Raw genomic sequence first — 72,089 nt, 5'->3', positions numbered from 1 at the left:
TTTAAAGCTGAAATTGGAGCACTTTTGAAATTTTCATTTTTGACCAAAATCGTCAGGTCCGGGGCTTAGGGAATTTCTCATATGCCACAAAACGGTTGAAGCTCCTGTTCAAAAATAATGCTCCGAAATCAACTTCTGTCACCTTAGTGATACATTTTGGGATAGTACCTAAAGTTTAAAGCAGAAATTGGGGTACTTTTGAAATTTTCATTTTTGACCAAAATCGACAGGTCCGGGGCTTTGGGAATTTCTCATATGCCACATAACGGTTGAAGCTCCTGTTCAAAAATGATGCTCCGAAATCAACTTCTGTCACCTTAGTGATACATTTTGGGATAGTACCTAAAGTTTAAAGCTGAAATTGGGGCACTTTTGAAATTTTCATTTTTGACCAAAATCGACAGGTCCGGGGCTTAGGGAATTTCTCATATGCCACAAAACGGTTGAAGCTCCTGTTCAAAAATGATGCTCCGAAATCAACTTCTGTCACCTTAGTGATACATTTTGGGATAGTACCTAAAGTTTAAAGCAGAAATTGGGGCACTTTTGATATTTTCATTTTTGACCAAAATCGACAGGTCCGGGGCTTAGGGAATTTCTCATATGCCACAAAATGTTTGACGCTCCTGTTCAAAAATGATGCTCCGAAATCAACTTCTGTCACCTTAGTGATTCATTTTGGGATAGTACCTAAAGTTTAAAGCAGAAATTGGGGTACTTTTGAAGTTTTCATTTTTGACCAAAATCGACAGGTCCGGGGCTTAGGGAATTTCTCATATGCCACAAAACGGTTGAAGCTCCTGTTCAAAAATAATGCTCCGAAATCAACTTCTGTCACCTTAGTGATACATTTTAGGATAGTACCTAAAGTTTAAAGCTGAATTTGGGGCACTTTTGAAATTTTCATTTTTGACCAAAATCGACAGGTCCGGGGCTTAGGGAATTTCTCATATGCCACAAAACGGTTGAAGCTCCTGTTTAAAAATGATGCTCCGAAATCAACTTCTGTCACCTTAGTGATACATTTTGGGATAGTACCTAAAGTTTAAAGCAGAAATTGGGGCACTTTTAATATTTTCATTTTTGACCAAAATCGACAGGTCCGGGGCTTAGGGATTTTCTCATATGCCACAAAACGTTTGAAGCTCCTGTTCAAAAATGATGCTCCGAAATCAACTTCTGTCACCTTAGTGATACATTTTAGGATAGTACCTAAAGTTTAAAGCTGAAATTGGGGCACTTTTGAAATTTTCATTTTTGACCAAAATCGACAGGTCCGGGGCTTAGGGAATTTCTCATATGCCACAAAACGGTTGAAGCTCCTGTTCAAAAATAATGCTCCGAAATCAACTTCTGTCACCTTAGTGATACATTTTGGGATAGTACCTAAAGTTTAAAGCAGAAATTGGGGTACTTTTGAAATTTTAATTTTTGACCAAAATCGACAGGTCCGGGGCTTAGGGAATTTCTCATATGCCACAAAACGGTTGAAGCTCCTGTTCAAAAATGATGCTCCGAAATCAACTTCTGTCACCTTAGTGATACATTTTGGGATAGTACCTAAAGTTTAAAGCAGAAATTGGGGCACTTTTGAAGTTTTCATTTTTGACCAAAATCGACACGTCCGGGGCTTAGGGAATTTCTCATATGCCACAAAATGTTTGAAGCTCCTGTTCAAAAATGATGCTCCGAAATCAACTTCTGTCACCTTAGTGATACATTTTAGGATAGTACCTAAAGTTTAAAGCAGAAATTAGAGCACTTTTGAAGTTTTCATTTTTGACCAAAATCGACAGGTCCGGGGCTTAGGGAATTTCTCATATGCCACAAAACGGTTGAAGCTCCTGTTCAAAAATGATGCTCCGAAATCAACTTCTGTCACCTTAGTGATACATTTTGGGATAGTACCTAAAGTTTAAAGCAGAAATTGGGGCACTTTTGATATTTTCATTTTTGACCAAAATCGACAGGTCCGGGGCTTAGGGATTTTCTCATATGCCACAAAACGTTTGAAGCTCCTGTTCAAAAATGATGCTCCGAAATCAACTTCTGTCACCTTAGTGATACATTTTAGGATAGTACCTAAAGTTTAAAGCTGAAATTGGGGCACTTTTGAAATTTTCATTTTTGACCAAAATCGACAGGTCCGGGGCTTAGGGAATTTCTCATATGCTACAAAACGGTTGAAGCTCCTGTTCAAAAATAATGCTCCGAAATCAACTTCTGTCACCTTAGTGATACATTCTGGGATAGTACCTAAAGTTTAAAGCAGAAATTGGGGCACTTTTGATATTTTCATTTTTGACCAAAATCGACAGGTCCGGGGCTTAGGGAATTTCTCATATGCCACAAAACGGTTGAAGCTCCTGTTCAAAAATAATGCTCCGAAATCAACTTCTGTCACCTTAGTGATACATTTTGGGATAATACCTAAAAGTTAAAGCTGAAATTGAGGCACTTTTGAAATTTTCATTTTTGAACAAAATCGACAGGTCCGGGGCTTAGGGAATTTCTCATATGCCACAAAACGGTTGAAGCTCCTGTTCAAAAATAATGCTCCGAAATCAACTTCTGTCACCTTAGTGATACATTTTGGGATAGTACCTAAAGTTTAAAGCAGAAATTGGGGTACTTTTGAAATTTTCATTTTTGACCAAAATCGACAGGTCCGGGGCTTAGGGAATTTCTCATATGTGACAAAACGGTTGAAGCTCCTGTTCAAAAATGATGCTCCGAAATCAACTTCTGTCACCTTAGTGATACATTTTGGTATAGTACCTAAAGTTTAAAGCAGAAATTGGGGCACTTTTGAAGTTTACATTTTTGACCAAAATCGACAGGTCCGGGGCTTAGGGAATTTCTCATATGCCACAAATCGGTTCAAGCTCCTGTTCAAAAATGATGCTCCGAAATTAACTTCTGTCACCTTAGTGATACATTTTGGGATAGTACCTAAAGTTTAAAGCAGAAATTGGGGCACATTTGAAATTTTCATTTTTGACCAAAATCGACAGGTCCGGGCTTAGGGAATTTCTCATATGCCACAAAACGGTTGAAGCTCCTGTTCAAAAATAATGCTCCGAAATCAGCTTCTGTCACCTTAGTGATACATTTTGGGATAGTACCTAAAGTTTAAAGCTGAAATTGGGGCACTTTTGAAATTTTAATTTTTGACCAAAATCAACAGGTCCGGGGCTTAGGGAATTTCTCATATGCCACAAAACGGTTGAAGCTCCTGTTCAAAAATAATGCTCCGAAATCAACTTCTGTCACCTTAGTGATACATTTTAGGATAGTACCTAAAGTTTAAAGCTGAAATTGGGGCACTTTTGAAATTTTCATTTTTGACCAAAATCGACAGGTCCGGGGCTTAGGGAATTTCTCATATGCCACAAAACGGTTGAAGCTCCTGTTCAAAAATAATGCTCCGAAATCAACTTATGTCACCTTAGTGAAACATTCTGGGATAGTACCTAAAGTTTAAAGCAGAAATTGGGGCACTTTTGAAGTTTTCATTTTTGACCAAAATCGACAGGTCCGGGGCTTAGGGAATTTCTCATATGCCACAAAACGGTTGAAGCTCCTGTTCAAAAATAATGCTCCGAAATCAACTTCTGTCACCTTAGTGATACATTTTGGGATAGTACCTAAAGTTTAAAGCAGAAATTGGGGCACTTTTGATATTTTCATTTTTGACCAAAATCGACAGGTCCGGGGCTTAGGGAATTTCTCATATGCCACAAAACGTTTGAAGCTCCTGTTAAAAAATGATGCTCCGAAATCAACTTCTGTCACCTTAGTGATACATTTTGGGATAGTACCTAAAGTTAAAGCAGAAATTGGGGCACTTTTGAAGTTTTCATTTTTGACCAAAATCGACAGGTCCGGGGCTTAGGGAATTTCTCATATGCCACAAAACGGTTGAAGCTCCTGTTCAAAAATAATGCTCCGAAATCAACTTCTGTCACCTTAGTGATACATTTTGGGATAGTACCTAAACGTTAAAGCTGAAATTGAGGCACTTTTGAAATTTTCATTTTTGACCAAAATCGACAGGTCCGGGGCTTAGGGAATTTCTCATATGCCACAAAACGGTTGAAGCTCCTGTTCAAAAATAATGCTCCGAAATCAACTTCTGTCACCTTAGTGATACATTTTGGGATAGTACCTAAAGTTTAAAGCAGAAATTGGGGTACTTTTGAAATTTTCATTTTTGACCAAAATCGACAGGTCCGGGGCTTAGGGAATTTCTCATATGCCACAAAATGTTTGAAGCTCCTGTTCAAAAATGATGCTCCGAAATCAACTTCTGTCACCTTTGTGATTCATTTTGGGATAGTACCTAAAGTTTAAAGCAGAAATTGGGGCACTTTTGAAGTTTTCATTTTTGACCAAAATCGACAGGTCCGGGGCTTAGGGAATTTCTCATATGCCACAAAACGGTTGAAGCTCCTGTTCAAAAATGATGCTCCGAAATCAACTTCTGTCACCTTAGTGATACATTTCGGGATAGTACCTAATGTTTAAAGCAGAAATTGGGGCACTTTTGAAGTTTTCATTTTTGACCAAAATCGACAGGTCCGGGGCTTAGGGAATTTCTCATATGCCACAAAACGGTTGAAGCTCCTGTTCAAAAATGATGCTCCGAAATCAACTTCTGTCACCTTAGTGATACATTTCGGGATAGTACCTAATGTTTAAAGCAGAAATTGGGGCACTTTTGAAGTTTTCATTTTTGACCAAAATCGACAGGTCCGGGGCTTAGGGAATTTCTCATATGCCACAAAACGGTTGAAGCTCCTGTTCAAAAATGATGCTCCGAAATCAACTTCTGTCACCTTAGTGATACATTTTGGGATAGTACCTAAAGTTTAAAGCAGAAATTGGGGCACTTTTGATATTTTCATTTTTGACCAAAATCGACAGGTCCGGGGCTTAGGGATTTTCTCATATGCCACAAAACGTTTGAAGCTCCTGTTCAAAAATGATGCTCCGAAATCAACTTCTGTCACCTTAGTGATACATTTTAGGATAGTACCTAAAGTTTAAAGCAGAAATTGGGGCACATTTGAAATTTTCATTTTTGACCAAAATCGACAGGTCCGGGGCTTAGGGAATTTCTCATATGCCACAAAACGGTTGAAGCTCCTGTTCAAAAATGATGCTCCGAAATCAACTTCTGTCACCTTAGTGATACATTCTGGGATAGTACCTAAAGTTTAAAGCAGAAATTGGGGCACTTTTGATATTTTCATTTTTGACCAAAATCGACAGGTCCGGGGCTTAGGGAATTTCTCATATGCCACAAAACGGTTGAAGCTCCTGTTCAAAAATAATGCTCTGAAATCAACTTCTGTCACCTTAGTGATACATTTTGGGATAGTACCTAAAGTTTAAAGCAGAAATTGGGGCACATTTGAAATTTTCATTTTTGACCAAAATCGACAGGTCCGGGCTTAGGGAATTTCTCATATGCCACAAAACGGTTGAAGCTCCTGTTCAAAAATAATGCTCCGAAATCAACTTCTGTCACCTTAGTGATACATTTTGGGATAGTACCTAAAGTTTAAAGCAGAAATTGGGGCACATTTGAAATTTTCATTTTTGACCAAAATCGACAGGTCCGGGCTTAGGGAATTTCTCATATGCCACAAAACGGTTGAAGCTCCTGTTCAAAAATAATGCTCCGAAATCAACTTCTGTCACCTTAGTGATACATTTTGGGATAGTACCTAAAGTTTAAAGCAGAAATTGGGGCACATTTGAAATTTTCATTTTTGACCAAAATCGACAGGTCCGGGCTTAGGGAATTTCTCATATGCCACAAAACGGTTGAAGCTCCTGTTCAAAAATAATGCTCCGAAATCAACTTCTGTCACCTTAGTGATACATTTTGGGATAGTACCTAAAGTTTAAAGCTGAAATTGGGGCACTTTTGAAATTTTCATTTTTGACCAAAATCGACAGGTCCGGGGCTTAGGGAATTTCTCGTATGCCACAAAACGGTTGAAGCTCCTGTTCAAAAATAATGCTCCGAAATCAACTTCTGTCACCTTAGTGATACATTTTAGGATAGTACCTAAAGTTTAAAGCTGAAATTGGGGCACTTTTGAAATTTTCATTTTTGACCAAAATCGACAGGTCCGGGGCTTAGGGAACTTCTCATATGCCACAAAACGGTTGAAGCTCCTGTTCAAAAATGATGCTCCGAAATCAACTTCTGTCACCTTAGTGATACATTTTGGGATAGTACCTAAAGATTAAAGCAGAAATTAGGGCACTTTTGATATTTTCATTTTTGACCAAAATCGACAGGTCCGGGTCTTAGGGAATTTCTCATATGCCACAAAACGGTTGAAGCTCCTGTTCAAAAATAATGCTCCGAAATCAACTTATGTCACCTTAGTGATACATTTTGGGTTAGTACCTAAAGTTTAAAGCTGAAATTGGGGCACTTTTGAAATTTTCATTTTTGACCAAAATCGACAGGTCCGGGGCTTAGGGAATTTCTCATATGCCACAAAACGGTTGAAGCTCCTGTTCAAAAATAATGCTCCGAAATCAACTTCTGTCACCTTAGTGATACATTTTGGGATAGTACCTAAAAGTTAAAGCTGAAATTGAGGCACTTTTGAAATTTTCATTTTTGACCAAAATCGACAGGTCCGGGGCTTAGGGAATTTCTCATATGCCACAAAACGGTTGAAGCTCCTGTTCAAAAATAATGCTCCGAAATCAACTTCTGTCACCTTAGTGATACATTTTGGGATAGTACCTAAAGTTTAAAGCAGAAATTGGGGTACTTTTGAAATTTTCATTTTTGACCAAAATCGACAGGTCCGGGGCTTAGGGAATTTCTCATATGCCACATAACGGTTGAAGCTCCTGTTCAAAAATGATGCTCCGAAATCAACTTCTGTCACCTTAGTGATACATTTTGGGATAGTACCTAAAGTTTAAAGCAGAAATTGGGGCACTTTTGAAGTTTTCATTTTTGACCAAAATCGACAGGTCCGGGGCTTAGGGAATTTCTCATATGCCACAAAACGGTTGAAGCTCCTGTTCAAAAATAATGCTCCGAAATCAACTTCTGTCACCTTAGTGATACATTTTAGGATAGTACCTAAAGTTTAAAGCTGAAATTGGGGCACTTTGGAAATTTTCATTTTTGACCAAAATCGACAGGTCCGGGGCTTAGGGAATTTCTCATATGCCACAAAACGGTTGAAGCTCCTGTTCAAAAATAATGCTCCGAAATCAACTTCTGTCACCTTAGTGATACATTTTGGGATAGTACCTAAAGTTTAAAGCAGAAATTGGGGCACTTTTGATATTTTCATTTTTGACCAAAATCGACAGGTCCGGGGCTTAGGGAATTTCTCATATGCCACAAAATGTTTGAAGCTCCTGTTCAAAAATGATGCTCCGAAATCAACTTCTGTCACCTTAGTGATTCATTTTGGGATAGTACCTAAAGTTTAAAGCAGAAATTGGGGCACTTTTGAAGTTTTCATTTTTGACGAAAATCGACAGGTCCGGGGCTTAGGGAATTTCTCATATGCCACAAAACGGTTGAAGCTCCTGTTCAAAAATAATGCTCCGAAATCAACTTCTGTCACCTTAGTGATACATTTTGGGATAGTACCTAAAGTTTAAAGCAGAAATTGGGGCACATTTGAAATTTTCATTTTTGACCAAAATCGACAGGTCCGGGGCTTAGGGAATTTCTCATATGCCACAAAACGGTTGAAGCTCCTGTTCAAAAATAATGCTCCGAAATCAACTTCTGTCACCTTAGTGATACATTCTGGGATAGTACCTAAAGTTTAAAGCAGAAATTGGGGCACTTTTGATATTTTCATTTTTGACCAAAATCGACAGGTCCGGGGCTTAGGGAATTTCTCATATGCCACAAAACGGTTGAAGCTCCTGTTCAAAAATAATGCTCTGAAATCAACTTCTGTCACCTTAGTGATACATTTTGGGATAGTACCTAAAGTTTAAAGCAGAAATTGGGGTACTTTTGAAATTTTCATTTTTGACCAAAATCGACAGGTCCGGGGCTTAGGGAATTTCTCATATGCCACAAAACGGTTGAAGCTCCTGTTCAAAAATGATGCTCCGAAATCAACTTCTGTCACCTTAGTGATACATTTTGGGATAGTACCTAAAGTTTAAAGCAGAAATTGGGGCACATTTGAAATTTTCATTTTTGACCAAAATCGACAGGTCCGGGCTTAGGGAATTTCTCATATGCCACAAAACGGTTGAAGCTCCTGTTCAAAAATAATGCTCCGAAATCAACTTCTGTCACCTTAGTGATACATTTTGGGATAGTACCTAAAGTTTAAAGCAGAAATTGGGGCACATTTGAAATTTTCATTTTTGACCAAAATCGACAGGTCCGGGCTTAGGGAATTTCTCATATGCCACAAAACGGTTGAAGCTCCTGTTCAAAAATAATGCTCCGAAATCAACTTCTGTCACCTTAGTGATACATTTTGGGATAGTACCTAAAGTTTAAAGCTGAAATTGGGGCACTTTTGAAATTTTCATTTTTGACCAAAATCGACAGGTCCGGGGCTTAGGGAATTTCTCGTATGCCACAAAACGGTTGAAGCTCCTGTTCAAAAATAATGCTCCGAAATCAACTTCTGTCACCTTAGTGATACATTTTAGGATAGTACCTAAAGTTTAAAGCTGAAATTGGGGCACTTTTGAAATTTTCATTTTTGACCAAAATCAACAGGTCCGGGGCTTAGGGAACTTCTCATATGCCACAAAACGGTTGAAGCTCCTGTTCAAAAATGATGCTCCGAAATCAACTTCTGTCACCTTAGTGATACATTTTGGGATAGTACCTAAAGATTAAAGCAGAAATTAGGGCACTTTTGATATTTTCATTTTTGACCAAAATCGACAGGTCCGGGTCTTAGGGAATTTCTCATATGCCACAAAACGGTTGAAGCTCCTGTTCAAAAATAATGCTCCGAAATCAACTTATGTCACCTTAGTGATACATTTTGGGTTAGTACCTAAAGTTTAAAGCTGAAATTGGGGCACTTTTGAAATTTTCATTTTTGACCAAAATCGACAGGTCCGGGGCTTAGGGAATTTCTCTTATGCCACAAAACGGTTGAAGCTCCTGTTCAAAAATAATGCTCCGAAATCAACTTCTGTCACCTTAGTGATACATTTTGGGATAGTACCTAAAAGTTAAAGCTGAAATTGAGGCACTTTTGAAATTTTCATTTTTGACCAAAATCGACAGGTCCGGGGCTTAGGGAATTTCTCATATGCCACAAAACGGTTGAAGCTCCTGTTCAAAAATAATGCTCCGAAATCAACTTCTGTCACCTTAGTGATACATTTTGGGATAGTACCTAAAGTTTAAAGCAGAAATTGGGGTACTTTTGAAATTTTCATTTTTGACCAAAATCGACAGGTCCGGGGCTTAGGGAATTTCTCATATGCCACATAACGGTTGAAGCTCCTGTTCAAAAATGATGCTCCGAAATCAACTTCTGTCACCTTAGTGATACATTTTGGGATAGTACCTAAAGTTTAAAGCAGAAATTGGGGCACTTTTGAAGTTTTCATTTTTGACCAAAATCGACAGGTCCGGGGCTTAGGGAATTTCTCATATGCCACAAAACGGTTGAAGCTCCTGTTCAAAAATAATGCTCCGAAATCAACTTCTGTCACCTTAGTGATACATTTTGGGATAGTACCTAAAGTTTAAAGCAGAAATTGGGGCACTTTTAATATTTTCATTTTTGACCAAAATCGACAGGTCCGGGGCTTAGGGATTTTCTCATATGCCACAAAACGTTTGAAGCTCCTGTTCAAAAATGATGCTCCGAAATCAACTTCTGTCACCTTAGTGATACATTTTAGGATAGTACCTAAAGTTTAAAGCTGAAATTGGGGCACTTTTGAAATTTTCATTTTTGACCAAAATCGACAGGTCCGGGGCTTAGGGAATTTCTCATATGCCACAAAACGGTTGAAGCTCCTGTTCAAAAATAATGCTCCGAAATCAACTTCTGTCACCTTAGTGATACATTTTGGGATAGTACCTAAAGTTTAAAGCAGAAATTGGGGTACTTTTGAAATTTTAATTTTTGACCAAAATCGACAGGTCCGGGGCTTAGGGAATTTCTCATATGCCACAAAACGGTTGAAGCTCCTGTTCAAAAATGATGCTCCGAAATCAACTTCTGTCACCTTAGTGATACATTTTGGGATAGTACCTAAAGTTTAAAGCAGAAATTGGGGCACTTTTGAAGTTTTCATTTTTGACCAAAATCGACACGTCCGGGGCTTAGGGAATTTCTCATATGCCACAAAATGTTTGAAGCTCCTGTTCAAAAATGATGCTCCGAAATCAACTTCTGTCACCTTAGTGATACATTTTAGGATAGTACCTAAAGTTTAAAGCAGAAATTAGAGCACTTTTGAAGTTTTCATTTTTGACCAAAATCGACAGGTCCGGGGCTTAGGGAATTTCTCATATGCCACAAAACGGTTGAAGCTCCTGTTCAAAAATGATGCTCCGAAATCAACTTCTGTCACCTTAGTGATACATTTTGGGATAGTACCTAAAGTTTAAAGCAGAAATTGGGGCACTTTTGATATTTTCATTTTTGACCAAAATCGACAGGTCCGGGGCTTAGGGATTTTCTCATATGCCACAAAACGTTTGAAGCTCCTGTTCAAAAATGATGCTCCGAAATCAACTTCTGTCACCTTAGTGATACATTTTAGGATAGTACCTAAAGTTTAAAGCTGAAATTGGGGCACTTTTGAAATTTTCATTTTTGACCAAAATCGACAGGTCCGGGGCTTAGGGAATTTCTCATATGCTACAAAACGGTTGAAGCTCCTGTTCAAAAATAATGCTCCGAAATCAACTTCTGTCACCTTAGTGATACATTCTGGGATAGTACCTAAAGTTTAAAGCAGAAATTGGGGCACTTTTGATATTTTCATTTTTGACCAAAATCGACAGGTCCGGGGCTTAGGGAATTTCTCATATGCCACAAAACGGTTGAAGCTCCTGTTCAAAAATAATGCTCCGAAATCAACTTCTGTCACCTTAGTGATACATTTTGGGATAATACCTAAAAGTTAAAGCTGAAATTGAGGCACTTTTGAAATTTTCATTTTTGAACAAAATCGACAGGTCCGGGGCTTAGGGAATTTCTCATATGCCACAAAACGGTTGAAGCTCCTGTTCAAAAATAATGCTCCGAAATCAACTTCTGTCACCTTAGTGATACATTTTGGGATAGTACCTAAAGTTTAAAGCAGAAATTGGGGTACTTTAGAAATTTTCATTTTTGACCAAAATCGACAGGTCCGGGGCTTAGGGAATTTCTCATATGTGACAAAACGGTTGAAGCTCCTGTTCAAAAATGATGCTCCGAAATCAACTTCTGTCACCTTAGTGATACATTTTGGTATAGTACCTAAAGTTTAAAGCAGAAATTGGGGCACTTTTGAAGTTTACATTTTTGACCAAAATCGACAGGTCCGGGGCTTAGGGAATTTCTCATATGCCACAAATCGGTTCAAGCTCCTGTTCAAAAATGATGCTCCGAAATTAACTTCTGTCACCTTAGTGATACATTTTGGGATAGTACCTAAAGTTTAAAGCAGAAATTGGGGCACATTTGAAATTTTCATTTTTGACCAAAATCGACAGGTCCGGGCTTAGGGAATTTCTCATATGCCACAAAACGGTTGAAGCTCCTGTTCAAAAATAATGCTCCGAAATCAGCTTCTGTCACCTTAGTGATACATTTTGGGATAGTACCTAAAGTTTAAAGCTGAAATTGGGGCACTTTTGAAATTTTAATTTTTGACCAAAATCAACAGGTCCGGGGCTTAGGGAATTTCTCATATGCCACAAAACGGTTGAAGCTCCTGTTCAAAAATAATGCTCCGAAATCAACTTCTGTCACCTTAGTGATACATTTTAGGATAGTACCTAAAGTTTAAAGCTGAAATTGGGGCACTTTTGAAATTTTCATTTTTGACCAAAATCGACAGGTCCGGGGCTTAGGGAACTTCTCATATGCCACAAAACGGTTGAAGCTCCTGTTCAAAAATGATGCTCCGAAATCAACTTCTGTCACCTTAGTGATACATTTTGGGATAGTACCTAAAGTTTAAAGCAGAAATTGGGGCACTTTTGATATTTTCATTTTTGACCAAAATCGACAGGTCCGGGGCTTAGGGAATTTCTCATATGCCACAAAACGGTTGAAGCTCCTGTTCAAAAATAATGCTCCGAAATCAACTTATGTCACCTTAGTGAAACATTCTGGGATAGTACCTAAAGTTTAAAGCAGAAATTGGGGCACTTTTGAAGTTTTCATTTTTGACCAAAATCGACAGGTCCGGGGCTTAGGGAATTTCTCATATGCCACAAAACGGTTGAAGCTCCTGTTCAAAAATAATGCTCCGAAATCAACTTCTGTCACCTTAGTGATACATTTTGGGATAGTACCTAAAGTTTAAAGCAGAAATTGGGGCACTTTTGATATTTTCATTTTTGACCAAAATCGACAGGTCCGGGGCTTAGGGAATTTCTCATATGCCACAAAACGTTTGAAGCTCCTGTTAAAAAATGATGCTCCGAAATCAACTTCTGTCACCTTAGTGATACATTTTGGGATAGTACCTAAAGTTAAAGCAGAAATTGGGGCACTTTTGAAGTTTTCATTTTTGACCAAAATCGACTGGTCCGGGGCTTAGGGAATTTCTCATATGCCACAAAACGGTTGAAGCTCCTGTTCAAAAATAATGCTCCGAAATCAACTTCTGTCACCTTAGTGATACATTTTGGGATAGTACCTAAACGTTAAAGCTGAAATTGAGGCACTTTTGAAATTTTCATTTTTGACCAAAATCGACAGGTCCGGGGCTTAGGGAATTTCTCATATGCCACAAAACGGTTGAAGCTCCTGTTCAAAAATAATGCTCCGAAATCAACTTCTGTCACCTTAGTGATACATTTTGGGATAGTACCTAAAGTTTAAAGCAGAAATTGGGGTACTTTTGAAATTTTCATTTTTGACCAAAATCGACAGGTCCGGGGCTTAGGGAATTTCTCATATGCCACAAAATGTTTGAAGCTCCTGTTCAAAAATGATGCTCCGAAATCAACTTCTGTCACCTTTGTGATTCATTTTGGGATAGTACCTAAAGTTTAAAGCAGAAATTGGGGCACTTTTGAAGTTTTCATTTTTGACCAAAATCGACAGGTCCGGGGCTTAGGGAATTTCTCATATGCCACAAAACGGTTGAAGCTCCTGTTCAAAAATGATGCTCCGAAATCAACTTCTGTCACCTTAGTGATACATTTCGGGATAGTACCTAATGTTTAAAGCAGAAATTGGGGCACTTTTGAAGTTTTCATTTTTGACCAAAATCGACAGGTCCGGGGCTTAGGGAATTTCTCATATGCCACAAAACGGTTGAAGCTCCTGTTCAAAAATGATGCTCCGAAATCAACTTCTGTCACCTTTGTGATTCATTTTGGGATAGTACCTAAAGTTTAAAGCAGAAATTGGGGCACTTTTGAAGTTTTCATTTTTGACCAAAATCGACAGGTCCGGGGCTTAGGGAATTTCTCATATGCCACAAAACGGTTGAAGCTCCTGTTCAAAAATGATGCTCCGAAATCAACTTCTGTCACCTTAGTGATACATTTCGGGATAGTACCTAATGTTTAAAGCAGAAATTGGGGCACTTTTGAAGTTTTCATTTTTGACCAAAATCGACAGGTCCGGGGCTTAGGGAATTTCTCATATGCCACAAAACGGTTGAAGCTCCTGTTCAAAAATGATGCTCCGAAATCAACTTCTGTCACCTTAGTGATACATTTTGGGATAGTACCTAAAGTTTAAAGCAGAAATTGGGGCACTTTTGATATTTTCATTTTTGACCAAAATCGACAGGTCCGGGGCTTAGGGATTTTCTCATATGCCACAAAACGTTTGAAGCTCCTGTTCAAAAATGATGCTCCGAAATCAACTTCTGTCACCTTAGTGATACATTTTAGGATAGTACCTAAAGTTTAAAGCAGAAATTGGGGCACATTTGAAATTTTCATTTTTGACCAAAATCGACAGGTCCGGGGCTTAGGGAATTTCTCATATGCCACAAAACGGTTGAAGCTCCTGTTCAAAAATAATGCTCCGAAATCAACTTCTGTCACCTTAGTGATACATTCTGGGATAGTACCTAAAGTTTAAAGCAGAAATTGGGGCACTTTTGATATTTTCATTTTTGACCAAAATCGACAGGTCCGGGGCTTAGGGAATTTCTCATATGCCACAAAACGGTTGAAGCTCCTGTTCAAAAATAATGCTCTGAAATCAACTTCTGTCACCTTAGTGATACATTTTGGGATAGTACCTAAAGTTTAAAGCAGAAATTGGGGTACTTTTGAAATTTTCATTTTTGACCAAAATCGACAGGTCCGGGGCTTAGGGAATTTCTCATATGCCACAAAACGGTTGAAGCTCCTGTTCAAAAATGATGCTCCGAAATCAACTTCTGTCACCTTAGTGATACATTTTGGGATAGTACCTAAAGTTTAAAGCAGAAATTGGGGCACATTTGAAATTTTCATTTTTGACCAAAATCGACAGGTCCGGGCTTAGGGAATTTCTCATATGCCACAAAACGGTTGAAGCTCCTGTTCAAAAATAATGCTCCGAAATCAACTTCTGTCACCTTAGTGATACATTTTGGGATAGTACCTAAAGTTTAAAGCAGAAATTGGGGCACATTTGAAATTTTCATTTTTGACCAAAATCGACAGGTCCGGGCTTAGGGAATTTCTCATATGCCACAAAACGGTTGAAGCTCCTGTTCAAAAATAATGCTCCGAAATCAACTTCTGTCACCTTAGTGATACATTTTGGGATAGTACCTAAAGTTTAAAGCTGAAATTGGGGCACTTTTGAAATTTTCATTTTTGACCAAAATCGACAGGTCCGGGGCTTAGGGAATTTCTCGTATGCCACAAAACGGTTGAAGCTCCTGTTCAAAAATAATGCTCCGAAATCAACTTCTGTCACCTTAGTGATACATTTTAGGATAGTACCTAAAGTTTAAAGCTGAAATTGGGGCACTTTTGAAATTTTCATTTTTGACCAAAATCGACAGGTCCGGGGCTTAGGGAACTTCTCATATGCCACAAAACGGTTAAAGCTCCTGTTCAAAAATGATGCTCCGAAATCAACTTCTGTCACCTTAGTGATACATTTTGGGATAGTACCTAAAGATTAAAGCAGAAATTAGGGCACTTTTGATATTTTCATTTTTGACCAAAATCGACAGGTCCGGGTCTTAGGGAATTTCTCATATGCCACAAAACGGTTGAAGCTCCTGTTCAAAAATAATGCTCCGAAATCAACTTATGTCACCTTAGTGATACATTTTGGGTTAGTACCTAAAGTTTAAAGCTGAAATTGGGGCACTTTTGAAATTTTCATTTTTGACCAAAATCGACAGGTCCGGGGCTTAGGGAATTTCTCATATGCCACAAAACGGTTGAAGCTCCTGTTCAAAAATAATGCTCCGAAATCAACTTCTGTCACCTTAGTGATACATTTTGGGATAGTACCTAAAAGTTAAAGCTGAAATTGAGGCACTTTTGAAATTTTCATTTTTGACCAAAATCGACAGGTCCGGGGCTTAGGGAATTTCTCATATGCCACAAAACGGTTGAAGCTCCTGTTCAAAAATAATGCTCCGAAATCAACTTCTGTCACCTTAGTGATACATTTTGGGATAGTACCTAAAGTTTAAAGCAGAAATTGGGGTACTTTTGAAATTTTCATTTTTGACCAAAATCGACAGGTCCGGGGCTTAGGGAATTTCTCATATGCCACATAACGGTTGAAGCTCCTGTTCAAAAATGATGCTCCGAAATCAACTTCTGTCACCTTAGTGATACATTTTGGGATAGTACCTAAAGTTTAAAGCAGAAATTGGGGCACTTTTGAAGTTTTCATTTTTGACCAAAATCGACAGGTCCGGGGCTTAGGGAATTTCTCATGCCACAAAACGGTTGAAGCTCCTGTTCAAAAATAATGCTCCGAAATCAACTTCTGTCACCTTAGTGATACATTTTAGGATAGTACCTAAAGTTTAAAGCTGAAATTGGGGCACTTTTGAAATTTTCATTTTTGACCAAAATCGACAGGTCCGGGGCTTAGGGAATTTCTCATATGCCACAAAACGGTTGAAGCTCCTGTTCAAAAATAATGCTCCGAAATCAACTTCTGTCACCTTAGTGATACATTTTGGGATAGTACCTAAAGTTTAAAGCAGAAATTGGGGCACTTTTGATATTTTCATTTTTGACCAAAATCTACAGGTCCGGGGCTTAGGGAATTTCTCATATGCCACAAAACGGTTGAAGCTCCTGTTCAAAAATAATGCTCCGAAATCAACTTATGTCACCTTAGTGATACATTTTGGGTTAGTACCTAAAGTTTAAAGCTGAAATTGGGGCACTTTTGAAATTTTCATTTTTGACCAAAATCGACAGGTCCGGGGCTTAGGGAATTTCTCTTATGCCACAAAACGGTTGAAGCTCCTGTTCAAAAATAATGCTCCGAAATCAACTTCTGTCACCTTAGTGATACATTTTGGGATAGTACCTAAAAGTTAAAGCTGAAATTGAGGCACTTTTGAAATTTTCATTTTTGACCAAAATCGACAGGTCCGGGGCTTAGGGAATTTCTCATATGCCACAAAACGGTTGAAGCTCCTGTTCAAAAATAATGCTCCGAAATCAACTTCTGTCACCTTAGTGATACATTTTGGGATAGTACCTAAAGTTTAAAGCAGAAATTGGGGTACTTTTGAAATTTTCATTTTTGACCAAAATCGACAGGTCCGGGGCTTAGGGAATTTCTCATATGCCACATAACGGTTGAAGCTCCTGTTCAAAAATGATGCTCCGAAATCAACTTCTGTCACCTTAGTGATACATTTTGGGATAGTACCTAAAGTTTAAAGCAGAAATTGGGGCACTTTTGAAGTTTTCATTTTTGACCAAAATCGACAGGTCCGGGGCTTAGGGAATTTCTCATATGCCACAAAACGGTTGAAGCTCCTGTTCAAAAATAATGCTCCGAAATCAACTTCTGTCACCTTAGTGATACATTTTAGGATAGTACCTAAAGTTTAAAGCTGAAATTGGGGCACTTTTGAAATTTTAATTTTTGACCAAAATCGACAGGTCCGGGGCTTAGGGAATTTCTCATATGCCACAAAACGGTTGAAGCTCCTGTTCAAAAATAATGCTCCGAAATCAACTTCTGTCACCTTAGTGATACATTTTGGGATAGTACCTAAAGTTTAAAGCAGAAATTGGGGCACTTTTGATATTTTCATTTTTGACCAAAATCGACAGGTCCGGGGCTTAGGGAATTTCTCATATGCCACAAAATGTTTGAAGCTCCTGTTCAAAAATGATGCTCCGAAATCAACTTCTGTCACCTTAGTGATTCATTTTGGGATAGTACCTAAAGTTTAAAGCAGAAATTGGGGCACTTTTGAAGTTTTCATTTTTGACGAAAATCGACAGGTCCGGGGCTTAGGGAATTTCTCATATGCCACAAAACGGTTGAAGCTCCTGTTCAAAAATGATGCTCCGAAATCAACTTCTGTCACCTTAGTGATATATTTTGGGATAGTACCTAAAGTTTAAAGCAGAAATTGGGGCACTTTTGAAGTTTTCATTTTTGACCAAAATCGACACGTCCGGGGCTTAGGGAATTTCTCATATGCCACAAAATGTTTGAAGCTCCTGTTCAAAAATGATGCTCCGAAATCAACTTCTGTCACCTTAGTGATACATTTTGGGATAGTACCTAAAGTTTAAAGCAGAAATTAGGGCACTTTTGAAGTTTTCATTTTTGACCAAAATCGACAGGTCCGGGGCTTAGGGAATTTCTCATATGCCACAAAACGGTTGAAGCTCCTGTTCAAAAATGATGCTCCGAAATCAACTTCTGTCACCTTAGTGATACATTTTAGGATAGTACCTAAAGTTTAAAGCTGAAATTGGGGCACTTTTGAAATTTTCATTTTTTACCAAAATCGACAGGTCCGGGGCTTAGGGAATTTCTCATATGCCACAAAACGGTTGAAGCTCCTGTTCAAAAATAATGCTCCGAAATCAACTTCTGTCACCTTAGTGATACATTCTGGGATAGTACCTAAAGTTTAAAGCAGAAATTGGGGCACTTTTGATATTTTCATTTTTGACCAAAATCGACAGGTCCGGGGCTTAGGGAATTTCTCATATGCCACAAAACGGTTGAAGCTCCTGTTCAAAAATAATGCTCCGAAATCAACTTCTGTCACCTTAGTGATACATTTTGGGATAGTACCTAAAAGTTAAAGCTGAAATTGAGGCACTTTTGAAATTTTCATTTTTGACCAAAATCGACAGGTCTGGGGCTTAGGGAATTTCTCATATGCCACAAAACGGTTGAAGCTCCTGTTCAAAAATGATGCTCCGAAATCAACTTCTGTCACCTTAGTGATACATTTTGGGATAGTACCTAAAGTTTAAAGCAGAAATTGGGGCACTTTTGAAGTTTTCATTTTTGACCAAAATCGACACGTCCGGGGCTTAGGGAATTTCTCATATGCCACAAAATGTTTGAAGCTCCTGTTCAAAAATGATGCTCCGAAATCAACTTCTGTCACCTCAGTGATACATTTTGGGATAGTACCTAAAGTTTAAAGCAGAAATTAGGGCACTTTTGAAGTTTTCATTTTTGACCAAAATCGACAGGTCCGGGGCTAAGGGAATTTCTCATATGCCACAAAACGGTTGAAGCTCCTGTTCAAAAATGATGCTCCGAAATCAACTTCTGTCACCTTAGTGATACATTTTGGGATAGTACCTAAAGTTTAAAGCAGAAATTGGGGCACTTTTGATATTTTCATTTTAGACCAAAATCGACAGGTCCGGGGCTTAGGGATTTTCTCATATGCCACAAAACGTTTGAAGCTCCTGTTCAAAAATGATGCTCCGAAATCAACTTCTGTCACCTTAGTGATACATTTTAGGATAGTACCTAAAGTTTAAAGCTGAAATTGGGGCACTTTTGAAATTTTCATTTTTGACCAAAATCGACAGGTCCGGGGCTTAGGGAATTTCTCATATGCCACAAAACGTTTGAAGCTCCTGTTCAAAAATGATGCTCCGAAATCAACTTCTGTCACCTTAGTGATACATTTTAGGATAGTACCTAAAGTTTAAAGCTGAAATTGGGGCACTTTTGAAATTTTCATTTTTGACCAAAATCGACACGTCCGGGGCTTAGGGAATTTCTCATATGCCACAAAACGGTTGAAGCTCCTGTTCAAAAATAATGCTCCGAAATCAACTTCTGTCACCTTAGTGATACATTTTGGGATAGTACCTAAAAGTTAAAGCTGAAATTGAGGCACTTTTGAAATTTTCATTTTTGACCAAAATCGACAGGTCCGGGGCTTAGGGAATTTCTCATATGCCACAAAACGGTTGAAGCTCCTGTTCAAAAATAATGCTCCGAAATCAACTTCTGTCACCTTAGTGATACATTTTGGGATAGTACCTAAAGTTTAAAGCAGAAATTGGGGTACTTTTGAAATTTTCATTTTTGACCAAAATCGACAGGTCCGGGGCTTAGGGAATTTCTCATATGCCACATAACGGTTGAAGCTCCTGTTCAAAAATGATGCTCCGAAATCAACTTCTGTCACCTTAGTGATACATTTTGGGATAGTACCTAAAGTTTAAAGCAGAAATTGGGGCACTTTTGAAGTTTTCATTTTTGACCAAAATCGACAGGTCCGGGGCTTAGGGAATTTCTCATATGCCACAAAACGGTTGAAGCTCCTGTTCAAAAATAATGCTCCGAAATCAACTTCTGTCACCTTAGTGATACATTTTAGGATAGTACCTAAAGTTTAAAGCTGAAATTGGGGCACTTTTGAAATTTTAATTTTTGACCAAAATCGACAGGTCCGGGGCTTAGGGAATTTCTCATATGCCACAAAACGGTTGAAGCTCCTGTTCAAAAATAATGCTCCGAAATCAACTTCTGTCACCTTAGTGATACATTTTGGGATAGTACCTAAAGTTTAAAGCAGAAATTGGGGCACTTTTGATATTTTCATTTTTGACCAAAATCGACAGGTCCGGGGCTTAGGGAATTTCTCATATGCCACAAAATGTTTGAAGCTCCTGTTCAAAAATGATGCTCCGAAATCAACTTCTGTCACCTTAGTGATTCATTTTGGGATAGTACCTAAAGTTTAAAGCAGAAATTGGGGCACTTTTGAAGTTTTCATTTTTGACGAAAATCGACAGGTCCGGGGCTTAGGGAATTTCTCATATGCCACAAAACGGTTGAAGCTCCTGTTCAAAAATGATGCTCCGAAATCAACTTCTGTCACCTTAGTGATATATTTTGGGATAGTACCTAAAGTTTAAAGCAGAAATTGGGGCACTTTTGAAGTTTTCATTTTTGACCAAAATCGACACGTCCGGGGCTTAGGGAATTTCTCATATGCCACAAAATGTTTGAAGCTCCTGTTCAAAAATGATGCTCCGAAATCAACTTCTGTCACCTTAGTGATACATTTTGGGATAGTACCTAAAGTTTAAAGCAGAAATTAGGGCACTTTTGAAGTTTTCATTTTTGACCAAAATCGACAGGTCCGGGGCTTAGGGAATTTCTCATATGCCACAAAACGGTTGAAGCTCCTGTTCAAAAATGATGCTCCGAAATCAACTTCTGTCACCTTAGTGATACATTTTAGGATAGTACCTAAAGTTTAAAGCTGAAATTGGGGCACTTTTGAAATTTTCATTTTTTACCAAAATCGACAGGTCCGGGGCTTAGGGAATTTCTCATATGCCACAAAACGGTTGAAGCTCCTGTTCAAAAATAATGCTCCGAAATCAACTTCTGTCACCTTAGTGATACATTCTGGGATAGTACCTAAAGTTTAAAGCAGAAATTGGGGCACTTTTGATATTTTCATTTTTGACCAAAATCGACAGGTCCGGGGCTTAGGGAATTTCTCATATGCCACAAAACGGTTGAAGCTCCTGTTCAAAAATAATGCTCCGAAATCAACTTCTGTCACCTTAGTGATACATTTTGGGATAGTACCTAAAAGTTAAAGCTGAAATTGAGGCACTTTTGAAATTTTCATTTTTGACCAAAATCGACAGGTCTGGGGCTTAGGGAATTTCTCATATGCCACAAAACGGTTGAAGCTCCTGTTCAAAAATAATGCTCCGAAATCAACTTCTGTCACCTTAGTGATACATTTTGGGATAGTACCTAAAGTTTAAAGCAGAAAATGGGGTACTTTTGAAATTTTCATTTTTGACCAAAATCGACAGGTCCGGGGCTTAGGGAATTTCTCATATGCCACAAATCGGTTCAAGCTCCTGTTCAAAAATGATGCTCCGAAATTAACTTCTGTCACCTTAGTGATATATTTTGGGATAGTACCTAAAGTTTAAAGCAGAAATTGGGGCACTTTTGATATTTTCATTTTTGACCAAAATCGACAGGTCCGGGGCTTAGGGAATTTCTCATATGCCACAAAATGTTTGAAGCTCCTGTTCAAAAATGATGCTCCGAAATTAACTTCTGTCACCTTAGTGATATATTTTGGGATAGTACCTAAAGTTTAAAGCAGAAATTGGGGCACTTTTGATATTTTCATTTTTGACCAAAATCGACAGGTCCGGGGCTTAGGGAATTTCTCATATGCCACAAAATGTTTGAAGCTCCTGTTCAAAAATGATGCTCCGAAATCAACTTCTGTCACCTTAGTGATTCATTTTGGAATAGTACCTAAAGTTTAAAGCAGAAATTGGGGCACTTTTGAAGTTTTCATTTTTGACCAAAATCGACAGGTCCGGGGCTTAGGGAATTTCTCATATGCCACAAAACGGTTGAAGCTCCTGTTCAAAAATGATGCTCCGAAATCAACTTCTGTCACCTTAGTGATACATTTTGGGATAGTACCTAAAGTTTAAAGCAGAAATTGGGGCACTTTTGAAGTTTTCATTTTTGACCAAAATCGACACGTCCGGGGCTTAGGGAATTTCTCATATGCCACAAAATGTTTGAAGCTCCTGTTCAAAAATGATGCTCCGAAATCAACTTCTGTCACCTCAGTGATACATTTTGGGATAGTACCTAAAGTTTAAAGCAGAAATTAGGGCACTTTTGAAGTTTTCATTTTTGACCAAAATCGACAGGTCCGGGGCTAAGGGAATTTCTCATATGCCACAAAACGGTTGAAGCTCCTGTTCAAAAATGATGCTCCGAAATCAACTTCTGTCACCTTAGTGATACATTTTGGGATAGTACCTAAAGTTTAAAGCAGAAATTGGGGCACTTTTGATATTTTCATTTTAGACCAAAATCGACAGGTCCGGGGCTTAGGGATTTTCTCATATGCCACAAAACGTTTGAAGCTCCTGTTCAAAAATGATGCTCCGAAATCAACTTCTGTCACCTTAGTGATACATTTTAGGATAGTACCTAAAGTTTAAAGCTGAAATTGGGGCACTTTTGAAATTTTCATTTTTGACCAAAATCGACAGGTCCGGGGCTTAGGGAATTTCTCATATGCCACAAAACGTTTGAAGCTCCTGTTCAAAAATGATGCTCCGAAATCAACTTCTGTCACCTTAGTGATACATTTTAGGATAGTACCTAAAGTTTAAAGCTGAAATTGGGGCACTTTTGAAATTTTCATTTTTGACCAAAATCGACACGTCCGGGGCTTAGGGAATTTCTCATATGCCACAAAACGGTTGAAGCTCCTGTTCAAAAATAATGCTCCGAAATCAACTTCTGTCACCTTAGTGATACATTCTGGGATAGTACCTAAAGTTTAAAGCAGAAATTGGGGCACTTTTGATATTTTCATTTTTGACCAAAATCGACAGGTCCGGGGCTTAGGGAATTTCTCATATGCCACAAAACGGTTGAAGCTCCTGTTCAAAAATAATGCTCCGAAATCAACTTCTGTCACCTTAGTGATACATTTTGGGATAGTACCTAAAAGTTAAAGCTGAAATTGAGGCACTTTTGAAATTTTCATTTTTGACCAAAATCGACAGGTCCGGGGCTTAGGGAATTTCTCATATGCCACAAAACGGTTGAAGCTCCTGTTCAAAAATAATGCTCCGAAATCAACTTCTGTCACCTTAGTGATACATTTTGGGATAGTACCTAAAGTTTAAAGCAGAAATTGGGGTACTTTTGAAATTTTCATTTTTGACCAAAATCGACAGGTCCGGGGCTTAGGGAATTTCTCATATGCCACAAAACGGTTGAAGCTCCTGTTCAAAAATGATGCTCCGAAATCAACTTCTGTCACCTTAGTGATACATTTTGGGATAGTACCTAAAGTTTAAAGCAGAAATTGGGGCACTTTTGAAGCTTACATTTTTGACCAAAATCGACAGGTCCGGGGCTTAGGGAATTTCTCATATGCCACAAATCGGTTCAAGCTCCTGTTCAAAAATGATGCTCCGAAATTAACTTCTGTCACCTTAGTGATACATTTTGGGATAGTACCTAAAGTTTAAAGCAGAAATTGGGGCACATTTGAAATTTTCATTTTTGACCAAAATCGACAGGTCCGGGCTTAGGGAATTTCTCATATGCCACAAAACGGTTGAAGCTCCTGTTCAAAAATAATGCTCCGAAATCAACTTCTGTCACCTTAGTGATACATTTTGGGATAGTACCTAAAGTTTAAAGCTGAAATTGGGGCACTTTTGAAATTTTCATTTTTGACCAAAATCGACAGGTCCGGGGCTTAGGGAATTTCTCATATGCCACAAAACGGTTGAAGCTCCTGTTCAAAAATGATGCTCCGAAATCAACTTCTGTCACCTTAGTGATTCATTTTAGGATAGTACCTAAAGTTTAAAGCTGAAATTGGGGCACTTTTGATATTTTCATTTTTGACCAAAATCGACAGGTCCGGGGCTTAGGGAATTTCTCATATGCCACAAAACGTTTGAAGCTCCTGTTCAAAAATGATGCTCCGAAATCAACTTCTGTCACCTTAGTGATACATTTTGGGATAGTACCTAAAGTTTAAAGCAGAAATTGGGGCACTTTTGATATTTTCATTTTTGACCAAAATCGACAGGTCCGGGGCTTAGGGATTTTCTCATATGCCACAAAACGTTTGAAGCTCCTGTTCAAAAATGATGCTCCGAAATCAACTTCTGTCACCTTAGTGATACATTTTAGGATAGTACCTAAAGTTTAAAGCTGAAATTGGGGCACGTTTGAAATTTTCATTTTTGACCAAAATCGACAGGTCCGGGGCTTAGGGAATTTCTCATATGCCACAAAACGGTTGAAGCTCCTGTTCAAAAATGATGATCCGAAATCAACCTTTGTCACCTTAGTGATACATTTTGGGATAGTACCTAAAGTTTAAAGCAGAAATTGGGGCACTTTTGATATTTTCATTTTTGACCAAAATCGACAGGTCCGGGGCTTAGGGAATTTCTCATATGCCACAAAACGTTTGAAGCTCCTGTTCAAAAATGATGCTCCGAAATCAACTTCTGTCACCTTAGTGATACATTTTGGGATAGTACCTAAAGTTTAAAGCAGAAATTGGGGCACTTTTGAAGTTTTCATTTTTGACCAAAATCGACAGGTCCGGGGCTTAGGGAATTTCTCATATGCCACAAAACGGTTGAAGCTCCTGTTCAAAAATGATGCTCCGAAATCAACTTCTGTCACCTTAGTGATACATTTTGGGATAGTACCTAAAGTTTAAAGCAGAAATTGTGGCACTTTTGATATTTTCATTTTTGACCAAAATCGACAGGTCCGGGGCTTAGGGATTTTCTCATATGCCACAAAACGTTTGAAGCTCCTGTTCAAAAATGATGCTCCGAAATCAACTTCTGTCACCTTAGTGATACATTTTAGGATAGTACCTAAAGTTTAAAGCTGAAATTGGGGCACTTTTGAAATTTTCATTTTTGACCAAAATCGACAGGTCCGGGGCTTAGGGAATTTCTCATATGCCACAAAACGGTTGAAGCTCCTGTTCAAAAATAATGCTCCGAAATCAACTTCTGTCACCTTAGTGATACATTTTGGGATAGTACCTAAAGTTTAAAGCAGAAATTGGGGTACTTTTGAAATTTTCATTTTTGACCAAACTCGACAGGTCCGGGGCTTAGGGAATTTCTCATATGCCACAAAACGGTTGAAGCTCCTGTTCAAAAATGATGCTCCGAAATCAACTTCTGTCACCTTAGTGATACATTTTGGGATAGTACCTAAAGTTTAAAGCAGAAATTGGGGCACTTTTGAAGTTTACATTTTTGACCAAAATCGACAGGTCCGGGGCTTAGGGAATTTCTCATATGCCACAAATCGGTTCAAGCTCCTGTTCAAAAATGATGCTCCGAAATTAACTTCTGTCACCTTAGTGATACATTTTGGGATAGTACCTAAAGTTTAAAGCAGAAATTGGGGCACATTTGAAATTTTCATTTTTGACCAAAATCGACAGGTCCGGGCTTAGGGAATTTCTCATATGCCACAAAACGGTTGAAGCTCCTGTTCAAAAATAATGCTCCGAAATCAACTTCTGTCACCTTAGTGATACATTTTGGGATAGTACCTAAAGTTTAAAGCTGAAATTGGGGCACTTTTGAAATTTTCATTTTTGACAAAATCGACAGGTCCGGGGCTTAGGGAATTTCTCATATGCCACAAAACGGTTGAAGCTCCTGTTCAAAAATAATGCTCCGAAATCAACTTCTGTCACCTTAGTGATACATTTTGGGATAGTACCTAAAGTTTAAAGCAGAAATTGGGGTACTTTTGAAATTTTCATTTTTGACCAAAATCGACAGGTCCGGGGCTTAGGGAATTTCTCATATGCCACATAACGGTTGAAGCTCCTGTTCAAAAATGATGCTCCGAAATCAACTTCTGTCACCTTAGTGATACATTTTGGGATAGTACCTAAAGTTTAAAGCAGAAATTGGGGCACTTTTGAAGTTTTCATTTTTGACCAAAATCGACAGGTCCGGGGCTTAGGGAATTTCTCATATGCCACAAAACGGTTGAAGCTCCTGTTCAAAAATGATGCTCCGAAATCAACTTCTGTCACCTTAGTGATACATTTTGGGATAGTACCTAAAGTTTAAAGCAGAAATTGGGGCACTTTTGATATTTTCATTTTTGACCAAAATCGACAGGTCCGGGGCTTAGGGAATTTCTCATATGCCACAAAATGTTTGAAGCTCCTGTTCAAAAATGATGCTCCGAAATCAACTTCTGTCACCTTAGTGATTCATTTTAGGATAGTACCTAAAGTTTAAAGCTGAATTTGGGGCACTTTTGAAATTTTCATTTTTGACCAAAATCGACAGGTCCGGGGCTTAGGGAATTTCTCATATGCCACAAAACGGTTGAAGCTCCTGTTCAAAAATGATGCTCCGAAATCAACTTCTGTCACCTTAGTGATACATTTTGGGATAGTACCTAAAGTTTAAAGCAGAAATTGGGGCACTTTTGATATTTTCATTTTTGACCAAAATCGACAGGTCCGGGGCTTAGGGATTTTCTCTTATGCCACAAAACGTTTGAAGCTCCTGTTCAAAAATGATGCTCCGAAATCAACTTCTGTCACCTTAGTGATACATTTTGGGATAGTACCTAAAGTTTAAAGCAGAAATTGGGGCACTTTTGAAGTTTACATTTTTGACCAAAATCGACAGGTCCGGGGCTTAGGGAATTTCTCATATGCCACAAATCGGTTCAAGCTCCTGTTCAAAAATGATGCTCCGAAATTAACTTCTGTCACCTTAGTGATACATTTTGGGATAGTACCTAAAGTTTAAAGCAGAAATTGGGGCACATTTGAAATTTTCATTTTTGACCAAAATCGACAGGTCCGGGCTTAGGGAATTTCTCATATGCCACAAAACGGTTGAAGCTCCTGTTCAAAAATAATGCTCCGAAATCAACTTCTGTCACCTTAGTGATACATTTTGGGATAGTACCTAAAGTTTAAAGCTGAAATTGGGGCACTTTTGAAATTTTCATTTTTGACCAAAATCGACAGGTCCGGGGCTTAGGGAATTTCTCATATGCCACAAAACGGTTGAAGCTCCTGTTCAAAAATAATGCTCCGAAATCAACTTCTGTCACCTTAGTGATACATTTTTGGATAGTACCTAAAGTTTAAAGCAGAAATTGGGGTACTTTTGAAATTTTCATTTTTGACCAAAATCGACAGGTCCGGGGCTTAGGGAATTTCTCATATGCCACATAACGGTTGAAGCTCCTGTTCAAAAATGATGCTCCGAAATCAACTTCTGTCACCTTAGTGATACATTTTGGGATAGTACCTAAAGTTTAAAGCAGAAATTGGGGCACTTTTGAAGTTTTCATTTTTGACCAAAATCGACAGGTCCGGGGCTTAGGGAATTTCTCATATGCCACAAAACGGTTGAAGCTCCTGTTCAAAAATGATGCTCCGAAATCAACTTCTGTCACCTTAGTGATACATTTTGGGATAGTACCTAAAGTTTAAAGCAGAAATTGGGGCACTTTTGATATTTTCATTTTTGACCAAAATCGACAGGTCCGGGGCTTAGGGAATTTCTCATATGCCACAAAATGTTTGAAGCTCCTGTTCAAAAATGATGCTCCGAAATCAACTTCTGTCACCTTAGTGATTCATTTTAGGATAGTACCTAAAGTTTAAAGCTGAATTTGGGGCACTTTTGAAATTTTCATTTTTGACCAAAATCGACAGGTCCGGGGCTTAGGGAATTTCTCATATGCCACAAAACGGTTGAAGCTCCTGTTCAAAAATGATGCTCCGAAATCAACTTCTGTCACCTTAGTGATACATTTTGGGATAGTACCTAAAGTTTAAAGCAGAAATTGGGGCACTTTTGATATTTTCATTTTTAACCAAAATCGACAGGTCCGGGGCTTAGGGATTTTCTCATATGCCACAAAACGTTTGAAGCTCCTGTTCAAAAATGATGCTCCGAAATCAACTTCTGTCACCTTAGTGATACATTTTAGGATAGTACCTAAAGTTTAAAGCTGAAATTGGGGCACTTTTGAAATTTTCATTTTTGACCAAAATCGACAGGTCCGGGGCTTAGGGAATTTCTCATATGCCACAAAACGGTTGAAGCTCCTGTTCAAAAATGATGATCCGAAATCAACCTTTGTCACCTTAGTGATACATTTTGGGATAGTACCTAAAGTTTAAAGCAGAAATTGGGGCTCTTTTGATATTTTCATTTTTGACCAAAATCGACAGGTCCGGGGCTTAGGGAATTTCTCATATGCCACAAAACGTTTGAAGCTCCTGTTCAAAAATGATGCTCCGAAATCAACTTCTGTCACCTTAGTGATACATTTTGGGATAGTACCTAAAGTTTAAAGCAGAAATTGGGGCACTTTTGAAGTTTTCATTTTTGACCAAAATCGACAGGTCCGGGGCTTAGGGAATTTCTCATATGCCACAAAACGGTTGAAGCTCCTGTTCAAAAATGATGCTCCGAAATCAACTTCTGTCACCTTAGTGATACATTTTGGGATAGTACCTAAAGTTTAAAGCAGAAATTGGGGCACTTTTGATATTTTCATTTTTGACCAAAATCGACAGGTCCGGGGCTTAGGGATTTTCTCATATGCCACAAAACGTTTGAAGCTCCTGTTCAAAAATGATGCTCCGAAATCAACTTCTGTCACCTTAGTGATACATTTTAGGATAGTACCTAAAGTTTAAAGCTGAAATTGGGGCACTTTTGAAATTTTCATTTTTGACCAAAATCGACAGGTCCGGGGCTTAGGGAATTTCTCATATGCCACAAAACGGTTGAAGCTCCTGTTCAAAAATGATGATCCGAAATCAACTTCTGTCACCTTAGTGATACATTTTGGGATAGTACCTAAAGTTTAAAGCAGAAATTGGGGCACTTTTGATATTTTCATTTTTGACCAAAATCGACAGGTCCGGGGCTTAAGGAATTTCTCATATGCCACAAAACGTTTGAAGCTCCTGTTCAAAAATGATGCTCCGAAATCAACTTCTGTCACCTTAGTGATACATTTTGGGATAGTACCTAAAGTTTAAAGCAGAAATTGGGGCACTTTTGAAGTTTTCATTTTTGACCAAAATCGACAGGTCCGGGGCTTAGGGAATTTCTCATATGCCACAAAACAGTTGAAGCTCCTGTTCAAAAATGATGATCCGAAATCAACTTCTGTCACCTTAGTGATACATTTTGGGATAGTCCCTAAAGTTTAAAGCAGAAATTGGGGCACTTTTGATATTTTCATTTTTGACCAAAATCGACACGTCCGGGGCTTAGGGAATTTCTCATATGCCACAAAATGTTTGAAGCTCCTGTTCAAAAATGATGCTCCGAAATCAACTTCTGTCACCTTAGTGATACATTTTGGGATAGTACCTAAAGTTTAAAGCAGAAATTGGGGCACTTTTGATATTTTCATTTTTGACCAAAATCGACAGGTCCGGGGCTTAGGGATTTTGTCATATGCCACAAAACGTTTGAAGCTCCTGTTCAAAAATGATGCTCCGAAATCAACTTCTGTCACCTTAGTGATACATTTTGGGATAGTACCTAAAGTTTAAAGCAGAAATTGGGGCACTTTTGAAGTTTTCATTTTTGACCAAAATCGACAGGTCCGGGGCTTAGGGAATTTCTCATATGCCACAAAACGGTTGAAGCTCCTGTTCAAAAATGATGCTCCGAAATCAACTTCTGTCACCTTAGTGATACATTTTGGGATAGTACCTAAAGTTTAAAGCAGAAATTGGGGCACTTTTGATATTTTCATTTTTGACCAAAATCGACAGGTCCGGGGCTTAGGGAATTTCTCATATGCCACAAAATGTTTGAAGCTCCTGTTCAAAAATGATGCTCCGAAATCAACTTCTGTCACCTTAGTGATTCATTTTAGGATAGTACCTAAAGTTTAAAGCTGAATTTGGGGCACTTTTGAAATTTTCATTTTTGACCAAAATCGACAGGTCCGGGGCTTAGGGAATTTCTCATATGCCACAAAACGGTTGAAGCTCCTGTTCAAAAATGATGCTCCGAAATCAACTTCTGTCACCTTAGTGATACATTTTGGGATAGTACCTAAAGTTTAAAGCAGAAATTGGGGCACTTTTGATATTTTCATTTTTGACCAAAATCGACAGGTCCGGGGCTTAGGGATTTTCTCATATGCCACAAAACGTTTGAAGCTCCTGTTCAAAAATGATGCTCCGAAATCAACTTCTGTCACCTTAGTGATTCATTTTGGGATAGTACCTAAAGTTTAAAGCAAAAATTGGGGCACTTTTGAAGTTTTCATTTTTGACCAAAATCGACAGGTCCGGGGCTTAGGGAATTTCTCATATGCCACAAAACGGTTGAAGCTCCTGTTCAAAAATGATGCTCCGAAATCAACTTCTGTCACCTTAGTGATACATTTTGGGATAGTACCTAAAGTTTAAAGCAGAAATTGGGGCACTTTTGAAGTTTTCATTTTTGACCAAAATCGACACGTCCGGGGCTTAGGGAATTTCTCATATGCCACAAAATGTTTGAAGCTCCTGTTCAAAAATGATGCTCCGAAATCAACTTCTGTCACCTTAGTGATACATTTTGGGATAGTACCTAAAGTTTAAAGCAGAAATTAGGGCACTTTTGAAGTTTTCATTTTTGACCAAAATCGACAGGTCCGGGGCTTAGGGAATTTCTCATATGCCACAAAACGTTTGAAGCTCCTGTTCAAAAATGATGCTCCGAAATCAACTTCTGTCACCTTAGTGATACATTTTAGGATAGTACCTAAAGTTTAAAGCTGAAATTGGGGCACTTTTGAAATTTTCATTTTTGACCAAAATCGACAGGTCCGGGGCTTAGGGAATTTCTCATATGCCACAAAACGGTTGAAGCTCCTGTTCAAAAATAATGCTCCGAAATCAACTTCTGTCACCTTAGTGATACATTCTGGGATAGTACCTAAAGTTTAAAGCAGAAATTGGGGCACTTTTGATATTTTCATTTTTGACCAAAATCGACAGGTCCGGGGCTTAGGGAATTTCTCATATGCCACAAAACGGTTGAAGCTCCTGTTCAAAAATAATGCTCCGAAATCAACTTCTGTCACCTTAGTGATACATTTTGGGATAGTACCTAAAAGTTAAAGCTGAAATTGAGGCACTTTTGAAATTTTCATTTTTGACCAAAATCGACAGGTCCGGGGCTTAGGGAATTTCTCATATGCCACAAAACGGTTGAAGCTCCTGTTCAAAAATAATGCTCCGAAATCAACTTCTGTCACCTTAGTGATACATTTTGGGATAGTACCTAAAGTTTAAAGCAGAAATTGGGGTACTTTTGAAATTTTCATTTTTGACCAAACTCGACAGGTCCGGGGCTTAGGGAATTTCTCATATGCCACAAAACGGTTGAAGCTCCTGTTCAAAAATGATGCTCCGAAATCAACTTCTGTCACCTTAGTGATACATTTTGGGATAGTACCTAAAGTTTAAAGCAGAAATTGGGGCACTTTTGAAGTTTACATTTTTGACCAAAATCGACAGGTCCGGGGCTTAGGGAATTTCTCATATGCCACAAATCGGTTCAAGCTCCTGTTCAAAAATGATGCTCCGAAATTAACTTCTGTCACCTTAGTGATACATTTTGGGATAGTACCTAAAGTTTAAAGCAGAAATTGGGGCACATTTGAAATTTTCATTTTTGACCAAAATCGACAGGTCCGGGCTTAGGGAATTTCTCATATGCCACAAAACGGTTGAAGCTCCTGTTCAAAAATAATGCTCCGAAATCAACTTCTGTCACCTTAGTGATACATTTTGGGATAGTACCTAAAGTTTAAAGCTGAAATTGGGGCACTTTTGAAATTTTCATTTTTGACCAAAATCGACAGGTCCGGGGCTTAGGGAATTTCTCATATGCCACATAACGGTTGAAGCTCCTGTTCAAAAATGATGCTCCGAAATCAACTTCTGTCACCTTAGTGATACATTTTGGGATAGTACCTAAAGTTTAAAGCAGAAATTGGGGCACTTTTGAAGTTTTCATTTTTGACCAAAATCGACAGGTCCGGGGCTTAGGGAATTTCTCATATGCCACAAAACGGTTGAAGCTCCTGTTCAAAAATGATGCTCCGAAATCAACTTCTGTCACCTTAGTGATACATTTTGGGATAGTACCTAAAGTTTAAAGCAGAAATTGGGGCACTTTTATTATTTTCATTTTTGACCAAAATCGACAGGTCCGGGGCTTAGGGAATTTCTCATATGCCACAAAATGTTTGAAGCTCCTGTTCAAAAATGATGCTCCGAAATCAACTTCTGTCACCTTAGTGATTCATTTTAGGATAGTACCTAAAGTTTAAAGCTGAATTTGGGGCACTTTTGAAATTTTCATTTTTGACCAAAATCGACAGGTCCGGGGCTTAGGGAATTTCTCATATGCCACAAAACGGTTGAAGCTCCTGTTAAAAAATGATGCTCCGAAATCAACTTCTGTCACCTTAGTGATACATTTTGGGATAGTACCTAAAGTTTAAAGCAGAAATTGGGGCACTTTTGATATTTTCATTTTTGACCAAAATCGACAGGTCCGGGGCTTAGGGAATTTCTCATATGCCACAAAATGTTTGAAGCTCCTGTTCAAAAATGATGCTCCGAAATCAACTTCTGTCACCTTAGTGATTCATTTTAGGATAGTACCTAAAGTTTAAAGCTGAATTTGGGGCACTTTTGAAATTTTCATTTTTGACCAAAATCGACAGGTCCGGGGCTTAGGGAATTTCTCATATGCCACAAAACGGTTGAAGCTCCTGTTCAAAAATGATGCTCCGAAATCAACTTCTGTCACCTTAGTGATACATTTTGGGATAGTACCTAAAGTTTAAAGCAGAAATTGGGGCACTTTTGATATTTTCATTTTTGACCAAAATCGACAGGTCCGGGGCTTAGGGATTTTCTCATATGCCACAAAACGTTTGAAGCTCCTGTTCAAAAATGATGCTCCGAAATCAACTTCTGTCACCTTAGTGATTCATTTTGGGATAGTACCTAAAGTTTAAAGCAAAAATTGGGGCACTTTTGAAGTTTTCATTTTTGACCAAAATCGACAGGTCCGGGGCTTAGGGAATTTCTCATATGCCACAAAACGGTTGAAGCTCCTGTTCAAAAATGATGCTCCGAAATCAACTTCTGTCACCTTAGTGATACATTTTGGGATAGTACCTAAAGTTTAAAGCAGAAATTGGGGCACTTTTGAAGTTTTCATTTTTGACCAAAATCGACACGTCCGGGGCTTAGGGAATTTCTCATATGCCACAAAATGTTTGAAGCTCCTGTTCAAAAATGATGCTCCGAAATCAACTTCTGTCACCTTAGTGATACATTTTGGGATAGTACCTAAAGTTTAAAGCAGAAATTAGGGCACTTTTGAAGTTTTCATTTTTGACCAAAATCGACAGGTCCGGGGCTTAGGGAATTTCTCATATGCCACAAAACGTTTGAAGCTCCTGTTCAAAAATGATGCTCCGAAATCAACTTCTGTCACCTTAGTGATACATTTTAGGATAGTACCTAAAGTTTAAAGCTGAAATTGGGGCACTTTTGAAATTTTCATTTTTGACCAAAATCGACAGGTCCGGGGCTTAGGGAATTTCTCATATGCCACAAAACGGTTGAAGCTCCTGTTCAAAAATAATGCTCCGAAATCAACTTCTGTCACCTTAGTGATACATTCTGGGATAGTACCTAAAGTTTAAAGCAGAAATTGGGGCACTTTTGATATTTTCATTTTTGACCAAAATCGACAGGTCCGGGGCTTAGGGAATTTCTCATATGCCACAAAACGGTTGAAGCTCCTGTTCAAAAATAATGCTCCGAAATCAACTTCTGTCACCTTAGTGATACATTTTGGGATAGTACCTAAAAGTTAAAGCTGAAATTGAGGCACTTTTGAAATTTTCATTTTTGACCAAAATCGACAGGTCCGGGGCTTAGGGAATTTCTCATATGCCACAAAACGGTTGAAGCTCCTGTTCAAAAATAATGCTCCGAAATCAACTTCTGTCACCTTAGTGATACATTTTGGGATAGTACCTAAAGTTTAAAGCAGAAATTGGGGTACTTTTGAAATTTTCATTTTTGACCAAACTCGACAGGTCCGGGGCTTAGGGAATTTCTCATATGCCACAAAACGGTTGAAGCTCCTGTTCAAAAATGATGCTCCGAAATCAACTTCTGTCACCTTAGTGATACATTTTGGGATAGTACCTAAAGTTTAAAGCAGAAATTGGGGCACTTTTGAAGTTTACATTTTTGACCAAAATCGACAGGTCCGGGGCTTAGGGAATTTCTCATATGCCACAAATCGGTTCAAGCTCCTGTTCAAAAATGATGCTCCGAAATTAACTTCTGTCACCTTAGTGATACATTTTGGGATAGTACCTAAAGTTTAAAGCAGAAATTGGGGCACATTTGAAATTTTCATTTTTGACCAAAATCGACAGGTCCGGGCTTAGGGAATTTCTCATATGCCACAAAACGGTTGAAGCTCCTGTTCAAAAATAATGCTCCGAAATCAACTTCTGTCACCTTAGTGATACATTTTGGGATAGTACCTAAAGTTTAAAGCTGAAATTGGGGCACTTTTGAAATTTTCATTTTTGACCAAAATCGACAGGTCCGGGGCTTAGGGAATTTCTCATATGCCACATAACGGTTGAAGCTCCTGTTCAAAAATGATGCTCCGAAATCAACTTCTGTCACCTTAGTGATACATTTTGGGATAGTACCTAAAGTTTAAAGCAGAAATTGGGGCACTTTTGAAGTTTTCATTTTTGACCAAAATCGACAGGTCCGGGGCTTAGGGAATTTCTCATATGCCACAAAACGGTTGAAGCTCCTGTTCAAAAATGATGCTCCGAAATCAACTTCTGTCACCTTAGTGATACATTTTGGGATAGTACCTAAAGTTTAAAGCAGAAATTGGGGCACTTTTATTATTTTCATTTTTGACCAAAATCGACAGGTCCGGGGCTTAGGGAATTTCTCATATGCCACAAAATGTTTGAAGCTCCTGTTCAAAAATGATGCTCCGAAATCAACTTCTGTCACCTTAGTGATTCATTTTAGGATAGTACCTAAAGTTTAAAGCTGAATTTGGGGCACTTTTGAAATTTTCATTTTTGACCAAAATCGACAGGTCCGGGGCTTAGGGAATTTCTCATATGCCACAAAACGGTTGAAGCTCCTGTTAAAAAATGATGCTCCGAAATCAACTTCTGTCACCTTAGTGATACATTTTGGGATAGTACCTAAAGTTTAAAGCAGAAATTGGGGCACTTTTGATATTTTCATTTTTGACCAAAATCGACAGGTCCGGGGCTTAGGGATTTTCTCATATGCCACAAAACGTTTGAAGCTCCTGTTCAAAAATGATGCTCCGAAATCAACTTCTGTCACCTTAGTGATACATTTTAGGATAGTACCTAAAGTTCAAAGCTGAAATTGGGGCACTTTTGAAATTTTCATTTTTGACCAAAATCGACAGGTCCGGGGCTTAGGGAATTTCTCATATGCCACAAAACGGTTGAAGCTCCTGTTCAAAAATGATGATCCGAAATCAACCTTTGTCACCTTAGTGATACATTTTGGGATAGTACCTAAAGTTTAAAGCAGAAATTGGGGCACTTTTGATATTTTCATTTTTGATCAAAATCGACAGGTCCGGGGCTTAGGGAATTTCTCATATGCCACAAAACGTTTGAAGCTCCTGTTCAAAAATGATGCTCCGAAATCAACTTCTGTCACCTTAGTGATACATTTTGGGATAGTACCTAAAGTTTAAAGCAGAAATTGGGGCACTTTTGAAGTTTTCATTTTTGACCAAAATCGACAGGTCCGGGGCTTAGGGAATTTCTCATATGCCACAAAATGGTTGAAGCTCCTGTTCAAAAATGATGCTCCGAAATCAACTTCTGTCACCTTAGTGATACATTTTGGGATAGTACCTAAAGTTTAAAGCAGAAATTGGGGCACTTTTGAAGTTTTCATTTTTGACCAAAATCGACAGGTCCGGGGCTTAGGGAATTTCTCATATGCCACAAAATGGTTGAAGCTCCTGTTCAAAAATGATGCTCCGAAATCAACTTCTGTCACCTTAGTGATACATTTTGGGATAGTACCTAAAGTTTAAAGCAGAAATTGGGGCACTTTTGATATTTTCATTTTTGACCAAAATCGACAGGTCCGGGGCTTAGGGATTTTCTCATATGCCACAAAACGTTTGAAGCTCCTGTTCAAAAATGATGCTCCGAAATCAACTTCTGTCACCTTAGTGATACATTTTAGGATAGTACCTAAAGTTTAAAGCTGAAATTGGGGCACTTTTGAAATTTTCATTTTTGACCAAAATCGACAGGTCCGGGGCTTAGGGAATTTCTCATATGCCACAAAACGGTTGAAGCTCCTGTTCAAAAATGATGATCCGAAATCAACTTCTGTCACCTTAGTGATACATTTTGGGATAGTACCTAAAGTTTAAAGCAGAAATTGGGGCACTTTTGATATTTTCATTTTTGACCAAAATCGACAGGTCCGGGGCTTAAGGAATTTCTCATATGCCACAAAACGTTTGAAGCTCCTGTTCAAAAACGATACTCCGAAATCAACTTCTGTCACCTTAGTGATACATTTTGGGATAGTACCTAAAGTTTAAAGCAGAAATTGGGGCACTTTTGAAGTTTTCATTTTTGACCAAAATCGACAGGTCCGGGGCTTAGGGAATTTCTCATATGCCACAAAACGGTTGAAGCTCCTGTTCAAAAATGATGCTCCGAAATCAACTTCTGTCACCTTAGTGATACATTTTGGGATAGTACCTAAAGTTTAAAGCAGAAATTGGGGCACTTTTGATATTTTCATTTTTGACCAAAACGACAGGTCCGGGGCTTAGGGAATTTCTCATATGCCACAAAATGTTTGAAGCTCCTGTTCAAAAATGATGCTCCGAAATCAACTTCTGTCACCTTAGTGATTCATTTTAGGATAGTACCTAAAGTTTAAAGCTGAATTTGGGGCACTTTTGAAATTTTCATTTTTGACCAAAATCGACAGGTCCGGGGCTTAGGGAATTTCTCATATGCCACAAAACGGTTGAAGCTCCTGTTCAAAAATGATGCTCCGAAATCAACTTCTGTCACCTTAGTGATACATTTTGGGATAGTACCTAAAGTTTAAAGCAGAAATTGGGGCACTTTTGATATTTTCATTTTTGACCAAAATCGACAGGTCCGGGGCTTAGGGATTTTCTCATATGCCACAAAACGTTTGAAGCTCCTGTTCAAAAATGATGCTCCGAAATCAACTTCTGTCACCTTAGTGATACATTTTAGGATAGTACCTAAAGTTTAAAGCTGAAATTGGGGCACTTTTGAAATTTTCATTTTTGACCAAAATCGACAGGTCCGGGGCTTAGGGAATTTCTCATATGCCACAAAACGGTTGAAGCTCCTGTTCAAAAATGATGATCCGAAATCAACCTTTGTCACCTTAGTGATACATTTTGGGATAGTACCTAAAGTTTAAAGCAGAAATTGGGGCACTTTTGATATTTTCATTTTTGACCAAAATCGACAGGTCCGGGGCTTAGGGAATTTCTCATATGCCACAAAACGTTTGAAGCTCCTGTTCAAAAATGATGCTCCGAAATCAACTTCTGTCACCTTAGTGATACATTTTGGGATAGTACCTAAAGTTTAAAGCAGAAATTGGGGCACTTTTGAAGTTTTCATTTTTGACCAAAATCGACAGGTCCGGGGCTTAGGGAATTTCTCATATGCCACAAAACGGTTGAAGCTCCTGTTCAAAAATGATGCTCCGAAATCAACTTCTGTCACCTTAGTGATACATTTTGGGATAGTACCTAAAGTTTAAAGCAGAAATTGGGGCACTTTTGATATTTTCATTTTTGACCAAAATCGACAGGTCCGGGGCTTAGGGATTTTCTCATATGCCACAAAACGTTTGAAGCTCCTGTTCAAAAATGATGCTCCGAAATCAACTTCTGTCACCTTAGTGATACATTTTAGGATAGTACCTAAAGTTTAAAGCTGAAATTGGGGCACTTTTGAAATTTTCATTTTTGACCAAAATCGACAGGTCCGGGGCTTAGGGAATTTCTCATATGCCACAAAACGGTTGAAGCTCCTGTTCAAAAATGATGATCCGAAATCAACTTCTGTCACCTTAGTGATACATTTTAGGATAGTACCTAAAGTTTAAAGCTGAAATTGGGGCACTTTTGAAATTTTCATTTTTGACCAAAATCGACAGGTCCGGGGCTTAGGGAATTTCTCATATGCCACATAACGGTTGAAGCTCCTGTTCAAAAATGATGCTCCGAAATCAACTTCTGTCACCTTAGTGATACATTTTGGGATAGTACCTAAAGTTTAAAGCAGAAATTGGGGCACTTTTGAAGTTTTCATTTTTGACCAAAATCGACAGGTCCGGGGCTTAGGGAATTTCTCATATGCCACAAAACGGTTGAAGCTCCTGTTCAAAAATGATGCTCCGAAATCAACTTCTGTCACCTTAGTGATACATTTTGGGATAGTACCTTAAGTTTAAAGCAGAAATTGGGGCACTTTTGATATTTTCATTTTTGACCAAAATCGACAGGTCCGGGGCTTAGGGAATTTCTCATATGCCACAAAATGTTTGAAGCTCCTGTTCAAAAATGATGCTCCGAAATCAACTTCTGTCACCTTAGTGATTCATTTTAGGATAGTACCTAAAGTTTAAAGCTGAATTTGGGGCACTTTTGAAATTTTCATTTTTGACCAAAATCGACAGGTCCGGGGCTTAGGGAATTTCTCATATGCCACAAAACGGTTGAAGCTCCTGTTCAAAAATGATGCTCCGAAATCAACTTCTGTCACCTTAGTGATACATTTTGGGATAGTACCTAAAGTTTAAAGCAGAAATTGGGGCACTTTTGATATTTTCATTTTTGACCAAAATCGACAGGTCCGGCCGGGGCTTAGGGATTTTCTCATATGCCACAAAACGTTTGAAGCTCCTGTTCAAAAATGATGCTCCGAAATCAACTTCTGTCACCTTATTGATACATTTTAGGATAGTACCTAAAGTTTAAAGCTGAAATTGGGGCACTTTTGAAATTTTCATTTTTGACCAAAATCGACAGGTCCGGGGCTTAGGGAATTTCTCATATGCCACAAAACGGTTGAAGCTCCTGTTCAAAAATGATGATCCGAAATCAACCTTTGTCACCTTAGTGATACATTTTGGGATAGTACCTAAAGTTTAAAGCAGAAATTGGGGCACTTTTGATATTTTCATTTTTGACCAAAATCGACAGGTCCGGGGCTTAGGGAATTTCTCATATGCCACAAAACGTTTGAAGCTCCTGTTCAAAAATGATGCTCCGAAATCAACTTCTGTCACCTTAGTGATACATTTTGGGATAGTACCTAAAGTTTAAAGCAGAAATTGGGGCACTTTTGAAGTTTTCATTTTTGACCAAAATCGACAGGTCCGGGGCTTAGGGAATTTCTCATATGCCACAAAACGGTTGAAGCTCCTGTTCAAAAATGATGCTCCGAAATCAACTTCTGTCACCTTAGTGATACATTTTGGGATAGTACCTAAAGTTTAAAGCAGAAATTGGGGCACTTTTGATATTTTCATTTTTGACCAAAATCGACAGGTCCGGGGCTTAGGGATTTTCTCATATGCCACAAAACGTTTGAAGCTCCTGTTCAAAAATGATGCTCCGAAATCAACTTCTGTCACCTTAGTGATACATTTTAGGATAGTACCTAAAGTTTAAAGCTGAAATTGGGGCACTTTTGAAATTTTCATTTTTGACCAAAATCGACAGGTCCGGGGCTTAGGGAATTTCTCATATGCCACAAAACGGTTGAAGCTCCTGTTCAAAAATGATGATCCGAAATCAACTTCTGTCACCTTAGTGATACATTTTGGGATAGTACCTAAAGTTTAAAGCAGAAATTGGGGCACTTTTGATATTTTCATTTTTGACCAAAATCGACAGGTCCGGGGCTTAAGGAATTTCTCATATGCCACAAAACGTTTGAAGCTCCTGTTCAAAAATGATGCTCCGAAATCAACTTCTGTCACCTTAGTGATACATTTTGGGATAGTGCCTAAAGTTTAAAGCAGAAATTGGGGCACTTTTGATATTTTCATTTTTGACCAAAATCGACAGGTCCGGGGCTTAGGGAATTTCTCATATGCCACAAAATGTTTGAAGCTCCTGTTCAAAAATGATGCTCCGAAATCAACTTCTGTCACCTTAGTGATTCATTTTAGGATAGTACCTAAAGTTTAAAGCTGAATTTGGGGCACTTTTGAAATTTTCATTTTTGACCAAAATCGACAGGTCCGGGGCTTAGGGAATTTCTCATATGCCACAAAACGGTTGAAGCTCCTGTTCAAAAATGATGCTCCGAAATCAACTTCTGTCACCTTAGTGATACATTCTGGGATAGTACCTAAAGTTTAAAGCAGAAATTGGGGCACTTTTGATATTTTCATTTTTGACCAAAATCGTCAGGTCCGTGGCTTAGGGAATTTCTCATATGCCACAAAACGGTTGAAGCTCCTGTTCAAAAATGATGCTCCGAAATCAACTTCTGTCACCTTAGTGATACATTTTAGGATAGTACCTAAAGTTTAAAGCTGAAATTGGGGCACTTTTGAAATTTTCATTTTTGACCAAAATCGACAGGTCCGGGGCTTAGGGAATTTCTCATATGCCACAAAACGGTTGAAGCTCCTGTTCAAAAATGATGATCCGAAATCAACTTCTGTCACCTTAGTGATACATTTTTGGATAGTACCTAAAGTTTAAAGCAGAAATTGGGGCACTTTTGAAGTTTTCATTTTTGACCAAAATCGACAGGTCCGGGGCTTAGGGAATTTCTCATATGCCACAAAACGTTTGAAGCTCCTGTTCAAAAATGATGCTCCGAAATCAACTTCTGTCACCTTAGTGATACATTTTGGGATAGTACCTAAAGTTTAAAGCAGAAATTGGGGCACTTTTGAAGTTTTCATTTTTGACCAAAATCGACAGGTCCGGGGCTTAGGGAATTTCTCATATGCCACAAAACAGTTGAAGCTCCTGTTCAAAAATGATGATCCGAAATCAACTTCTGTCACCTTAGTGATACATTTTGGGATAGTACCTAAAGTTTAAAGCAGAAATTGGGGCACTTTTGATATTTTCATTTTTGACCAAAATCGACACGTCCGGGGCTTAGGGAATTTCTCATATGCCACAAAATGTTTGAAGCTCCTGTTCAAAAATGATGCTCCGAAATCAACTTCTGTCACCTTAGTGATACATTTTGGGATAGTACCTAAAGTTTAAAGCAGAAATTGGGGCACTTTTGATATTTTCATTTTTGACCAAAATCGACAGGTCCGGGGCTTAGGGAATTTCTCATATGCCACAAAACGGTTGAAGCTCCTGTTCAAAAATAATGCTCCGAAATCAACTTCTGTCACCTTAGTGATACATTCTGGGATAGTACCTAAAGTTTAAAGCAGAAATTGGGGCACTTTTGATATTTTCATTTTTGACCAAAATCGTCAGGTCCGTGGCTTAGGGAATTTCTCATATGCCACAAAACGGTTGAAGCTCCTGTTCAAAAATAATGCTCCGAAATCAACTTCTGTCACCTTAGTGATACATTTTGGGATAGTACCTAAAAGTTAAAGCTGAAATTGAGGCACTTTTGAAATTTTCATTTTTGACCAAAATCGACAGGTCCGGGGCTTAGGGAATTTCTCATATGCCACAAAACGGTTGAAGCTCCTGTTCAAAAATAATGCTCCGAAATCAACTTCTGTCACCTTAGTGATACATTTTGGGATAGTACCTAAAGTTTAAAGCAGAAATTGGGGTACTTTTGAAATTTTCATTTTTGACTAAAATCGACAGGTCCGGGGCTTAGGGAATTTCTCATATGCCACAAAACGGTTGAAGCTCCTGTTCAAAAATGATGCTCCGAAATCAACTTCTGTCACCTTAGTGATACATTTTGGGATAGTACCTAAAGTTTAAAGCAGAAATTGGGGCACTTTTGAAGTTTACATTTTTGACCAAAATCGACATGTCCGGGGCTTAGGGAATTTCTCATATGCCACAAATCGGTTCAAGCTCCTGTTCAAAAATGATGCTCCGAAATTAACTTCTGTCACCTTAGTGATACATTTTGGGATAGTACCTAAAGTTTAAAGCAGAAATTGGGGCACATTTGAAATTTTCATTTTTGACCAAAATCGACAGGTCCGGGCTTAGGGAATTTCTCATATGCCACAAAACGGTTGAAGCTCCTGTTCAAAAATAATGCTCCGAAATCAACTTCTGTCACCTTAGTGATACATTTTGGGATAGTACCTAAAGTTTAAAGCTGAAATTGGGGCACTTTTGAAATTTTCATTTTTGACCAAAATCGACAGGTCCGGGGCTTAGGGAATTTCTCATATGCCACATAACGGTTGAAGCTCCTGTTCAAAAATGATGCTCCGAAATCAACTTCTGTCACCTTAGTGATACATTTTGGGATAGTACCTAAAGTTTAAAGCAGAAATTGAGGCACTTTTGAAGTTTTCATTTTTGACCAAAATCGACAGGTCCGGGGCTTAGGGAATTTCTCATATGCCACAAAACGGTTGAAGCTCCTGTTCAAAAATGATGCTCCGAAATCAACTTCTGTCACCTTAGTGATACATTTTGGGATAGTACCTAAAGTTTAAAGCAGAAATTGGGGCACTTTTGATATTTTCATTTTTGACCAAAATCGACAGGTCCGGGGCTTAGGGAATTTCTCATATGCCACAAAATGTTTGAAGCTCCTGTTCAAAAATGATGCTCCGAAATCAACTTCTGTCACCTTAGTGATTCATTTTAGGATAGTACCTAAAGTTTAAAGCTGAATTTGGGGCACTTTTGAAATTTTCATTTTTGACCAAAATCGACAGGTCCGGGGCTTAGGGAATTTCTCATATGTCACAAAACGGTTGAAGCTCCTGTTCAAAAATGATGCTCCGAAATCAACTTCTGTCACCTTAGTGATACATTTTGGGATAGTACCTAAAGTTTAAAGCAGAAATTGGGGCACTTTTGATATTTTCATTTTTGACCAAAATCGACAGGTCCGGGGCTTAGGGATTTTTTCATATGCCACAAAACGTTTGAAGCTCCTGTTCAAAAATGATGCTCCGAAATCAACTTCTGTCACCTTAGTGATACATTTTAGGATAGTACCTAAAGTTTAAAGCTGAAATTGGGGCACTTTTGAAATTTTCATTTTTGACCAAAATCGACAGGTCCGGGGCTTAGGGAATTTCTCATATGCCACAAAACGGTTGAAGCTCCTGTTCAAAAATGATGCTCCGAAATCAACTTCTGTCACCTTAGTGATACATTTTGGGATAGTACCTAAAGTTTAAAGCAGAAATTGGGGCACTTTTGATATTTTCATTTTTGACCAAAATCGACAGGTCCGGGGCTTAGGGAATTTCTCATATGCCACAAAACGTTTGAAGCTCCTGTTCAAAAATGATGCTCCGAAATCAACTTCTGTCACCTTAGTGATACATTTTGGGATAGTACCTAAAGTTTAAAGCAGAAATTGGGGCACTTTTGAAGTTTTCATTTTTGACCAAAATCGACAGGTCCGGGGCTTAGGGAATTTCTCATATGCCACAAAACGGTTGAAGCTCCTGTTCAAAAATGATGCTCCGAAATCAACTTCTGTCACCTTAGTGATACATTTTGGGATAGTACCTAAAGTTTAAAGCAGAAATTGGGGCACTTTTGATATTTTCATTTTTGACCAAAATCGACAGGTCCGGGGCTTAGGGAATTTCTCATATGCCACAAAACGTTTGAAGCTCCTGTTCAAAAATGATGCTCCGAAATCAACTTCTGTCACCTTAGTGATACATTTTGGGATAGTACCTAAAGTTTAAAGCAGAAATTGGGGCACTTTTGAAGTTTTCATTTTTGACCAAAATCGACAGGTCCGGGGCTTAGGGAATTTCTCATATGCCACAAAACGGTTGAAGCTCCTGTTCAAAAATGATGCTCCGAAATCAACTTCTGTCACCTTAGTGATACATTTTGGGATAGTACCTAAAGTTTAAAGCAGAAATTGGGGCACTTTTGATATTTTCATTTTTGACCAAAATCGACAGGTCCGGGGCTTAGGGATTTTCTCATATGCCACAAAACGTTTGAAGCTCCTGTTCAAAAATGATGCTCCGAAATCAACTTCTGTCACCTTAGTGATACATTTTAGGATAGTACCTAAAGTTTAAAGCTGAAATTGGGGCACTTTTGAAATTTTCATTTTTGACCAAAATCGACAGGTCCGGGGCTTAGGGAATTTCTCATATGCCACAAAACGGTTGAAGCTCCTGTTCAAAAATGATGATCCGAAATCAACTTCTGTCACCTTAGTGATACATTTTGGGATAGTACCTAAAGTTTAAAGCAGAAATTGGGGCACTTTTGATATTTTCATTTTTGACCAAAATCGACAGGTCCGGGGCTTAAGGAATTTCTCATATGCCACAAAACGTTTGAAGCTCCTGTTCAAAAATGATGCTCCGAAATCAACTTCTGTCACCTTAGTGATACATTTTGGGATAGTACCTAAAGTTTAAAGCAGAAATTGGGGCACTTTTGATATTTTCATTTTTGACCAAAATCGACAGGTCCGGGGCTTAAGGAATTTCTCATATGCCACAAAACGTTTGAAGCTCCTGTTCAAAAATGATGCTCCGAAATCAACTTCTGTCACCTTAGTGATACATTTTGGGATAGTACCTAAAGTTTAAAGCAGAAATTGGGGCACTTTTGATATTTTCATTTTTGACCAAAATCGACAGGTCCGGGGCTTAGGGAATTTCTCATATGCCACAAAATGTTTGAAGCTCCTGTTCAAAAATGATGCTCCGAAATCAACTTCTGTCACCTTAGTGATACATTTTGGGATAGTACCTAAAGTTTAAAGCAGAAATTGGGGCACTTTTGATATTTTCATTTTTGACCAAAATCGACAGGTCCGGGGCTTAGGGATTTTCTCATATGCCACAAAACGTTTGAAGCTCCTGTTCAAAAATGATGCTCCGAAATCAACTTCTGTCACCTTAGTGATACATTTTAGGATAGTACCTAAAGTTTAAAGCTGAAATTGGGGCACTTTTGAAATTTTCATTTTTGACCAAAATCGACAGGTCCGGGGCTTAGGGAATTTCTCATATGCCACAAAACGGTTGAAGCTCCTGTTCAAAAATGATGATCCGAAATCAACCTTTGTCACCTTAGTGATACATTTTGGGATAGTACCTAAAGTTTAAAGCAGAAATTGGGGCACTTTTGATATTTTCATTTTTGACCAAAATCGACAGGTCCGGGGCTTAGGGAATTTCTCATATGCCACAAAACGTTTGAAGCTCCTGTTCAAAAATGATGCTCCGAAATCAACTTCTGTCACCTTAGTGATACATTTTGGGATAGTACCTAAAGTTTAAAGCAGAAATTGGGGCACTTTTGAAGTTTTCATTTTTGACCAAAATCGACAGGTCCGGGGCTTAGGGAATTTCTCATATGCCACAAAACGGTTGAAGCTCCTGTTCAAAAATGATGCTCCGAAATCAACTTCTGTCACCTTAGTGATACATTTTGGGATAGTACCTAAAGTTTAAAGCAGAAATTGGGGCACTTTTGATATTTTCATTTTTGACCAAAATCGACAGGTCCGGGGCTTAGGGATTTTCTCATATGCCACAAAACGTTTGAAGCTCCTGTTCAAAAATGATGCTCCGAAATCAACTTCTGTCACCTTAGTGATACATTTTAGGATAGTACCTAAAGTTTAAAGCTGAAATTGGGGCACTTTTGAAATTTTCATTTTTGACCAAAATCGACAGGTCCAGGGCTTAGGGAATTTCTCATATGCCACAAAACGGTTGAAGCTCCTGTTCAAAAATGATGATCCGAAATCAACTTCTGTCACCTTAGTGATACATTTTGGGATAGTACCTAAAGTTTAAAGCAGAAATTGGGGCACTTTTGATATTTTCATTTTTGACCAAAATCGACAGGTCCGGGGCTTAGGGAATTTCTCATATGCCACAAAACGTTTGAAGCTCCTGTTCAAAAATGATGCTCCGAAATCAACTTCTGTCACCTTAGTGATACATTTTGGGATAGTACCTAAAGTTTAAAGCAGAAATTGGGGCACTTTTGAAGTTTTCATTTTTGACCAAAATCGACAGGTCCGGGGCTTAGGGAATTTCTCATATGCCACAAAACGGTTGAAGCTCCTGTTCAAAAATGATGATCCGAAATCAACTTCTGTCACCTTAGTGATACATTTTGGGATAGTACCTAAAGTTTAAAGCAGAAATTGGGGCACTTTTGATATTTTCATTTTTGACCAAAATCGACAGGTCCGGGGCTTAGGGATTTTGTCATATGCCACAAAACGTTTGAAGCTCCTGTTCAAAAATGATGCTCCGAAATCAACTTCTGTCACCTTAGTGATACATTTTAGGATAGTACCTAAAGTTTAAAGCTAAAATTGGGGCACTTTTGAAATTTTCATTTTTTACCAAAATCGACAGGTCCGGGGCTTAGGGAATTTCTCATATGCCACAAAACGGTTGAAGCTCCTGTTCAAAAATAATGCTCCGAAATCAACTTCTGTCACCTTAGTGATACATTCTGGGATAGTACCTAAAGTTTAAAGCAGAAATTGGGGCACTTTTGATATTTTCATTTTTGGCCAAAATCGACACGTCCGGGGCTTAGGGAATTTCTCATATGCCACAAAACGGTTGAAGCTCCTGTTCAAAAATAATGCTCCGAAATCAACTTCTGTCACCTTAGTGATACATTTTGGGATAGTACCTAAAAGTTAAAGCTGAAATTGAGGCACTTTTGAAATTTTCATTTTTGACCAAAATCGACAGGTCCGGGCTTAGGGAATTTCTCATATGCCACAAAACGGTTGAAGCTCCTGTTCAAAAATAATGCTCCGAAATCAACTTCTGTCACCTTAGTGATACATTTTGGGATAGTACCTAAAGTTTAAAGCTGAAATTGGGGCACTTTTGAAATTTTCATTTTTGACCAAAATCAACAGGTCCGGGGCTTAGGGAATTTCTCATATGCCACAAAACGGTTGAAGCTCCTGTTCAAAAATAATGCTCCGAAATCAACTTCTGTCACCTTAGTGATACATTTTAGGATAGTACCTAAAGTTTAAAGCTGAAATTGGGGCACTTTTGAAATTTTCATTTTTGACCAAAATTGACAGGTCCGGGGCTTAGGGGACTTCTCATATGCCACAAAACGGTTGAAGCTCCTGTTCAAAAATGATGCTCCGAAATCAACTTCTGTCACCCTAGTGATACATTTTGGGATAGTACCTAAAGTTTAAAGCAGAAATTGGGGCACTTTTGATATTTTCATTTTTGACCAAAATCGACAGGTCCGGGGCTTATGGAATTTCTCATATGCCACAAAACGGTTGAAGCTCCTGTTCAAAAATAATGCTCCGAAATCAACTTATGTCACCTTAGTGAAACATTCTGGGATAGTACCTAAAGTTTAAAGCAGAAATTAGGGCACTTTTGAAGTTTTCATTTTTGACCAAAATCGACAGGTCCGGGGCTTAGGGAATTTCTCATATGCCACAAAACGGTTGAAGCTCCTGTTCAAAAATAATGCTCCGAAATCAACTTCTGTCACCTTAGTGATACATTTTGGGATAGTACCTAAAGTTTAAAGCTGAAATTGGAGCACTTTTGAAATTTTCATTTTTGACCAAAATCGACAGGTCCGGGGCTTAGGGAATTTCTCATATGCCACAAAACGGTTGAAGCTCCTGTTCAAAAATAATGCTCCGAAATCAACTTCTGTCACCTTAGTGATACATTTTGGGATAGTACCTAAAGTTTAAAGCAGAAATTGGGGCACTTTTGATATTTTCATTTTTGACCAAAATCGACAGGTCCGGGGCTTAGGGAATTTCTCATATGCCACAAAACGGTTGAAGCTCCTGTTCAAAAATGATGCTCCGAAATCAACTTCTGTCACCTTAGTGATACATTTTGGGATAGTACCTAAAGTTTAAAGCAGAAATTGGGGCACTTTTGAAGTTTTCATTTTTGACCAAAATCGACAGGTCCGGGGCTTAGGGAATTTCTCATATTCCACAAAACAGTTGAAGCTCCTGTTCAAAAATGATGATCCGAAATCAACTTCTGTCACCTTAGTGATACATTTTGGGATAGTACCTAAAGTTTAAAGCAGAAATTGGGGCACTTTTGATATTTTCATTTTTGACCAAAATCGACACGTCCGTGGCTTAGGGAATTTCTCATATGCCACAAAATGTTTGAAGCTCCTGTTCAAAAATGATGCTCCGAAATCAACTTCTGTCACCTTAGTGATACATTTTGGGATAGTACCTAAAGTTTAAAGCAGAAATTGGGGCACTTTTGATATTTTCATTTTTGACCAAAATCGACAGGTCCGGGGCTTAGGGATTTTGTCATATGCCACAAAACGTTTGAAGCTCCTGTTCAAAAATGATGCTCCGAAATCAACTTCTGTCACCTTAGTGATACATTTTGGGATAGTACCTAAAGTTTAAAGCAGAAATTGGGGCACTTTTGAAGTTTTCATTTTTGACCAAAATCGACAGGTCCGGGGCTTAGGGAATTTCTCATATGCCACAAAACGGTTGAAGCTCCTGTTCAAAAATGATGCTCCGAAATCAACTTCTGTCACCTTAGTGATACATTTTGGGATAGTACCTAAAGTTTAAAGCAGAAATTGGGGCACTTTTGATATTTTCATTTTTGACCAAAATCGACAGGTCCGGGGCTTAGGGAATTTCTCATATGCCACAAAATGTTTGAAGCTCCTGTTCAAAAATGATGCTCCGAAATCAACTTCTGTCACCTTAGTGATTCATTTTAGGATAGTACCTAAAGTTTAAAGCTGAATTTGGGGCACTTTTGAAATTTTCATTTTTGACCAAAATCGACAGGTCCGGGGCTTAGGGAATTTCTCATATGCCACAAAACGGTTGAAGCTCCTGTTCAAAAATGATGCTCCGAAATCAACTTCTGTCACCTTAGTGATACATTTTGGGATAGTACCTAAAGTTTAAAGCAGAAATTGGGGCACTTTTGATATTTTCATTTTTGACCAAAATCGACAGGTCCGGGGCTTAGGGATTTTCTCATATGCCACAAAACGTTTGAAGCTCCTGTTCAAAAATGATGCTCCGAAATCAACTTCTGTCACCTTAGTGATACATTTTGGGATAGTACCTAAAGTTTAAAGCAGAAATTGGGGCACTTTTGATATTTTCATTTTTGACCAAAATCGACAGGTCCGGGGCTTAGGGATTTTCTCATATGCCACAAAACGTTTGAAGCTCCTGTTCAAAAATGATGCTCCGAAATCAACTTCTGTCACCTTAGTGATACATTTTAGGATAGTACCTAAAGTTTAAAGCTGAAATTGGGGCACTTTTGAAATTTTAATTTTTGACCAAAATCGACAGGTCCGGGGCTTAGGGAATTTCTCATATGCCACAAAACGGTTGAAGCTCCTGTTCAAAAATGATGATCCGAAATCAACTTCTGTCACCTTAGTGATACATTTTGGGATAGTACCTAAAGTTTAAAGCAGAAATTGGGGCACTTTTGATATTTTCATTTTTGACCAAAATCGACAGGTCCGGGGCTTAGGGAATTTCTCATATGCCACAAAACGTTTGAAGCTCCTGTTCAAAAATGATGCTCCGAAATCAACTTCTGTCACCTTAGTGATACATTTTGGGATAGTACCTAAAGTTTAAAGCAGAAATTGGGGCACTTTTGAAGTTTTCATTTTTGACCAAAATCGACAGGTCCGGGGCTTAGGGAATTTCTCACATGCCACAAAACAGTTGAAGCTCCTGTTCAAAAATGATGATCCGAAATCAACTTCTGTCACCTTAGTGATACATTTTGGGATAGTACCTAAAGTTTAAAACAGAAATTGGGGCACTTTTGATATTTTCATTTTTGACCAAAATCGACACGTCCGGGGCTTAGGGAATTTCTCATATGCCACAAAATGTTTGAAGCTCCTGTTCAAAAATGATGCTCCGAAATCAACTTCTGTCACCTTAGTGATACATTTTGGGATAGTACCTAAAGTTTAAAGCAGAAATTGGGGCACTTTTGATATTTTCATTTTTGACCAAAATCGACAGGTCCGGGGCTTAGGGATTTTGTCATATGCCACAAAACGTTTGAAGCTCCTGTTCAAAAATGATGCTCCGAAATCAACTTCTGTCACCTTAGTGATACATTTTAGGATAGTACCTAAAGTTTAAAGCTAAAATTGGGGCACTTTTGAAATTTTCATTTTTGACCAAAATCGACAGGTCCGTGGCTTAGGGAATTTCTCATATGCCACAAAACGGTTGAAGCTCCTGTTCAAAAATAATGCTCCGAAATCAACTTCTGTCACCTTAGTGATACATTCTGGGATAGTACCTAAAGTTTAAAGCAGAAATTGGGGCACTTTTGATATTTTCATTTTTGACCAAAATCGACAGGTCCGGGGCTTAGGGAATTTCTCATATGCCACAAAACGGTTGAAGCTCCTGTTCAAAAATAATGCTCCGAAATCAACTTCTGTCACCTTAGTGATACATTTTGGGATAGTACCTAAAAGTTTAAAGCTGAAATTGGGGCACTTTTGAAATTTTCATTTTTGACCAAAATCGACAGGTCCGGGGCTTAGGGAATTTCTCATATGCCACAAAACGGTTGAAGCTCCTGTTCAAAAATAATGCTCCGAAATCAACTTCTGTCACCTTAGTGATACATTTTGGGATAGTACCTAAAGTTTAAAGCAGAAATTGGGGTACTTTTGAAATTTTCATTTTTGACTAAAATCGACAGGTCCGGGGCTTAGGGAATTTCTCATATGCCACAAAACGGTTGAAGCTCCTGTTCAAAAATGATGCTCCGAAATCAACTTCTGTCACCTTAGTGATACATTTTGGGATAGTACCTAAAGTTTAAAGCAGAAATTGGGGCACTTTTGAAGTTTACATTTTTGACCAAAATCGACATGTCCGGGGCTTAGGGAATTTCTCATATGCCACAAATCGGTTCAAGCTCCTGTTCAAAAATGATGCTCCGAAATTAACTTCTGTCACCTTAGTGATACATTTTGGGATAGTACCTAAAGTTTAAAGCAGGAATTGGGGCACATTTGAAATTTTCATTTTTGACCAAAATCGACAGGTCCGGGCTTAGGGAATTTCTCATATGCCACAAAACGGTTGAAGCTCCTGTTCAAAAATAATGCTCCGAAATCAACTTCTGTCACCTTAGTGATACATTTTGGGATAGTACCTAAAGTTTAAAGCTGAAATTGGGGCACTTTTGAAATTTTCATTTTTGACCAAAATCAACAGGTCCGGGGCTTAGGGAATTTCTCATATGCCACAAAACGGTTGAAGCTCCTGTTCAAAAATAATGCTCCGAAATCAACTTCTGTCACCTTAGTGATACATTTTGGGATAGTACCTAAAGTTTAAAGCAGAAATTGGGGTACTTTTGAAATTTTCATTTTTGACCAAAATCGACAGGTCCGGGGCTTAGGGAATTTCTCATATGCCACATAACGGTTGAAGCTCCTGTTCAAAAATGATGCTCCGAAATCAACTTCTGTCACCTTAGTGATACATTTTGGGATAGTACCTAAAGTTTAAAGCAGAAATTGGGGCACTTTTGAAGTTTTCATTTTTGACCAAAATCGACAGGTCCGGGGCTTAGGGAATTTCTCATATGCCACAAAACGGTTGAAGCTCCTGTTCAAAAATGATGCTCCGAAATCAACTTCTGTCACCTTAGTGATACATTTTGGGATAGTACCTAAAGTTTAAAGCAGAAATTGGGGCACTTTTGATATTTTCATTTTTGACCAAAATCGACAGGTCCGGGGCTTAGGGAATTTCTCATATGCCACAAAATGTTTGAAGCTCCTGTTCAAAAATGATGCTCCGAAATCAACTTCTGTCACCTTAGTGATTCATTTTAGGATAGTACCTAAAGTTTAAAGCTGAATTTGGGGCACTTTTGAAATTTTCATTTTTGACCAAAATCGACAGGTCCGGGGCTTAGGGAATTTCTCATATGCCACAAAACGGTTGAGGCTCCTGTTCAAAAATGATGCTCCGAAATCAACTTCTGTCACCTTAGTGATACATTTTGGGATAGTACCTAAAGTTTAAAGCAGAAATTGGGGCACTTTTGATATTTTCATTTTTGACCAAAATCGACAGGTCCGGGGCTTAGGGATTTTCTCATATGCCACAAAACGTTTGAAGCTCCTGTTCAAAAATGATGCTCCGAAATCAACTTCTGTCACCTTAGTGATACATTTTAGGATAGTACCTAAAGTTTAAAGCTGAAATTGGGGCACTTTTGAAATTTTCATTTTTGACCAAAATCGACAGGTCCGGGGCTTAGGGAATTTCTCATATGCCACAAAACGGTTGAAGCTCCTGTTCAAAAATGATGATCCGAAATCAACCTTTGTCACCTTAGTGATACATTTTGGGATAGTACCTAAAGTTTAAAGCAGAAATTGGGGCTCTTTTGATATTTTCATTTTTGACCAAAATCGACAGGTCCGGGGCTTAGGGAATTTCTCATATGCCACAAAACGTTTGAAGCTCCTGTTCAAAAATGATGCTCCGAAATCAAATTCTGTCACCTTAGTGATACATTTTGGGATAGTACCTAAAGTTTAAAGCAGAAATTGGGGCACTTTTGAAGTTTTCATTTTTGACCAAAATCGACAGGTCCGGGGCTTAGGGAATTTCTCATATGCCACAAAACGGTTGAAGCTCCTGTTCAAAAATGATGCTCCGAAATCAACTTCTGTCACCTTAGTGATACATTTTGGGATAGTACCTAAAGTTTAAAGCAGAAATTGGGGCACTTTTGATATTTTCATTTTTGACCAAAATCGACAGGTCCGGGGCTTAGGGATTTTCTCATATGCCACAAAACGTTTGAAGCTCCTGTTCAAAAATGATGCTCCGAAATCAACTTCTGTCACCTTAGTGATACATTTTAGGATAGTACCTAAAGTTTAAAGCTGAAATTGGGGCACTTTTGAAATTTTCATTTTTGACCAAAATCGACAGGTCCGGGGCTTAGGGAATTTCTCATATGCCACAAAACGGTTGAAGCTCCTGTTCAAAAATGATGATCCGAAATCAACTTCTGTCACCTTAGTGATACATTTTGGGATAGTACCTAAAGTTTAAAGCAGAAATTGGGGCACTTTTGAAGTTTACATTTTTGACCAAAATCGACAGGTCCGGGGCTTAGGGAATTTCTCATATGCCACAAATCGGTTCAAGCTCCTGTTCAAAAATGATGCTCCGAAATTAACCTCTGTCACCTTAGTGATACATTTTGGGATAGTACCTAAAGTTTAAAGCAGAAATTGGGGCACATTTGAAATTTTCATTTTTGACCAAAATCGACAGGTCCGGGCTTAGGGAATTTCTCATATGCCACAAAACGGTTGAAGCTCCTGTTCAAAAATAATGCTCCGAAATCAACTTCTGTCACCTTAGTGATACATTTTGGGATAGTACCTAAAGTTTAAAGCTGAAATTGGGGCACTTTTGAAATTTTCATTTTTGACCAAAATCGACAGGTCCGGGGCTTAGGGAATTTCTCATATGCCACAAAACGGTTGAAGCTCCTGTTCAAAAATAATGCTCCGAAATCAACTTCTGTCACCTTAGTGATACATTTTGGGATAGTACCTAAAGTTTAAAGCAGAAATTGGGGTACTTTTGAAATTTTCATTTTTGACCAAAATCGACAGGTCCGGGGCTTAGGGAATTTCTCATATGCCACATAACGGTTGAAGCTCCTGTTCAAAAATGATGCTCCGAAATCAACTTCTGTCACCTTAGTGATACATTTTGGGATAGTACCTAAAGTTTAAAGCAGAAATTGGGGCACTTTTGAAGTTTTCATTTTTGACCAAAATCGACAGGTCCGGGGCTTAGGGAATTTCTCATATGCCACAAAACGGTTGAAGCTCCTGTTCAAAAATGATGCTCCGAAATCAACTTCTGTCACCTTAGTGATACATTTTGGGATAGTACCTAAAGTTTAAAGCAGAAATTGGGGCACTTTTGATATTTTCATTTTTGACCAAAATCGACAGGTCCGGGGCTTAGGGAATTTCTCATATGCCACAAAATGTTTGAAGCTCCTGTTCAAAAATGATGCTCCGAAATCAACTTCTGTCACCTTAGTGATTCATTTTAGGATAGTACCTAAAGTTTAAAGCTGAAATTGGGGCACTTTTGAAATTTTCATTTTTGACCAAAATCGACAGGTCCGGGGCTTAGGGAATTTCTCATATGCCACAAAACGGTTGAAGCTCCTGTTCAAAAATGATGATCCGAAATCAACCTTTGTCACCTTAGTGATACATTTTGGGATAGTACCTAAAGTTTAAAGCAGAAATTGGGGCTCTTTTGATATTTTCATTTTTGACCAAAATCGACAGGTCCGGGGCTTAGGGAATTTCACATATGCCACAAAACGTTTGAAGCTCCTGTTCAAAAATGATGCTCCGAAATCAACTTCTGTCACCTTAGTGATACATTTTGGGATAGTACCTAAAGTTTAAAGCAGAAATTGGGGCACTTTTGAAGTTTTCATTTTTGACCAAAATCGACAGGTCCGGGGCTTAGGGAATTTCTCATATGCCACAAAACGGTTGAAGCTCCTGTTCAAAAATGATGCTCCGAAATCAACTTCTGTCACCTTAGTGATACATTTTGGGATAGTACCTAAAGTTTAAAGCAGAAATTGGGGCACTTTTGATATTTTCATTTTTGACCAAAATCGACAGGTCCGGGGCTTAGGGATTTTCTCATATGCCACAAAACGTTTGAAGCTCCTGTTCAAAAATGATGCTCCGAAATCAACTTCTGTCACCTTAGTGATACATTTTAGGATAGTACCTAAAGTTTAAAGCTGAAATTGGGGCACTTTTGAAATTTTCATTTTTGACCAAAATCGACAGGTCCGGGGCTTAGGGAATTTCTCATATGCCACAAAACGGTTGAAGCTCCTGTTCAAAAATGATGATCCGAAATCAACTTCTGTCACCTTAGTGATACATTTTGGGATAGTACCTAAAGTTTAAAGCAGAAATTGGGGCACTTTTGATATTTTCATTTTTGACCAAAATCGACAGGTCCGGGGCTTAAGGAATTTCTCATATGCCACAAAACGTTTGAAGCTCCTGTTCAAAAATGATGCTCCGAAATCAACTTCTGTCACCTTAGTGATACATTTTGGGATAGTACCTAAAGTTTAAAGCAGAAATTGGGGCACTTTTGAAGTTTTCATTTTTGACCAAAATCGACAGGTCCGGGGCTTAGGGAATTTCTCATATGCCACAAAACAGTTGAAGCTCCTGTTCAAAAATGATGATCCGAAATCAACTTCTGTCACCTTAGTGATACATTTTGGGATAGTACCTAAAGTTTAAAGCAGAAATTGGGGCACTTTTGATATTTTCATTTTTGACCAAAATCGACACGTCCGGGGCTTAGGGAATTTCTCATATGCCACAAAATGTTTGAAGCTCCTGTTCAAAAATGATGCTCCGAAATCAACTTCTGTCACCTTAGTGATACATTTTGGGATAGTACCTAAAGTTTAAAGCAGAAATTGGGGGCACTTTTGATATTTTCATTTTTGACCAAAATCGACAGGTCCGGGGCTTAGGGATTTTGTCATATGCCACAAAACGTTTGAAGCTCCTGTTCAAAAATGATGCTCCGAAATCAACTTCTGTCACCTTAGTGATACATTTTGGGATAGTACCTAAAGTTTAAAGCAGAAATTGGGGCACTTTTGAAGTTTTCATTTTTGACCAAAATCGACAGGTCCGGGGCTTAGGGAATTTCTCATATGCCACAAAACGGTTGAAGCTCCTGTTCAAAAATGATGCTCCGAAATCAACTTCTGTCACCTTAGTGATACATTTTGGGATAGTACCTAAAGTTTAAAGCAGAAATTGGGGCACTTTTGATATTTTCATTTTTGACCAAAATCGACAGGTCCGGGGCTTAGGGAATTTCTCATATGCCACAAAATGTTTGAAGCTCCTGTTCAAAAATGATGCTCCGAAATCAACTTCTGTCACCTTAGTGATTCATTTTAGGATAGTACCTAAAGTTTAAAGCTGAATTTGGGGCACTTTTGAAATTTTCATTTTTGACCAAAATCGACAGGTCCGGGGCTTAGGGAATTTCTCATATGCCACAAAACGGTTGAAGCTCCTGTTCAAAAATGATGCTCCGAAATCAACTTCTGTCACCTTAGTGATACATTTTGGGATAGTACCTAAAGTTTAAAGCAGAAATTGGGGCACTTTTGATATTTTCATTTTTGACCAAAATCGACAGGTCCGGGGCTTAGGGATTTTCTCATATGCCACAAAACGTTTGAAGCTCCTGTTCAAAAATGATGCTCCGAAATCAACTTCTGTCACCTTAGTGATTCATTTTGGGATAGTACCTAAAGTTTAAAGCAAAAATTGGGGCACTTTTGAAGTTTTCATTTTTGACCAAAATCGACAGGTCCGGGGCTTAGGGAATTTCTCATATGCCACAAAACGGTTGAAGCTCCTGTTCAAAAATGATGCTCCGAAATCAACTTCTGTCACCTTAGTGATACATTTTGGGATAGTACCTAAAGTTTAAAGCAGAAATTGGGGCACTTTTGAAGTTTTCATTTTTGACCAAAATCGACAGGTCCGGGGCTTAGGGAATTTCTCATATGCCACAAAACGGTTGAAGCTCCTGTTCAAAAATAATGCTCCGAAATCAACTTCTGTCACCTTAGTGATACATTTTGGGATAGTACCTAAAGTTTAAAGCAGAAATTGGGGTACTTTTGAAATTTTCATTTTTGACCAAAATCGACAGGTCCGGGGCTTAGGGAATTTCTCATATGCCACATAACGGTTGAAGCTCCTGTTCAAAAATGATGCTCCGAAATCAACTTCTGTCACCTTAGTGATACATTTTGGGATAGTACCTAAAGTTTAAAGCAGAAATTGGGGCACTTTTGAAGTTTTCATTTTTGACCAAAATCGACAGGTCCGGGGCTTAGGGAATTTCTCATATGCCACAAAACGGTTGAAGCTCCTGTTCAAAAATGATGCTCCGAAATCAACTTCTGTCACCTTAGTGATACATTTTGGGATAGTACCTAAAGTTTAAAGCAGAAATTGGGGCACTTTTGATATTTTCATTTTTGACCAAAATCGACAGGTCCGGGGCTTAGGGAATTTCTCATATGCCACAAAATGTTTGAAGCTCCTGTTCAAAAATGATGCTCCGAAATCAACTTCTGTCACCTTAGTGATTCATTTTAGGATAGTACCTAAAGTTTAAAGCTGAATTTGGGGCACTTTTGAAATTTTCATTTTTGACCAAAATCGACAGGTCCGGGGCTTAGGGAATTTCTCATATGCCACAAAACGGTTGAGGCTCCTGTTCAAAAATGATGCTCCGAAATCAACTTCTGTCACCTTAGTGATACATTTTGGGATAGTACCTAAAGTTTAAAGCAGAAATTGGGGCACTTTTGATATTTTCATTTTTGACCAAAATCGACAGGTCCGGGGCTTAGGGATTTTCTCATATGCCACAAAACGTTTGAAGCTCCTGTTCAAAAATGATGCTCCGAAATCAACTTCTGTCACCTTAGTGATACATTTTAGGATAGTACCTAAAGTTTAAAGCTGAAATTGGGGCACTTTTGAAATTTTCATTTTTGACCAAAATCGACAGGTCCGGGGCTTAGGGAATTTCTCATATGCCACAAAACGGTTGAAGCTCCTGTTCAAAAATGATGATCCGAAATCAACCTTTGTCACCTTAGTGATACATTTTGGGATAGTACCTAAAGTTTAAAGCAGAAATTGGGGCTCTTTTGATATTTTCATTTTTGACCAAAATCGACAGGTCCGGGGCTTAGGGAATTTCTCATATGCCACAAAACGTTTGAAGCTCCTGTTCAAAAATGATGCTCCGAAATCAAATTCTGTCACCTTAGTGATACATTTTGGGATAGTACCTAAAGTTTAAAGCAGAAATTGGGGCACTTTTGAAGTTTTCATTTTTGACCAAAATCGACAGGTCCGGGGCTTAGGGAATTTCTCATATGCCACAAAACGGTTGAAGCTCCTGTTCAAAAATGATGCTCCGAAATCAACTTCTGTCACCTTAGTGATACATTTTGGGATAGTACCTAAAGTTTAAAGCAGAAATTGGGGCACTTTTGATATTTTCATTTTTGACCAAAATCGACAGGTCCGGGGCTTAGGGATTTTCTCATATGCCACAAAACGTTTGAAGCTCCTGTTCAAAAATGATGCTCCGAAATCAACTTCTGTCACCTTAGTGATACATTTTAGGATAGTACCTAAAGTTTAAAGCTGAAATTGGGGCACTTTTGAAATTTTCATTTTTGACCAAAATCGACAGGTCCGGGGCTTAGGGAATTTCTCATATGCCACAAAACGGTTGAAGCTCCTGTTCAAAAATGATGATCCGAAATCAACTTCTGTCACCTTAGTGATACATTTTGGGATAGTACCTAAAGTTTAAAGCAGAAATTGGGGCACTTTTGAAGTTTACATTTTTGACCAAAATCGACAGGTCCGGGGCTTAGGGAATTTCTCATATGCCACAAATCGGTTCAAGCTCCTGTTCAAAAATGATGCTCCGAAATTAACCTCTGTCACCTTAGTGATACATTTTGGGATAGTACCTAAAGTTTAAAGCAGAAATTGGGGCACATTTGAAATTTTCATTTTTGACCAAAATCGACAGGTCCGGGCTTAGGGAATTTCTCATATGCCACAAAACGGTTGAAGCTCCTGTTCAAAAATAATGCTCCGAAATCAACTTCTGTCACCTTAGTGATACATTTTGGGATAGTACCTAAAGTTTAAAGCTGAAATTGGGGCACTTTTGAAATTTTCATTTTTGACCAAAATCGACAGGTCCGGGGCTTAGGGAATTTCTCATATGCCACAAAACGGTTGAAGCTCCTGTTCAAAAATAATGCTCCGAAATCAACTTCTGTCACCTTAGTGATACATTTTGGGATAGTACCTAAAGTTTAAAGCAGAAATTGGGGTACTTTTGAAATTTTCATTTTTGACCAAAATCGACAGGTCCGGGGCTTAGGGAATTTCTCATATGCCACATAACGGTTGAAGCTCCTGTTCAAAAATGATGCTCCGAAATCAACTTCTGTCACCTTAGTGATACATTTTGGGATAGTACCTAAAGTTTAAAGCAGAAATTGGGGCACTTTTGAAGTTTTCATTTTTGACCAAAATCGACAGGTCCGGGGCTTAGGGAATTTCTCATATGCCACAAAACGGTTGAAGCTCCTGTTCAAAAATGATGCTCCGAAATCAACTTCTGTCACCTTAGTGATACATTTTGGGATAGTACCTAAAGTTTAAAGCAGAAATTGGGGCACTTTTGATATTTTCATTTTTGACCAAAATCGACAGGTCCGGGGCTTAGGGAATTTCTCATATGCCACAAAATGTTTGAAGCTCCTGTTCAAAAATGATGCTCCGAAATCAACTTCTGTCACCTTAGTGATTCATTTTAGGATAGTACCTAAAGTTTAAAGCTGAAATTGGGGCACTTTTGAAATTTTCATTTTTGACCAAAATCGACAGGTCCGGGGCTTAGGGAATTTCTCATATGCCACAAAACGGTTGAAGCTCCTGTTCAAAAATGATGATCCGAAATCAACCTTTGTCACCTTAGTGATACATTTTGGGATAGTACCTAAAGTTTAAAGCAGAAATTGGGGCTCTTTTGATATTTTCATTTTTGACCAAAATCGACAGGTCCGGGGCTTAGGGAATTTCACATATGCCACAAAACGTTTGAAGCTCCTGTTCAAAAATGATGCTCCGAAATCAACTTCTGTCACCTTAGTGATACATTTTGGGATAGTACCTAAAGTTTAAAGCAGAAATTGGGGCACTTTTGAAGTTTTCATTTTTGACCAAAATCGACAGGTCCGGGGCTTAGGGAATTTCTCATATGCCACAAAACGGTTGAAGCTCCTGTTCAAAAATGATGCTCCGAAATCAACTTCTGTCACCTTAGTGATACATTTTGGGATAGTACCTAAAGTTTAAAGCAGAAATTGGGGCACTTTTGATATTTTCATTTTTGACCAAAATCGACAGGTCCGGGGCTTAGGGATTTTCTCATATGCCACAAAACGTTTGAAGCTCCTGTTCAAAAATGATGCTCCGAAATCAACTTCTGTCACCTTAGTGATACATTTTAGGATAGTACCTAAAGTTTAAAGCTGAAATTGGGGCACTTTTGAAATTTTCATTTTTGACCAAAATCGACAGGTCCGGGGCTTAGGGAATTTCTCATATGCCACAAAACGGTTGAAGCTCCTGTTCAAAAATGATGATCCGAAATCAACTTCTGTCACCTTAGTGATACATTTTGGGATAGTACCTAAAGTTTAAAGCAGAAATTGGGGCACTTTTGATATTTTCATTTTTGACCAAAATCGACAGGTCCGGGGCTTAAGGAATTTCTCATATGCCACAAAACGTTTGAAGCTCCTGTTCAAAAATGATGCTCCGAAATCAACTTCTGTCACCTTAGTGATACATTTTGGGATAGTACCTAAAGTTTAAAGCAGAAATTGGGGCACTTTTGAAGTTTTCATTTTTGACCAAAATCGACAGGTCCGGGGCTTAGGGAATTTCTCATATGCCACAAAACAGTTGAAGCTCCTGTTCAAAAATGATGATCCGAAATCAACTTCTGTCACCTTAGTGATACATTTTGGGATAGTACCTAAAGTTTAAAGCAGAAATTGGGGCACTTTTGATATTTTCATTTTTGACCAAAATCGACACGTCCGGGGCTTAGGGAATTTCTCATATGCCACAAAATGTTTGAAGCTCCTGTTCAAAAATGATGCTCCGAAATCAACTTCTGTCACCTTAGTGATACATTTTGGGATAGTACCTAAAGTTTAAAGCAGAAATTGGGGCACTTTTGATATTTTCATTTTTGACCAAAATCGACAGGTCCGGGGCTTAGGGATTTTGTCATATGCCACAAAACGTTTGAAGCTCCTGTTCAAAAATGATGCTCCGAAATCAACTTCTGTCACCTTAGTGATACATTTTGGGATAGTACCTAAAGTTTAAAGCAGAAATTGGGGCACTTTTGAAGTTTTCATTTTTGACCAAAATCGACAGGTCCGGGGCTTAGGGAATTTCTCATATGCCACAAAACGGTTGAAGCTCCTGTTCAAAAATGATGCTCCGAAATCAACTTCTGTCACCTTAGTGATACATTTTGGGATAGTACCTAAAGTTTAAAGCAGAAATTGGGGCACTTTTGATATTTTCATTTTTGACCAAAATCGACAGGTCCGGGGCTTAGGGAATTTCTCATATGCCACAAAATGTTTGAAGCTCCTGTTCAAAAATGATGCTCCGAAATCAACTTCTGTCACCTTAGTGATTCATTTTAGGATAGTACCTAAAGTTTAAAGCTGAATTTGGGGCACTTTTGAAATTTTCATTTTTGACCAAAATCGACAGGTCCGGGGCTTAGGGAATTTCTCATATGCCACAAAACGGTTGAAGCTCCTGTTCAAAAATGATGCTCCGAAATCAACTTCTGTCACCTTAGTGATACATTTTGGGATAGTACCTAAAGTTTAAAGCAGAAATTGGGGCACTTTTGATATTTTCATTTTTGACCAAAATCGACAGGTCCGGGGCTTAGGGATTTTCTCATATGCCACAAAACGTTTGAAGCTCCTGTTCAAAAATGATGCTCCGAAATCAACTTCTGTCACCTTAGTGATTCATTTTGGGATAGTACCTAAAGTTTAAAGCAAAAATTGGGGCACTTTTGAAGTTTTCATTTTTGACCAAAATCGACAGGTCCGGGGCTTAGGGAATTTCTCATATGCCACAAAACGGTTGAAGCTCCTGTTCAAAAATGATGCTCCGAAATCAACTTCTGTCACCTTAGTGATACATTTTGGGATAGTACCTAAAGTTTAAAGCAGAAATTGGGGCACTTTTGAAGTTTTCATTTTTGACCAAAATCGACACGTCCGGGGCTTAGGGAATTTCTCATATGCCACAAAATGTTTGAAGCTCCTGTTCAAAAATGATGCTCCGAAATCAACTTCTGTCACCTTAGTGATACATTTTGGGATAGTACCTAAAGTTTAAAGCAGAAATTAGGGCACTTTTGAAGTTTTCATTTTTGACCAAAATCGACAGGTCCGGGGCTTAGGGAATTTCTCATATGCCACAAAACGGTTGAAGCTCCTGTTCAAAAATGATGCTCCGAAATCAACTTCTGTCACCTTAGTGATACATTTTGGGATAGTACCTAAAGTTTAAAGCAGAAATTGGGGCACTTTTGATATTTTCATTTTTGACCAAAATCGACAGGTCCGGGGCTTAGGGATTTTCTCATATGCCACAAAACGTTTGAAGCTCCTGTTCAAAAATGATGCTCCGAAATCAACTTCTGTCACCTTAGTGATACATTTTAGGATAGTACCTAAAGTTTAAAGCTGAAATTGGGGCACTTTTGAAATTTTCATTTTTGACCAAAATCGACAGGTCCGGGGCTTAGGGAATTTCTCATATGCCACAAAACGTTTGAAGCTCCTGTTCAAAAATGATGCTCCGAAATCAACTTCTGTCACCTTAGTGATACATTTTAGGATAGTACCTAAAGTTTAAAGCTGAAATTGGGGCACTTTTGAAATTTTCATTTTTGACCAAAATCGACAGGTCCGGGGCTTAGCGAATTTCTCATATGCCACAAAACGGTTGAAGCTCCTGTTCAAAAATAATGCTCCGAAATCAACTTCTGTCACCTTAGTGATACATTCTGGGATAGTACCTAAAGTTTAAAGCAGAAATTGGGGCACTTTTGATATTTTCATTTTTGACCAAAACCGACAGGTCCGGGGCTTAGGGAATTTCTCATATGCCACAAAACGGTTGAAGCTCCTGTTCAAAAATAATGCTCCGAAATCAACTTCTGTCACCTTAGTGATACATTTTGGGATAGTACCTAAAAGTTAAAGCTGAAATTGAGGCACTTTTGAAATTTTCATTTTTGACCAAAATCGACAGGTCCGGGGCTTAGGGAATTTCTCATATGCCACAAAACGGTTGAAGCTCCTGTTCAAAAATAATGCTCCGAAATCAACTTCTGTCACCTTAGTGATACATTTTGGGATAGTACCTAAAGTTTAAAGCAGAAATTGGGGTACTTTTGAAATTTTCATTTTTGACCAAACTCGACAGGTCCGGGGCTTAGGGAATTTCTCATATGCCACAAAACGGTTGAAGCTCCTGTTCAAAAATGATGCTCCGAAATCAACTTCTGTCACCTTAGTGATACATTTTGGGATAGTACCTAAAGTTTAAAGCAGAAATTGGGGCACTTTTGAAGTTTACATTTTTGACCAAAATCGACAGGTCCGGGGCTTAGGGAATTTCTCATATGCCACAAATCGGTTCAAGCTCCTGTTCAAAAATGATGCTCCGAAATTAACTTCTGTCACCTTAGTGATACATTTTGGGATAGTACCTAAAGTTTAAAGCAGAAATTGGGGCACATTTGAAATTTTCATTTTTGACCAAAATCGACAGGTCCGGGCTTAGGCAATTTCTCATATGCCACAAAACGGTTGAAGCTCCTGTTCAAAAATAATGCTCCGAAATCAACTTCTGTCTCCTTAGTGATACATTTTGGGATAGTACCTAAAGTTTAAAGCTGAAATTGGGGCACTTTTGAAATTTTCATTTTTGACCAAAATCGACAGGTCCGGGGCTTAGGGAATTTCTCATATTCCACATAACGGTTGAAGCTCCTGTTCAAAAATGATGCTCCGAAATCAACTTCTGTCACCTTAGTGATACATTTTGGGATAGTACCTAAAGTTTAAAGCAGAAATTGGGGCACTTTTGAAGTTTTCATTTTTGACCAAAATCGACAGGTCCGGGGCTTAGGGAATTTCTCATATGCCACAAAACGGTTGAAGCTCCTGTTCAAAAATGATGCTCCGAAATCAACTTCTGTCACCTTAGTGATACATTTTGGGATAGTACCTAAAGTTTAAAGCAGAAATTGGGGCACTTTTGATATTTTCATTTTTGACCAAAATCGACAGGTCCGGGGCTTAGGGAATTTCTCATATGCCACAAAATGTTTGAAGCTCCTGTTCAAAAATGATGCTCCGAAATCAACTTATGTCACCTTAGTGATTCATTTTAGGATAGTACCTAAAGTTTAAAGCTGAATTTGGGGCACTTTTGAAATTTTCATTTTTGACCAAAATCGACAGGTCCGGGGCTTAGGGAATTTCTCATATGCCACAAAACGGTTGAAGCTCCTGTTCAAAAATGATGCTCCGAAATCAACTTCTGTCACCTTAGTGATACATTTTGGGATAGTACCTAAAGTTTAAAGCAGAAATTGGGGCACTTTTGATATTTTCATTTTTGACCAAAATCGACAGGTCCGGGGCTTAGGGATTTTCTCATATGCCACAAAACGTTTGAAGCTCCTGTTCAAAAATGATGCTCCGAAATCAACTTCTGTCACCTTAGTGATACATTTTAGGATAGTACCTAAAGTTTAAAGCTGAAATTGGGGCACTTTTGAAATTTTCATTTTTGACCAAAATCGACAGGTCCGGGGCTTAGGGAATTTCTCATATGCCACAAAACGGTTGAAGCTCCTGTTCAAAAATGATGATCCGAAATCAACCTTTGTCACCTTAGTGATACATTTTGGGATAGTACCTAAAGTTTAAAGCAGAAATTGGGGCACTTTTGATATTTTCATTTTTGACCAAAATCGACAGGTCCGGGGCTTAGGGAATTTCTCATATGCCACAAAACGTTTGAAGCTCCTGTTCAAAAATGATGCTCCGAAATCAACTTCTGTCACCTTAGTGATACATTTTGGGAAAGTACCTAAAGTTTAAAGCAGAAATTGGGGCACTTTTGAAGTTTTCATTTTTGACCAAAATCGACAGGTCCGGGGCTTAGGGAATTTCTCATATGCCACAAAACGGTTGAAGCTCCTGTTCAAAAATGATGCTCCGAAATCAACTTCTGTCACCTTAGTGATACATTTTGGGATAGTACCTAAAGTTTAAAGCAGAAATTGGGGCACTTTTGATATTTTCATTTTTGACCAAAATCGACAGGTCCGGGGCTTAGGGATTTTCTCATATGCCACAAAACGTTTGAAGCTCCTGTTCAAAAATGATGCTCCGAAATCAACTTCTGTCACCTTAGTGATACATTTTAGGATAGTACCTAAAGTTTAAAGCTGAAATTGGGGCACTTTTGAAATTTTCATTTTTGACCAAAATCGACAGGTCCGGGGCTTAGGGAATTTCTCATATGCCACAAAACGGTTGAAGCTCCTGTTCAAAAATGATGATCCGAAATCAACTTCTGTCACCTTAGTGATACATTTTGGGATAGTACCTAAAGTTTAAAGCAGAAATTGGGGCACTTTTGAAGTTTTCATTTTTGACCAAAATCGACAGGTCCGGGGCTTAGGGAATTTCTCATATGCCACAAAACGGTTGAAGCTCCTGTTCAAAAATGATGCTCCGAAATCAACTTCTGTCACCTTAGTGATACATTTTGGGATAGTACCTAAAGTTTAAAGCAGAAATTGGGGCACTTTTGATATTTTCATTTTTGACCAAAATCGACAGGTCCGGGGCTTAGGGAATTTCTCATATGCCACAAAATGTTTGAAGCTCCTGTTCAAAAATGATGCTCCGAAATCAACTTCTGTCACCTTAGTGATTCATTTTAGGATAGTACCTAAAGTTTAAAGCTGAATTTGGGGCACTTTTGAAATTTTCATTTTTGACCAAAATCGACAGGTCCGGGGCTTAGGGAATTTCTCATATGCCACAAAACGGTTGAAGCTCCTGTTCAAAAATGATGCTCCGAAATCAACTTCTGTCACCTTAGTGATACATTTTGGGATAGTACCTAAAGTTTAAAGCAGAAATTGGGGCACTTTTGATATTTTCATTTTTGACCAAAATCGACAGGTCCGGGGCTTAGGGATTTTCTCATATGCCACAAAACGTTTGAAGCTCCTGTTCAAAAATGATGCTCCGAAATCAACTTCTGTCACCTTAGTGATACATTTTAGGATAGTACCTAAAGTTTAAAGCTGAAATTGGGGCACTTTTGATATTTTCATTTTTGACCAAAATCGACAGGTCCAGGGCTTAGGGAATTTCTCATATGCCACAAAACGTTTGAAGCTCCTGTTCAAAAATGATGCTCCGAAATCAACTTCTGTCACCTTAGTGATACATTTTAGGATAGTACCTAAAGTTTAAAGCTGAAATTGGGGCACTTTTGAAATTTTCATTTTTGACCAAAATCGACAGGTCCGGGGCTTAGGGAATTTCTCATATGCCACAAAACGTTTGAAGCTCCTGTTCAAAAATGATGCTCCGAAATCAACTTCTGTCACCTTAGTGATACATTTTGGGATAGTACCTAAAGTTTAAAGCAGAAATTGGGGCACTTTTGAAGTTTTCATTTTTGACCAAAATCGACAGGTCCGGGGCTTAGGGAATTTCTCATATGCCACAAAACGGTTGAAGCTCCTGTTCAAAAATGATGCTCCGAAATCAACTTCTGTCACCTTAGTGATACATTTTGGGATAGTACCTAAAGTTTAAAGCAGAAATTGGGGCACTTTTGATATTTTCATTTTTGACCAAAATCGACAGGTCCGGGGCTTAGGGAATTTCTCATATGCCACAAAATGTTTGAAGCTCCTGTTCAAAAATGATGCTCCGAAATCAACTTCTGTCACCTTAGTGATTCATTTTAGGATAGTACCTAAAGTTTAAAGCTGAATTTGGGGCACTTTTGAAATTTTCATTTTTGACCAAAATCGACAGGTCCGGGGCTTAGGGAATTTCTCATATGCCACAAAACGGTTGAAGCTCCTGTTCAAAAATGATGCTCCGAAATCAACTTCTGTCACCTTAGTGATACATTTTGGGATAGTACCTAAAGTTTAAAGCAGAAATTGGGGCACTTTTGATATTTTCATTTTTGACCAAAATCGACAGGTCCGGGGCTTAGGGATTTTCTCATATGCCACAAAACGTTTGAAGCTCCTGTTCAAAAATGATGCTCCGAAATCAACTTCTGTCACCTTAGTGATACATTTTAGGATAGTACCTAAAGTTTAAAGCTGAAATTGGGGCACTTTTGAAATTTTAATTTTTGACCAAAATCGACAGGTCCGGGGCTTAGGGAATTTCTCATATGCCACAAAACGGTTGAAGCTCCTGTTCAAAAATGATGATCCGAAATCAACCTTTGTCACCTTAGTGATACATTTTGGGATAGTACCTAAAGTTTAAAGCAGAAATTGGGGCACTTTTGATATTTTCATTTTTGACCAAAATCGACAGGTCCGGGGCTTAGGGAATTTCTCATATGCCACAAAACGTTTGAAGCTCCTGTTCAAAAATGATGCTCCGAAATCAACTTCTGTCACCTTAGTGATACATTTTGGGATAGTACCTAAAGTTTAAAGCAGAAATTGGGGCACTTTTGAAGTTTTCATTTTTGACCAAAATCGACAGGTCCGGGGCTTAGGGAATTTCTCATATGCCACAAAACGGTTGAAGCTCCTGTTCAAAAATGATGCTCCGAAATCAACTTCTGTCACCTTAGTGATACATTTTGGGATAGTACCTAAAGTTTAAAGCAGAAATTGGGGCACTTTTGATATTTTCATTTTTGACCAAAATCGACAGGTCCGGGGCTTAGGGATTTTCTCATATGCCACAAAACGTTTGAAGCTCCTGTTCAAAAATGATGCTCCGAAATCAACTTCTGTCACCTTAGTGATACATTTTAGGATAGTACCTAAAGTTTAAAGCTGAAATTGGGGCACTTTTGAAATTTTCATTTTTGACCAAAATCGACAGGTCCGGGGCTTAGGGAATTTCTCATATGCCACAAAACGGTTGAAGCTCCTGTTCAAAAATGATGATCCGAAATCAACTTCTGTCACCTTAGTGATACATTTTGGGATAGTACCTAAAGTTTAAAGCTGAAATTGGAGCACTTTTGAAATTTTCATTTTTGACCAAAATCGACAGGTCCGGGGCTTAGGGAATTTCTCATATGCCACAAAACGGTTGAAGCTCCTGTTCAAAAATAATGCTCCGAAATCAACTTCTGTCACCTTAGTGATACATTTTGGGATAGTACCTAAAGTTTAAAGCAGAAATTGGGGCACTTTTGATATTTTCATTTTTGACCAAAATCGACAGGTCCGGGGCTTAGGGAATTTCTCATATGCCACAAAACGGTTGAAGCTCCTGTTCAAAAATGATGCTCCGAAATCAACTTCTGTCACCTTAGTGATACATTTTGGGATAGTACCTAAAGTTTAAAGCAGAAATTGGGGCACTTTTGAAGTTTTCATTTTTGACCAAAATCGACAGGTCCGGGGCTTAGGGAATTTCTCATATGCCACAAAACAGTTGAAGCTCCTGTTCAAAAATGATGATCCGAAATCAACTTCTGTCACCTTAGTGATACATTTTGGGATAGTACCTAAAGTTTAAAGCAGAAATTGGGGCACTTTTGATATTTTCATTTTTGACCAAAATCGACACGTCCGGGGCTTAGGGAATTTCTCATATGCCACAAAACGTTTGAAGCTCCTGTTCAAAAATGATGCTCCGAAATCAACTTCTGTCACCTTAGTGATACATTTTAGGATAGTACCTAAAGTTTAAAGCTGAAATTGGGGCACTTTTGAAATTTTAATTTTTGACCAAAATCGACAGGTCCGGGGCTTAGGGAATTTCTCATATGCCACAAAACGGTTGAAGCTCCTGTTCAAAAATGATGATCCGAAATCAACTTCTGTCACCTTAGTGATACATTTTGGGATAGTACCTAAAGTTTAAAGCAGAAATTGGGGCACTTTTGAAGTTTTCATTTTTGACCAAAATCGACAGGTCCGGGGCTTAGGGAATTTCTCATATGCCACAAAACGGTTGAAGCTCCTGTTCAAAAATGATGCTCCGAAATCAACTTCTGTCACCTTAGTGATACATTTTGGGATAGTACCTAAAGTTTAAAGCAGAAATTGGGGCACTTTTGATATTTTCATTTTTGACCAAAATCGACAGGTCCAGGGCTTAGGGAATTTCTCATATGCCACAAAATGTTTGAAGCTCCTGTTCAAAAATGATGCTCCGAAATCAACTTCTGTCACCTTAGTGATTCATTTTAGGATAGTACCTAAAGTTTAAAGCTGAATTTGGGGCACTTTTGAAATTTTCATTTTTGACCAAAATCGACAGGTCCGGGGCTTAGGGAATTTCTCATATGCCACAAAACGGTTGAAGCTCCTGTTCAAAAATGATGCTCCGAAATCAACTTCTGTCACCTTAGTGATACATTTTGGGATAGTACCTAAAGTTTAAAGCAGAAATTGGGGCACTTTTGATATTTTCATTTTTGACCAAAATCGACAGGTCCGGGGCTTAGGGATTTTCTCATATGCCACAAAACGTTTGAAGCTCCTGTTCAAAAATGATGCTCCGAAATCAACTTCTGTCACCTTAGTGATACATTTTAGGATAGTACCTAAAGTTTAAAGCTGAAATTGGGGCACTTTTGATATTTTCATTTTTGACCAAAATCGACAGGTCCGGGGCTTAGGGAATTTCTCATATGCCACAAAACGTTTGAAGCTCCTGTTCAAAAATGATGCTCCGAAATCAACTTCTGTCACCTTAGTGATACATTTTAGGATAGTACCTAAAGTTTAAAGCTGAAATTGGGGCACTTTTGAAATTTTCATTTTTGACCAAAATCGACAGGTCCGGGGCTTAGGGAATTTCTCATATGCCACAAAACGTTTGAAGCTCCTGTTCAAAAATGATGCTCCGAAATCAACTTCTGTCACCTTAGTGATACATTTTGGGATAGTACCTAAAGTTTAAAGCAGAAATTGGGGCACTTTTGAAGTTTTCATTTTTGACCAAAATCGACAGGTCCGGGGCTTAGGGAATTTCTCATATGCCACAAAACGGTTGAAGCTCCTGTTCAAAAATGATGCTCCGAAATCAACTTCTGTCACCTTAGTGATACATTTTGGGATAGTACCTAAAGTTTAAAGCAGAAATTGGGGCACTTTTGATATTTTCATTTTTGACCAAAATCGACAGGTCCGGGGCTTAGGGAATTTCTCATATGCCACAAAATGTTTGAAGCTCCTGTTCAAAAATGATGCTCCGAAATCAACTTCTGTCACCTTAGTGATTCATTTTAGGATAGTACCTAAAGTTTAAAGCTGAATTTGGGGCACTTTTGAAATTTTCATTTTTGACCAAAATCGACAGGTCCGGGGCTTAGGGAATTTCTCATATGCCACAAAACGGTTGAAGCTCCTGTTCAAAAATGATGCTCCGAAATCAACTTCTGTCACCTTAGTGATACATTTTGGGATAGTACCTAAAGTTTAAAGCAGAAATTGGGGCACTTTTGATATTTTCATTTTTGACCAAAATCGACAGGTCCGGGGCTTAGGGATTTTCTCATATGCCACAAAACGTTTGAAGCTCCTGTTCAAAAATGATGCTCCGAAATCAACTTCTGTCACCTTAGTGATACATTTTAGGATAGTACCTAAAGTTTAAAGCTGAAATTGGGGCACTTTTGAAATTTTAATTTTTGACCAAAATCGACAGGTCCGGGGCTTAGGGAATTTCTCATATGCCACAAAACGGTTGAAGCTCCTGTTCAAAAATGATGATCCGAAATCAACCTTTGTCACCTTAGTGATACATTTTGGGATAGTACCTAAAGTTTAAAGCAGAAATTGGGGCACTTTTGATATTTTCATTTTTGACCAAAATCGACAGGTCCGGGGCTTAGGGAATTTCTCATATGCCACAAAACGTTTGAAGCTCCTGTTCAAAAATGATGCTCCGAAATCAACTTCTGTCACCTTAGTGATACATTTTGGGATAGTACCTAAAGTTTAAAGCAGAAATTGGGGCACTTTTGAAGTTTTCATTTTTGACCAAAATCGACAGGTCCGGGGCTTAGGGAATTTCTCATATGCCACAAAATGTTTGAAGCTCCTGTTCAAAAATGATGCTCCGAAATCAACTTCTGTCACCTTAGTGATTCATTTTAGGATAGTACCTAAAGTTTAAAGCTGAATTTGGGGCACTTTTGAAATTTTCATTTTTGACCAAAATCGACAGGTCCGGGGCTTAGGGAATTTCTCATATGCCACAAAACGGTTGAAGCTCCTGTTCAAAAATGATGCTCCGAAATCAACTTCTGTCACCTTAGTGATACATTTTGGGATAGTACCTAAAGTTTAAAGCAGAAATTGGGGCACTTTTGATATTTTCATTTTTGACCAAAATCGACAGGTCCGGGGCTTAGGGATTTTCTCATATGCCACAAAACGTTTGAAGCTCCTGTTCAAAAATGATGCTCCGAAATCAACTTCTGTCACCTTAGTGATACATTTTAGGATAGTACCTAAAGTTTAAAGCTGAAATTGGGGCACTTTTGAAATTTTAATTTTTGACCAAAATCGACAGGTCCGGGGCTTAGGGAA

The sequence above is a fragment of the Pseudophryne corroboree genome, unplaced genomic scaffold (genome assembly GCF_028390025.1).
Source record: "Pseudophryne corroboree isolate aPseCor3 unplaced genomic scaffold, aPseCor3.hap2 scaffold_684, whole genome shotgun sequence".
Lineage (NCBI taxonomy): Eukaryota > Metazoa > Chordata > Amphibia > Anura > Myobatrachidae > Pseudophryne > Pseudophryne corroboree.
Note: the sequence above shows the minus strand (reverse complement) of the source record.